Source organism: Vulpes vulpes, chromosome 2 (assembly GCF_048418805.1).
Source record: "Vulpes vulpes isolate BD-2025 chromosome 2, VulVul3, whole genome shotgun sequence".
NCBI classification, from domain to species: Eukaryota; Metazoa; Chordata; class Mammalia; order Carnivora; family Canidae; genus Vulpes; species Vulpes vulpes.
This window is the reverse complement of record NC_132781.1, coordinates 632111-688644: the sequence shown is the minus strand read 5'-3', so window position 1 is coordinate 688644 and position 56534 is coordinate 632111. Positions and strand designations below refer to the sequence as shown.

At 61.4% G+C, this 56534-nt stretch overlaps 2 protein-coding genes across 6 annotated transcripts; both read right to left on the bottom strand.

The window, feature by feature from the left end:
• Positions 1-21610: 21610 nt before the first annotated feature.
• Positions 21611-24405, bottom strand: CD7 (CD7 molecule). The gene is made up of 4 exons (XM_072742475.1): positions 24223-24405; positions 22958-23275; positions 22638-22756; positions 21611-22029 (listed from the first exon to the last, which is right to left on the bottom strand). Exons 1-4 carry the CDS (start codon positions 24308-24310, stop codon positions 21922-21924), a joined length of 633 nt encoding a protein of 210 aa, XP_072598576.1. The 5' UTR covers positions 24311-24405; the 3' UTR covers positions 21611-21921.
• A 1335-nt stretch (positions 24406-25740) lies between these two features.
• SECTM1 (secreted and transmembrane 1) lies at positions 25741-38954 on the bottom strand. Of its 5 annotated transcripts, XM_072745529.1 has the most exons (6): positions 38844-38914; positions 34007-34179; positions 28832-28983; positions 27387-27695; positions 26596-26652; positions 25741-26417 (listed from the first exon to the last, which is right to left on the bottom strand). In XM_072745529.1, exons 3-6 carry the CDS (start codon positions 28914-28916, stop codon positions 26242-26244), a joined length of 627 nt encoding a protein of 208 aa, XP_072601630.1. In that variant the 5' UTR covers positions 28917-28983; positions 34007-34179; positions 38844-38914; the 3' UTR covers positions 25741-26241. The 5 variants fall into 5 exon arrangements, with proteins under 5 accessions (XP_072601630.1, XP_025855229.1, XP_072601637.1 ...); XM_025999444.2 differs by lacking the exon at positions 34007-34179 and having other exon boundaries at positions 38844-38954; XM_072745536.1 differs by lacking the exon at positions 34007-34179 and having other exon boundaries at positions 38872-38952.
• Positions 38955-56534: the final 17580 nt, after the last annotated feature.

Here is a 56534-nt window from a genome sequence, read left to right as displayed (position 1 = left end):
CTGGGGCCGGGTATGAGGGCATGAGGAGGGACAACTGTGGTAAAGTGAACAGCAATTTCCAACTGGACAAGGGGCTCCGGGCTGGCACCAGCTGTGGTCTACGGGTCCCAGAGATAGGCCCTCCCCAGAGATCTGAGGGAGTGACCGCAGCCCCGGGGAGGGGAGCCAGCAGGAAGGGTCGTGGTGGGACACAAGCGGTCTCCCAGGCCTGACAGTGTCCCACAGCCAGTGCCCAGCCTCTGGACCAGGAAAACTCTGAGGATGCTGGGCTCTCCTGGGCTCCTGCTGGCCAGAGCCACCAGGAGGAGCCAGGAGGAGCAGCCTTTCAGGCCCCAGGTCTTGGTGTCAGCCCCGCCGCTGGTGAGCAGAGGCCTGCAGCCCGGGCAGGGATGTCAGGTCAGGACCGCAACCAGCCTGCAAGGATCAGCCCAGGTGCGGGCGAGGCTGGGACAGAGGCCAGAGCTGGGCTGGGACTCGGCCCCGGTAGGCATCTAGAGCAGCCACCAACCTCACTTGGCTGTTCAAATTAATTAAAATGAAAACAAAAGTACAAATCCACTTCCTCAGCCTCAGTAGCCAAGTTCCAAGTGCTCAGTGATGCCTGGATTGGGAAGCACAGAACTGGAAACCTCTCTGGGGCAGGGGGTCCCACCTGGATTGGGGGTGGGGGGACATTCGGCAATGCCTGGTCGTCACTGTGGGGTTCACTAGTACCTCGTGGGTGGTCAAGAGCGCCACTCAGTACCCTGCGGTGCACAGGGTAACCCCACGGAGAATGACCCAGTGTCCAGTGTCAGCGGGACCAGGCTGAGCCACCCCTGACTAGCCTCCCTGCCCACTTCATGGGGGCAGGGGGAACCAGAGGGACCAGCAGGGGGCTCGAGGCAGCTCACTGGGTCCTTACCTCTCCCCTGGCAGAGAGGGCAGGGGCAGGACCTGCTAGGAGAGTACACCAACCCTGATCTTTGACCCCAGGCTCCCACCCCTTTTCCCAGGTCCCTGTTTACTTCCAGCTGGCTCAGGTGGGCCCCTAAACAGGAGGTGTTTTTGGAATAGGCCCTGTTGTCACCCACTGCCCGTAGACTCAGGAGGCCCCAAGGTAGTCTCACACCTTGTTCCAGGCTAGGAAGCAGGCCTGCAGTACTCCTTGATCCCAAGGCTGGCACCCCTTTGCCTTCCAACCCTGTCCCATAGGCCGGTGGTGACACTGCCCAACAGCCACATCGCCTCACCCCTCTGTCCTTGAGGGATAACTGCCTCTGGCCTGAGCCCCAAGCCCTGCTGGTCTCTGTCCCTGGTCATCTCCTGCCAGACGGGGTAGGGGCTGTCCTCTGTTCGAGGTCCACACCACTCGCTGGAGAACCCCTCCTTGTGGACCTGAAGTCCAGCAGGGCTTGGAGATGCCATTCCAGGTGCGGGGGCGGTGGCCTGCAGGAGGGAGACGAGGCCCATGCAACTGGAGCACCTGTGGTTCTGGCCTGAAGGAAGTTACGGTGACCTCCACATCTCCCTGCTTGATGAACCGGGCTGCTAGCCTGCCGGGGCAAGGCCGGGAGGGTCTTGCCTGGCCCTGGCCTCAGGATGGTCCCCATCCCCGGTAGTGGCCCATGGCATGCCCAGCAGCTATGCGGGATGCAGAGGTCAGGTCTGGTGCCTGCCATTCCTGCTCACACAGCCCTGATCACCTGCACGTCTCTGCATTTTCCATTGTGCACGTGACTGGACAGTGAGTCACTGGGCCCAGCTCCTCCGGGGTCCCGTGCCTGTGAGGTGCCCCACGTGCCCCAGGAGTGCGGGCCCCCTGCAGGGGCCACCTTGTGAGCTAGTGGCCACAGGGACCTCCCCAGCACCCCTTCCCCTGAGGCCTCACGGTGCTGCCCACCCAGGCAGGCTTGGGGCTCCTGCCTCACCCCCGCCGGGGCCCCGTGGAGGAGTCTTTGCAGGGGCGGGAGCTGCGGCCTGTGAAGAAAGAGCGACTCTCCCCCCAGCAGTCTCCTCCAGCCAGGACGCCGGGCCAACTCAGCCGGCGCAGGGTGGTCAGGTTGGTGGACCCGGGCCAGCTGTAAGCCTGCCTTCTGGGGAAGCCCCTGGGGGGGTCCTGGGCATGGGGGGCAGGCGCTCAGGGTACCGGGATCCGGTCTAGGCGAGACTCGGAGCGCTCTGAAACAGGGAGCTCAGGGTGTGGGTTGGGGGGCAGCTGTTCGAGGTCCATCCCTGTGCGGGGCACTTGAACACCGGGAAAGGGCAGCCGTTGTGATCGTGGTCGTGGTCGTGGTCACGGTCGTGATCCTTAGGAAGAACTGAGTGACGTCGAGGGAGGGGCGAGCTGGCAAAGGCTGCCGGCTCCAGACCAGCTCTGCTGCAACTAAGAATGGATTCCAGGAACACGGGGGGGTTTCAGAGTGCACAGTCCCACCAGGAATAAAGGGAGAAAAGCAAAGGCAGTGGAGGACGGAGGACGGAGGATGGAAGGAGGACGGAGGAGCAGGGTGAGCACAACCTAAAGCTGCCTCATGGCGGAAGGATCACATGGAAGCGCTCTGGCAAGAAAGAAGGGAAAAAGCAAACAAAATATACAAGAGCGGGAGTAACAACAGACCGAGCATACACCTAAAAAGTAAAAGTATTAGAAACACCTAAAAGCTAATTAATAGAATGGAAAACCTAGACGGAGTAAACAAATTCCTGGGAAAATATAAAGTGACCCAAAGAAGGACAAACAGAGGCACAGGAGTGGCTGGAAACGTGGTTGTGGGACACCCCCCCCCCCCCCCGGCCTGGGCTGCAGGCTGCTCTGTGAGGGGCCACACCCTGAGCCCAGGGACCAGTAACTCTGTCTCCTGGACAGAATGTTCCAGAAAGTGGAAAAGAGGCGGACTGTGGCTCCTAACCAGACAAGGACAAACAAAAAGAAAACACAAGAGATCTGTTTTCCACCCAGGAACTTTGGTGCAAAATCTCTGAAATAAAATACTAGATAACTGACAATTATAAGTGAGAAATCGACCTCATGGTCTGGGCGTCTCTAGTCTCACGTCAAACGGTATCAGTGGAATTTGGCCCATTAATAGACTAAAGAAGAAAGATCCTCCGATTAACTCAGTAGGTGCAGAGGAGCCTTGGGCGCTTGCATTGAATAGTGTTTTGTTACTGATTAAAACGCTCTCAGCGCAATAGAGACAGAAGAGCTTTTCCTTCCCGGGCTGGAGGGTGCACGCCCAAGCGCGGCGTCGCGGGAGAGAGCTGGTGGCAGATGCTGACGGGCCAAGCCCGCCTGACGCTCGCGTTCACAGGCCCCGACGCCGTGTGCCCCAGCAGCCCAGCCCGAGGCTGACCCACCGCGGTGCCGCCGTCCGGGGCCGGCTAGGAGGGGCCCTTGGGGGGGCACCGAGCTCCCCGGAGAGCCCGAGGCGGCATCCGCCGTCCTAAGGTGCCTGGCGGCCTGCTGGGCTCTCGGCCGAGGACCCAGCAGGGAGACCCGGGTCTGCGAGTGGGGCAGCGGGCCCCCCTCGGACAGGCCCTGCCGGCGCCTCGGTCTGGGACTTGAGCCTCCACGACGCGAGAAGCAATTATCTGTTGAGCTGAGATGCGCTCCTAGGTATTTACCCCAGCGGGTTAAAAACCCAGGTCCACACCGAAACCTCCATGCGAATGTTTATAGCGGGTTTGTTCATAATTGCCCCAAATTAAAAGTAACCAAGACGTGCCTCACGCGGGGAAGGGGCAAACAAGCTGCGGCATCGAAGCGACGGGCTGTCGTCCGCGGTAAGGAGGAAGGGGCGGTGGGGACACACTGGGGCAGGGGGGAGTTGGAGATGCCCGTTGCTGAGTGAGAGGCCGGTCTGCAGGGGCTGCAGGCTCTGTGAGTCCCTGTAGTGGACATTCTGGAGAAAAGCACGTTATGGAGACGGTAAGAAGTTCAGTGGTTGCCAGGGTGGCAGGGGAGAAGGAATGACTGGGTGACACGCGGGGGCTGAGGGTGGGGAGACTCCTCTGTGTGATTCTGGCACGCCTGACACAGGAAACCACTCGCTTGTGGAAACCCGTGGGCGGACAGCGGAAAGGGCCTTAAGGGACGCAAATTTAAGACTCTACAAGAAGCAGGGCCTCGGGGCGAACCCGGCCGAGTTCCGAGTTCCGGGGGCCTAGAGCCTAGAGCCGCCGGCCGGGTGCTGAGCCGGCCCCCAGGGGAGCAGCGGGGCTGCGGGACCCGCGCTGCCGGGGCGGAGGCGGTTTCCCTGGGGCGCTCGTCGGCACCCTGGCCCCCGGCAGGCGCGCTGGGACTGGGTGGCGGAGTCGCTGGGTGCTGGGTTCTGGGTGCTGGGTGCTGGGAGCCGGGTTTCCTGCCGTGGGGTGGGAGTTGGCCGAGAAGCAGGGGGCGAGGAGGGTGATCTGTGCGGCATCGGTGAGAGGTGGGACTCATGCTTAACATAGATCCTTATGGAGAAACGTAGAAATGTTTGTAGATATGTGTGTACACGTGGGGTAGCACACACACATACACGTCTACTTGCTGCGTCGGCGGAGAAGCAGTGACGCCCAGTAGCTGCAAGCACACCCAGCTCCCAGATCTTGGTTTCCCAAACCTTTCTCTGAGAAAAGAAACCAGGGCTACTTGGGGAAATGGCTGATTTGAGGACTGCGACGTTGCACGTACATGATGATCGTGGGGCATCAGGTAGTGCTAGTGTGATGGACCGAATTGCATCCCCTCCCGCCAAAAAAAAATTTTTTTCTTTCAAAAAAAATTTCATAGGTGAAATTCTAACCCGTCATGTGACCGTATTTGGTGACAGAGCCTTTCAGGAGGTAGTAAGGGTTAAATGAGGTCATAAGCATGCACCCCGATCCAACGGACCAGTGTCGTTGCAAGGAGAGGAGGCCACAGCTGGGATGAGTGCACAGAGGAAAGCCGAGAGGGGCGGAGGCGGAAGGCGGCCGTCTCCCAGCCGGGGAGCGAGGCCTTGGGAGATAGCAGCTCCACTGTCATCTTGCTCGTGGGCTCTGAGGAATCGATGTCTGTGGTGCTTTGTTTTGGAAGCTGCAGAGCTCGAGGGAGTACAGAAGCCGGGAAGGGGCTGTGTTAGAGGGACACCAGCCTCAGGAGCCTAAAGATGGACCCATGGAGGCAACAAGATAAATAACAGTGTTGGAATAAATAGCTGTCTGTGAGTCTGAACTGGCAGGAAAATATCGCACAGGCAAATAAACAGGGAGAAAATCCACGCACCACAAGAACCAGAGTAACGTGCGTGGAGGCCCTGCCCTCCCTGCCCCGCTCCCGGTCCTCCCCATGTAAGACACGATGCAATTGAGGACAGACACACCTCAGCCAGGGCTTCATGGTCGCATCCGCAGGTGAGCAGTCCTGTTGAGAGCACCGACCCCCACCCCCTCCCCGCGTGATGGAGGCAAGAGCCCTTGGCCTCCGTGGTTTCCTCCCCAAACCCACAAGGCCAGACTAATCGTGAGAAAAACATCAGACACATTCCAGCAGAATCTCTGCCCAGCACTTCCCAGAACTGCTGGCTCACCTGAAACCAGGAAAGTTAGAGACGTGGGATCCTGGAGCCGTAAAAGGACACTGAAAAGGCACTCGATAGAAACTAAGGACATTTGAATAAAGTGTGGACTTTGGTTAATAATAATAATGTATCGGGATCCCTGGGTGGCGCAGCGGTTTGGTGCCTGCCTTTGGCCCAGGGCGCGATCCTGGAGACCCGGGATCGAATCCCACATCAGGCTCCCGGTGCATGGAGCCTGCTTCTCCCTCCGCCTGTGTCTCTGCCTCTCTCTCTCTCTCTGTGACTATCATAAATAAATAAAAAATTAAAAAATAATAATAATAATGTATCAACATTGGCTGGTGAGTTGTGAGGACGTGGGGTGGATGAGAACTCTGTACTTTCTTTGTGACTTTTCTGCAAATCTAAATCTTCTTTTATTTCTTTTTAAGGATTTTATTTGTTTATTCATGAGAGACACAGAAAGAGAGGCAGAGACCCAGGCAGAGGGAGAAGCAGGCTCCATGCAAGGAGCCCAATGTGGGACTCAATCCCGGGACCTCAGGGTCACGCCCTGAGCCAAAAGCAGACGTTCAGCCACTAAGCCACCCATGCATCCCTGTAAATCCAAATCTATATTAAAATGAAAAGCTGACTTAAAAAGAAAAAGAAAAGATATTTAGGCTCCTGGTTGTTATCACAAGTTACACATCTTCCCTGCTATTCTTAGCTCCATTAATAATTTTAATGAGTATTTAAATCTATAATCTCTTGAACACTTGCACATCTGAAGGGTTGCCTGTGGGGTCAGGGGACAGGGAGCAGATGAGTTCAGTGGGAACAGCTGAAACGAGAGAGGGCCTTTGCACTCATGAGTCATGACTTTATTCCATGGCCCCAGGTGCGTGAGGCAGTAGAAGACAGGCACCTAGCGTGTGCTCGGTGAACAGGAGGCAAGCACGGTCCTGGCGAAGCCCCGCGTCCAGGGCCCACAGCGCATCAGCGGCTGCTTCGGGCTGGAAGCGGGGTGTCTCCGGGCCTGGGCCTGCCCGCCAGCAGCGACCCTGCTCCAGACTCCCGACTCCAGTTCCCCAGCCTCCCTCCCGTGACATCAGACAGTGTCTGACCCACGCGGAGCTGCCCTTCCAGCAGAGGACGAACCAGGAGCCACAGGGACCAACTGAGGAGAAGAGGAAACGGGGAGCCACGGGGACACACTGGGAGGGGACGATGGGGAGCCACTGGGACAAAGTGGGAGAGGAAATGGGGAGCCACGGGGACACACTGGGAGGGGACGATGGGGAGCCACGGGGACACACTGGGAGAGGACGATGGGGAGCCACGGGGACACACTGGGAGAGGAAACGGGGAGCCACGGGGACACACTGGGAGAAGCCACCGGAAAACCCCAGAGCGACCAGAGGTCAAAGCCAGCCCTGGCCCCCGGGGCCGGCTCTGCCTTAAATAGGCACCGCTGGGCCTCGATTGGCTGGCTCGGGTCATGTGGCCGCCGCTCGCCCAATCGTCGACGCCGCGGCTCCTTGCGTTGTGATTGGCCAGGTCCGGCAGGCGGCGGGGGCGCGGGGCTCCGCGGCTCGGGGGCCCCCGCTCCGCTCCTCGCCCCGGCGTCCCGGCCGCCCGCGCGCTCAGCCCCGAGGGCCAAGACTCCTGCCGCCGGCCCTTCAGGCTTTTGTCTAAGGAGACGTTTCAAACACGCCGCGAGCACCGCCCCAGGGCGCCTTAGCCTCGCGGCCCCTGCGCGGCACCACCGGCCTCGGCCTGCAGGGGGCGCGGGTGCAGACCGACCTCGGCCACCGCCGGCCACCCTCAGGCATCCTTGATCACCCCGGTCACCCCGGGCACCCCCGGGCACCCTTGGCACCGGCCACCCTCAAGCATCCTTGATCACCCCGGTCACCCCGGGCACCCCCGGGCACCCTTGGCACCGGCTACCCTCAGGCATCCTTGATCACCCCGGGCACCCCCGGGCACCGTCTGCAGAGGACAAAAGGGTTGGCGTTTCATGACTTTGGCTGTCACATCTTCCAAAGCACCTGGGCCCTGGGTCCCGAGGCCACGTCCGCAGCTCACTTTGCTCCGTCTTTTTAATATTTTTTTAATATATTTTTTAATTTTTTTAAAAATTTATGATAGTCACACACACAGAGAGAGAGAGGCAGGGACACAGGGCAGAGGGAGAAGCAGGCTCCATGCACCAGGAGCCCGACGTGGGATTCGATCCCGGGTCTCCAGGATCACGCCCTGGGCCAAAGGCAGGTGCTAAACCGCTGCGCCACCCAGGGATCCCCCACTTTGCTCCGTCTTGAGACGTTCTGCTACTTGGTCATCCCGGGGAGTATTTCGTCATCACTCGGCAGCTCCGCCCGGCTCTGCCCAAGCAAAGAACAGGGCGTCACCCGAGAGGGCACCGGGGTCACGGGCGCGCTGCCCTCCAGGACCTCGTAGGAGGCACGTGGCTCCTCGGGGCCGCAGCTCTCCCCCTGCGCTGCCGGGCTTTGCCCCTTACGCTGTCCCCGAGGGCGCGGGGAAGAGACCTGCCCGATGATGCACCGGGAAAGGGAACAGCTCGGGGCCCCACGGATGGCGGGAAGACAACCCTCCCGAACTGTGAGGCTTCAGGCACAGCGGCCCTGCCAGTTGGTCTTCAGCAGGTCGCCGGTGACCTTGCGACCAGCTCACGAGCCAGCCCTGGGCCTCAGGGCCCGCCGCAGCTCTCCTTCCTCTTTATGACCCCTGTGATTCGGGCGGGCTTGATACAAGTACAAAGTTTTCTCTGTTTACATTCCTTTTAGTTTGTTTTTTTAATTTTTATTTTGTTTTTTATTTATTAGTTTTTAAAGATTTTATTTACTTATTTATTCATGAGAGACACAGAGAGAAGCAGGCTCCATGCAGGGAGCCCGGCAAGGGACTTGATCCCGGAATTCCAGGATCGCCTCCTGAGCCAGAGGCAGACAGACACTCAACCGCTGAGCCACCCAGGCGTCCCAACTTTTTTTTCTTTTTTAAAAATTTTATGCATTTGTTAGAGAAAGAGAGAGAGACACACACACACGGGGCACACAAGGAGGGGAGCAGACTCCCTGCGCAGCGAGCAGCGACGCAGGGCTCATGCCAGGCCCCCGACATCATGAGCCGAGCCGAGCCGAAGGCAGACGGCAGACACTTAAGCGATGGAACCGCCCAGGCGCCCCTCTGTTTTGTCCTTTTATTTTTACTTCTGTGAATTGTTTGTAGTCTGAATTAAAGTATAACAAGCAAGAAGGGGTCTGTTCTGTCTCCTGCCATGCGGGGCTGGGGGCTTCCCTCAGGGACTTGCATGTGGAAACACCTGAGCCTCCAGATCCTTCCCCTTGAGCCCACAGTGGGGGTGACAGTGGGAAGTGCTGGCCTGGAACAGCTGCGGAGGTGGGGTGCTGGCGAAGAGTCCTGCAGGACTGGGAGCACCTTGGGAGGGGAGCAGGTGTGTGTGTAGTGGCCTTGCATGTGGGAGTGTGTATATGTGGGGGGGCAGGCTGTGTGTGTTGGGGGCCGGCTGTGTGTTTCCCGGTTCCAGGAACGTTTGCTGGGGTGTGGCTCGCGCCGCAGGAGGGCCCCTGGGCTGTGTGGCCAGTGGGTGCTGAGTCGTCCCCCCCAGGGTGCTCACGGTGACAGGCAGGTGCCGCGCCGCCCCGACCTGCCAGATGTGCATCAGAAGCGCTGGCCGGCGTCTCCCAGGAAGCCATGCGTGGGCAGCGATGACGCAGCTCGAGAAGGCACGATGGACACACTCAGGCCTCGGCCCGGGAATGACAGCACAGCATCGAATCTTCCCTGTGACCCAGAGGCACAGCCGATGTCAGCGGCCCCTGCTCCTGAGGACCGTACTGCAAGCCTCTGAGCCCCCTGCGGGCCTCCTTGGGCACCGGCAGGAAGTTTTCAGCAGAGCAGCGTCCCCGGGACCCCCTTCCCGGCCCAGGTAGGGACAACTGCCCCCAGCGTGACCTCCAAGTGCGTCGGGCAGCGTCTACCGCGGGAAGGGAGCGGCAGGCAGGCCAGGCCGCCGGCAGGACCCCAGGACAACGACAGGCCCCTCGGAGGCACTTGCGTGTGTCAGAGGTGCACGGGGATGCGAAGGTCAGCACAGCCTGACGCTGGTCACAGCAGGGACAACCAGTCTCATTTCAGTGACGCTGTGGGGGCTGCAGGGCAGTGCTGCGTTCTGATCCAGATTCATGCAGAGGGGGTCATGTGTGTGGGGGTGCATAGTAGAGTCGTGGGGGGAGGGGGGAGGGGAGGGGAGGGTCCCGGGGAGGGGCCCACAGTAGAGTCAGGGAGGGGAGGGGTGCAGGTGACCAACCGGCTGGGAACTGAGGCTCCTGCGCTCCCCCAGAGGCAGGGAGACAGGGCAGCATCTTCTGGTGTCGTGGGAGCCCTATTAGCGGCCGGGGTGGGAGCGAGGGGCTGGGGGACCTGAAGGACCCGCCGTCGGTCCGTCCACTCTGGAGGACGCTGGCTGTGCTCTGGGTGACGGTCCTGGGGGGTACTTTACTCCCGACTGGCGACAGGCCTGGGACACAAGCTGCAGGTCTGGGACACAGAGGCCGCCCTTGGGGAGCGGGCGGAGGGGCCCCCAGCGGCCACCAGGCTCACCAGGCCACCTGCCCCCCGACAGCCACGGGCACCCGCTGACCAACGGGCTACCTACACCGGGCACAGGGACGGACAATTCCCAACGTTCCCGGCCCCCATCCCCCATCCGCTCCGAGCCCTGGAGCTCCCCGTTCACCCTTTCGCCCCCTGCGTTGGGGCGCCCCTTAGCTACAGCCCCCACCTCCTGGCAGTCAGGGCCGCTGTCCTGCCCGCTGCTGCCCGCCTGAGCGCACCGCCCGTCTGCCCTCGGGGTCCTCTCCGCCCGCAGGCCGCCTGGAACAGGTGCTAAGGGGGGGCGGCTGCACACCCGCGTTAGTGACCGGGCTTCGGGCCCAACACGGCAAGTGGGCGTTTCCAGGCCAAACCGGAGGCCGGGTCGGGGGCCTCAGGCCCTGGGGGGTGGGGGGGTGGGGGCCGCCCCAGGAGGCAGGAGCCAGCCCGGGAGAGCCTCTCACAGTCTGCAGCCCACACCCCGCAAATTGGGGAAGTCGCCTCGAGGCGGGGGGCTCCGTTTCTGTCAGAGGCTCCTGCCACCTGTAGGCCTCAGTTTCTCCACCTGTCACCAGGATGGTCCCCATGTCCCCACTCCCTTCCCAGCCTGTTGTGGTAGGCGGGAGCCGCGCTGCCTCCCGCCGCTGCCTGTCCTGCCACCAGAGGGCGCTCGGCCCTGCAACAGCAGGGGTGGGGGGCTGGGCTCCGCGGGGAGGGGGCCTTCCCTGGGTTCTGAGGGGTCCCGGAGGCTCTGTGGGGTCCGTGGGCTCCTGGAGGCTCCAGGGGGCTCTGAGGGGCTCCATGGGGCTCCGGGGGGCTCGAGGGGGCTCTGGGGGGCTTCTGGGGACTCCTGGGGGCTCCTGAGGGTTCTGGGGGGCTCCACTGGGCTCCTGGGGGCTCTGCTGGGTTCTGGGGGACTGAGGGAGTCTGAGGGGCTCTACTGGGCTCCTGGGGGCTCCACAGCAAGGCAGTGGGCTGCTGTGTGGGCCAGATGGCTTAGGGCTCCACGGCGCCCACAGAGAGCTGGAGGCCCCACTTGGCCTTCGTCTGGGAGAACAGGGGCTGCTCGGCCCTCAGAGGCAGGCTGACAGGAAGGGGAGCGAGCCAGCCGCAGGGGGGGCGGGGGGGTGCTGGTTGAGCCAGGTGGGGCAGGGGTTGGCAGGGCAAGGGTGTGGAGGGGTGTGCAGGAGCTGTGGGTGCAGCTAGCCCTCGGGGCCCCTCCTTTGCTTGGACCCTTCCCCTGCCTCTCTGCAAGTAGAGTCCCCACAAAACCAGCTCCGCCTGGAAGGGGATGCTGGAGGCCAGGGCCGCCAGCTGAGACACGCAGAGGCGGCCAGGAAGAAGGACACGTGGGCAGGACGCGACCACGAGCAAGAGGTGTTGAGTCAGGACCGCTCAGCTCCAGGTACACGCGGCGGGGGGGACAGGCCCTCGGGGCTCAGCACGGACACCAGGGAGCCGGGGCAGGGCGGCATCGTGGGGCAGACCTGAGCTCAGGGTGGGCGCCGGGCGAGCGGAGGTGACGAGCCGGCCTATTCGTCTGGTGTTGCCCAGGGAACCCTGAAGAGAAATGGACTGGGCGGGGCGGGGGGGAGCATGTGACAGTGGCCCTGCCACCAAGAGACGGATCTGGGCAGAGGTCCCGCATCTTGAGGCTGACCTGGGGGACACACAGGGTCCTGGGGGGGTGGGGAAAGGTGACCCCACCTCTAAGTGCTTGGCTCTGAGTGAGAGGATGTGACCAGCCTTATCCTCAGGGCTCCCTGCCCAAGCTCACCGGCCAGGATCAGATGTCCCTTGTGATGAGGACCAGGGGTGTCCTCCTGGCCAGGGGATCACAGGACCACAGCTGACTTTAGGGGCTGGCTGCACTCAGGGCCCCGAAGCCTGGCAAGGGACAGCCCCTTGGCAGGGGGAGGTCAAGGCGAGGGAGGTGGGACAGTGAGCGTCGTCCTGGTCCCGTGAGAGGCTGCAGTGTAGAGGCCCAGGTGGAGAGACCCACTTAGGCGGAAGACGTGGGCAGTGAGAGGGCAGGTAGAGGACTCTGTGGTCAAGGTGGGATGTCTTTGAACGTGCTGAGTACAGCCTGGACCTTCCTGCCACCTACCATGCCCGGGAGGGAATGCGGGGTTGCCCCAGTGTCCTCTGCCCCTCCCAGGAACCTCCTTCCCAGAGATCACGCTCCTTGGCCCATGCCTCCACCTTACTCAGATCTTGGCAGTGTGCGTGCTTTTACACAGCATCGCCTCACCTGGTGACATCACGTCTGTGGGGTTGGGGTCCCCCCCAAAGGTGTCTTCCTTCCTGGGCCTCCCCCCAGGTGGGGATCGTGGTGGCCTTGAGCAGGTGGGGCATCCTCTGGGCCTCCCTCTCCCGGCATGGACTCTGGGGAGCAGTTGGACCTCCAGCTCAGGGCAGTTGCCCAGCTGCTGATGGGTGATTGAGCCTTAAGAGAACCAGAAAGTTCCAACCCACCATGATGGAGTGAGGGTCTTATAGGATGGGGAGTTCCAGAGGGGATGGAGGCTGTCCCAAGCATCAGGGGCCCGAGCTAACCCCATAGCCTATCTGGCGCCTGGCAGGGCAGGCCTGCACACCCCGACAGTGGGGGTCAGCCCAAGGGGCCTGCAGAGACCCTCAGGGAAGCTTGGGGATGTCGGGGTGAGGGCCTAAGTGGAGCCTGTAACCCGGGATGAGCGCTGCCCCTCAGCCCCTGGGCCCCCTCGCCTCCCGGGGCAGAAATGACCACCGCACCTCGCGGCACCCAGAGCCGTGGGTGGGGCAGCGTCTCTAGAGGCCGCCGCAGCGGGTGGCCCCGGGCGGCTTGTGTGCAGCCCCTGCTCGGTGTGGTGTGCTGCAGCCCTGGCTACGGACGTTCTCAGCGCAGTGTGGGGGTAGATGGTTTTGGGGGCTGAGAGAACACTGTCCCAGAGCTGGGTGTTTTCATAGAAGAAAGAGCACCCCAGGAGAGGCAGGATGTGGCCTCCCTGCCCATCTCTGAGAAACAGGAAGCCCAGCTCCTGTGGTGTCAGCCTGCTGGCCTTGCAGGGTGGACCTGGCCTTGAGGACCACGGGGGGCCCTGCAGGCTCCCAGGCCAGGCAGGCCGTCGCCCTCAGCCTCGGGGAGCTGCTCCCAGGCCCCGCAGCAGGCCTCTCGACACCTGTGCGTGACGGCCAGGAGGGTGGGCAGGCCCCAACACCTGGCGCTTGTGATGTAGACAGCGGCTACCTCCCGGCTTTGGCTGGGCTGTGGCCTGCAAGGCTCCTCGAGGACCTGGGACCTGGGTCACTGCATGTTACCCGGCGTGCCTGAGGGCCCCAGTGTCCAGCCGGCAGATAGTCCATAGCAGACATTCCCTCTCCCCGGGGCACCGGCTTCGGGCACATGATGCCTCCTTGGAGCCCACAGCGGGGTCTCGTTCCACGCCCTCCCCCCCAGGCTTTCTGGTATCTTCCTCCGTGGTCTCCAGGGAAGCTTGATCTCTGACTGGAGAAGCCCCACAACCATGCTCAGCAGCCCTGGGGACTCTGGTCATTTGCTGTGTGTCCCTGGCTCTTCCCGGTTCCCACGTCCCTCTTGAGTCTTCCGGCGAAGGGAGCCCTCTCCCCTCCGCGACTCCTGGGGCTGCTGCCATCCGAATGGGGGGCCAGTGCTTTGGATGCTGCGCTCAATGCTTGTCCGGCGGGGCCGCAGGACCCGGGAGCAGCCCGCCGCCTCCACGGGGTGTTTGGGGTCCCTCCTTCCCGGGCCGTTCATCCAGTCACCTCGCGGCTTCTCCAGCGCGCGGTTGGTTTTGTTAAAGGGGTGGCAGGGCCCCAGGGCTGACACAGGGGCACAGGGTGGGGGCACGGTTCCCCCAGGTTGAGCGGTGTCCTCGGGTCAGGTGGACCACCTGCCCGTGGCCGGGCCATCCCCTAGGAGACCAGGGAGGCTTGGGGAGGCCCTGGACGAGGGCCACCTGACCGCCGGGTGATCAGAGTCCGGAAAGTGGTGGCGCCCCCAGCCAGGGGACAGAGGACAGGATGGAAAAGAGGAAGAAGGGGGAGGAGGGAGGAGTAAGTGGCAGACCCGGAGGGCTGGGAGCAGGGGGGCGCGGCGGTGGCTCCGGGTGGCCAGGTGGCCAGGTGCCTGGGACCCCTGCTCTACGTCGGGGCTGAGCCCTCCGGGGCAGGGCCGCGGGACAGGAGGCCTGCAGCTGGGCCTGGCTCTCCGGTGGCTGTGGCGCATGTTTGCCAAGGTGGTGGCGGTGGGAGCTGTGGGGGCAGGGGTGGCCGAGAAGATACTTTATTCACCCACCGTTACCTAATTAAAGTGTGAAAGACAAGACACCCGGATGCGGGCGCCGTAGTGTGTGGGTGTTGGGGGGTCTGCAGAGGAGCCGGAGGACGGGTTGCAGGCCTCACCAGGATGGGGTCACGGAGGCGAGGCAGGTGGGGGCCCTGCAGGTGCACAGCTCCTTCCTGCTCCTGACAGCAGCCCCCCCGCCCCCGCCGGCCACCAGGGAGCCGCAGCCTGGGGGGGGTGGGGGGGCCAGGTGTCTTGCAGCCGCTCAGCTCTGCTTGCAGGGCAGGCGGTGGCGGGGTGTGTGGCTTCTCTGCAGCCCTGAGCCTTCGGCGGCGCTGAGGGCCTCCCCCGTGTCCGCCGAGGTCCTTGTTCCCTCAGGGACACCTGCTTGGGCTCTCACACCCCGAGAACGGGGACCGTCACCCCCTTCTCTTGTCAGCTCAGCCCTGACATTGACTTAGTCTCTGCTGGGTGCCCGGCGCTCGGCCACCGTCTGCTCCGTGCACTGCCGTCCCGAGCAGGTTCACGGCTCGCTGCCCTGTCCCCAGCCAGAGGGACCCTGTCACCTTCTTGGTCAGGTCACATGCTCCAGCCCTCCCAGAATGAATGTGTGACCTGCCCCCCCATCTGTGCCGCCTGTGCTGCCTTCCCTGACCCCGTGCTCCTGCCTCCCACCTCCGACCAGGCTCCTGGATGCACCAGGAGCTGGCGCCCAGCACCTCTGCCCTCCTGTCCCTTGCCTGACGGTGTCCCCAGGTGTCCCCACAGCAGCCCTCTCTGCTCCCAGCCCCTCGAGGCTCATCCTGCACCCTGCTCTCTGCCATGTGGGGTTTCCCCTTTCAGATCTCCCTCCTGCGTCCCTGGGAATGCCAGCTCTCTGGGGACAGGTACCTGAGTTTGTCTGTGCCCCCAGCACCTAGACTAATACCCTGTGGAGAGTGGCCACTCGGTCAGTATGGATGGACGTAAAACCCGCTCATGCAGAGAACAAGCACCTGCCCCTGGTTCCGTGTCTGGAACCCCAAAGTGGTCTCAGCCATAGGGTCATCCATCGGGCATGGCCCAGCATGTGCCTCCAGCTCTCACCCACTGTCCTTGCCCCCAAGGGGCCCGACCTAACCCCACAGCCAATCTGGCGCCTGGCAGGGCAGGCCTGCACACCCCGACAGTGAGGGTCAGCCCAAGGGGCCTGCAGAGACCCTCAGGGAAGCTTGGGGACATCGGGGTGAGGGCCTAAGTGGAGCCTGTAACCCAGGATGAGCGCTGCCTCTCAGCCCCGGGGCCCCCCCACCTCCAGGGGCAGAAATGACCACCGCACCTCGCGGCACCCAGAGCCGTGGGTGGGGCAGCGTCTCTAGAGGCCGCCGCAGCGGGTGGCCCCGGGCGGCTCCTGGGGTGTGTGCAGCTCCTGCTCGGTCAGGTGTGCTGCAGCCCTGGCTACGGACGTTCTCAGCGCAGTGTGGGGACCCCTGTGTCCTGTGCTGGCGGACAGGCGGCCGTGGGTTGGCCTGGAGCACCCCTGGGGCCTGGCTGGGGGGCGTTCGTTGTTGGGCTTCAGTGGGGTCTACTTATGGGCGTGCTGTCTCCCCAAGAGTGAAGAGGTCTCTGCTACCTTTTGGGAGGGGGATGGTATCCTGGGGTGAGTGGTGCCCCCCCTGTGCCAACATAGGACGGGAGTGGGACTTTATCGGGAGATTTGGGTCTTTGCAGACCCTCGAGTTAGGATGAGGCCTTCGGGTTCTAAATCCAGTATGACCGGACGGCGTCCTCGTGAGAGGAGAGAAATGTGGACACAAGTGGTGCCCGGGAGAAGTCCGCGCGGCGACAGAGGCCGTAGGCCAAGGACGCATATCGCCGGCCGCCGCCAGCAGCAGTGAGACGCCTGGGCAGACGCTCCCTCAGACCCCCCAGGAGGATCCAGCCCTGCTCTGATTTTGAACTTCTGGCTTCCAGAATTGTGAGAAAACAGATGTTCGTTATTTTAAGCCACCACATTGGTAGGAACGTGTCACAGCAGCCGCAGGAAGGAATAACGATTCCTTCCAGGCACGCGCACTGCCCCCGGGGCTGCTCCGCGGCCTCATGCCCCTCATCCGGGTCTGAGAGGTGCCGTGTCCTCCAGGGCGCGGCCGTGCTGGCCTAGGCGCCGGGTGAGGCCTATGGAGTGGGACGTTGGGGTGAAATCTGGGTGCTCACCCACGCGGGTCAAAACACGTTTTCACCTCCAGGATGACGCTGCGTGATGGGCCCAGCACGATTAGAACTGTGTCATCCCCCTTTGATTCTTTTTTGATAAGAGTTTTGAAAAGTAGAATTTCCCGGAACCCCGGTGTGTGCAGCGAGCAAGGCTCGTGCTCCACGCGTGCTCAGCTAGCCAAGCCCCCCCGGGCCGAGCTGTGCATTTAAGCTCTGCGCTCCCCCTAGGAAACGGCCTCACAGACTCCTGGTCACCCGAGGAGGAGGCCAGAGCGCAGGCAGCCAAATTACGTGGCCAGAAACAGAATGGTTGTGGTGTCCACTGGTTTAAAGTTATTTCCTGGGTGTTTTGGATGATTTCTGAAATGTGTGATTTCTTTTCTTGTTCCGAATATTCGCTTTTGTGCCTGATTTCTGCCTGTGATTCTGTGTGGTTCTGGAAGGGGTCCCTCTCCGTCTGCGCAGGCTCAGGCTCCCCCGGGCTGACCTTGCTGCTTTTCTCTGGGAGCACCGATGCGGCCCTGTTTCCTGAATTTATCCAGGACCATCTGTAGGGCTGTGTCCGAACCACACGCAGGATGCAGGGGGCAAGAGGGAGGACTTGGGTGTGGCGCAGGGATGTGGCCACAGGGCCCCAGGCTGGGCCCTGATAGGGGCCCCTCCAGACTGTGTGCAGGGCTGAGCTCCCCAGGGGCGCACTCTCCTGTCCTGCCCCCGCCCCCTCCACGCTCTCCCACTGTGGCCTCTCGAGTTTCACGTGCACCATCCTACGCATCTAGCTAAGGTAAACCGAACACTCCTACTTTGTGAGTGTGTGTTTGTAATTCATGTAGGTGGCGTGTCTGTCGGGCCTGTAGACCTCATTCTGTTTCTGTTTTTGCTCAGAACCTGATGACAGTAAATGATTACTAAAAAAAATAAGTTTCAGGGATCCCTGGGTGGCGCAGCGGTTTAGCGCCTGCCTTTAGCCCAGGGCGCGATCCTGGAGACCCGGGATCGAATCCCACGTGGGGGCTCCCGGTGCATGGAGCCTGCTTCTCCCTCTGCCTATGTCTTTGCCTCTCTCTCTCTCTGTCTCTGTGACTATGATAAATAAATAAAAAAAAAAAATTAAAAAAAAAAGTTTCACCTGTGGTTTCTGTTTGATGAGTGTGGAATTCCATATTGATCACAGGCGTGATTCAGATCTAAAGGGGCACATGCATCAAGACCCCAGATTGAGATGGTTCATTTATCAGTGTCTCCCAGGGCCCCTGTCATTCCTGGCTTTACATATTTTACCTGCTTGTTTTTAGGTTCATATGTATTTGCATTGGTTCTGTATTTTTGTCCTATTGTTGCTTTTACCAGTATTTCTATTTTGTCAGAAAATAGGACTGATAACTCCAGTTTTCTTTTGGTTCATGCTTGCTTTTTATGCTCTCCACCCTTTTGTGTCCAACCTATTGATGTCCTTTTGTTTAAAGTGTTATCTCGGGCACCTGGGTGGCTTAGCGGTTGAGTGTCTGCCTTCAGCTCAGGGAGTGATCCCAGGGTCCCAGGATCGAGTCCCTCATGGGGATCCCCTCAGGGAGCCTGCTTCTCCCTCTGTGTCTCTGCCTCTCTCTGTGTGTCTCTCAGGAATAAATAAATAAAATATTTTTTTTTAAAAAGTGTTATTTCCTGCAAACCATATGTAGTTGAATCTTTCCTTTTTTATTTCTTTTTTAAAGATTTTACTTATTTATTCATGAGAGACACAGAGAGAGGCAGAGACATAGGCAGAGGGAGAATCAGGCTCCATGCAGAGAGCTTGATGTGGGACTCGATCCCAGAACTCCAGGATCATGCCCTGGGCCAAAGGCAGGTGCTAAACCACTGAGCCACCCAGGCATCCCAAATCTTTCCTTTTTTTTTTTTTTTAATTTTTTTTTATTTATGATAGTCACGGAGAGATAGAGAGAGAAGCAGAGACACAGGCAGAGGGAGAAGCAGGCTCCATGCACCGGGAGCCCGACGTGGGATTCGATCCCGGGTCTCCAGGATCGCGCCCTGAGCCAAAGGCAGGCGCCAAACCGCTGCACCACCCAGGGATCCCTCAAATCTTTCCTTTTAAACCCAGTATGACACTACTTTTATTATTTTATTTTATTATTTATTTTTTTTTAATTTTATTTATTTATTCATGACAGACACACAGGGAGAGAGAGAGAGAGAGAGAGAGAGAGAGAGAGAGAGATTGAGGCAGAGACACAGACAGAAGTAGAAGCAGGCTTCATGCAGGGAGGCCGACGTGGGACTCGATCCCAGGTCTCCAGGATCAGGCCCCGGGCTGAAGGAGGCACTAAACCGCTGGGCCACCCGGGCCGCCCGACACTACCTTTTATTTATTTTTTATTTTTTTTATTTTTTTAAATTTTTTTATTTATTTATGATAATCACACAGAGAGAGAGAGAGAGAGAGGCAGAGACATAGGCAGAGGGAGAAGCAGGCTCCATGCACCGGGAGCCCGACGTGGGATTCGATCCCGGGTCTCCAGGATCGCGCCCTGGGCCAAAGGCAGGCGCCAAACCGCTGCGCCACCCAGGGATCCCCGACACTACCTTTTAATTGGTGAGTTTGACCCATTTACATTTATTGTGTACTTACTGCAGTTGTAATTCCTGGTATTAGGACTAATTGTACTTGCTGTTAAATTAGTTAATTTTGTCACCCCATTTCATATTTTTTGTTCACTGCACAATTCTTTGCATTTATTTTTTTCTCCATTTCCCCTGGGCAGCTCTCTGCTGGTTATGTCGTATGTTCTGCTTAGAATCTCGTGGTGGCTGCCCCTGGGCCCACTTCCTGTTCACCTACCCAGAGTGATTTCTTAACCTTATCTTCATCTGCGTCTTCCTTCTGACGAGGTAAATGTCTCAGCGTGTTCTCATTGCCCTGGCCTCCACCCTCCCGGTCTCTGAGGTGCTAGTTTCATCTACAATTTTAGTTCTCGATGATTATGCAGACTGCACACAGATTGTAGATTGTATGTTTATTTTCTTTAGTCATTGCTTTTTGGATGGAAGTAAATGCTCTCGTTATTTGTGGGGTTTTTTCTCACGTGATGTCTCCTGTATTTGGATCTCTTTTATTTGAACACCGCCTCCAAGAGTGATTCCAAAGTCGACTCTTAGCAGAGTGTCTTAAGGCCTTATGTGCCTGAGAAGGTCTTTAATACATTCTTACACTGAGACGATAACGTTCCAAGGACAAGTTACTTCCTTCGAGAGTCAAGGGCAGTATTCCATTGTCTTCTTGAATTCAGAGTTGGCTGTGAGAAATCTGATGTCCCCCGAGATCTGGGATTTCTTGCTTGCCCCTGGAATGCGGGGGTGCAGGCTGCCTTCTCCCTCTGCGAGCGGGCTGTCTGCGGCCCCTCCCTGGGAGTCCCAGGGCGCTCGACACCCTGTCTGCCTTTCTCAGCCTTCCTTGGCTAAGTTTCTCCTCTACTGCCTGTGTCTCTGAGAGCTTCTTTCCTTCTCTTCTCCGTCCGGGAGATTTCCTGATGGATCTCCCCTCCCTCTGCTGCTGCTCATTCCATCTGTTATTTCTTGGGTCAACAATCACGGTTTTATTCCTGACCTTCCCAAATGGATGTTTTGATGACTGTCCTGCCTGGTCTCTATTATTCTGGCCTTGATTCTGGTGTTGTTTGGCTCTGTCCCCAGAGATGGCCGTGGTCCAGGTGGCTGGCTGTCTCCTAATGATGCATGGTGTCAGGCTATGAGTCTCCCGGGGGGTCAGGTCCAGGGTTGAGGGGCAGGCCAACCTGGAGTGGGGAGGGGTGACCCGTGGGCAGGCTGGGACTCCACCCCTCAAGATGCTCCTCCTGCCGAGCCAGCCTCCTCCCTGTTGGCTGCCGTCCCTGGCCAGCGCCTGTGCTGGGACCTTAGCTTTCGTGGGGGAGCAGTGGCCATTCTCTGGCTTTGGAGGCCAGTGTAGGACTCAATGCCCTGTGGTGCGTGTTTCCACTGTTCTCCGCTGCACTCAGACACCTGTTTCTCCAAGTCTCAAAGCTCCCCCGCTCCCCATCTGTGGCCTGGGCATGGGGGCTGTTTCTTCAAGTGTTGCTTCTTACAGTCAGGGTCCTTGCTTCCAGCTTCTGTGGTCTCAGGCCATTAGTTCTGCAGAGGTGAGGAAGTCCAAGCCTTCACACTGCCCCCAAATCTCAGCTCCCAGGTGCCTCCACCCTTGCCCCACTCCTCACCGGGCTGAAGCTGTGGACCTAAACAACCACAAATGCCCACCTGTGCTTTATAAACACCGACGTGTGTGTGTGTGCGCGCATGTGTGCTGCTTGTGCGTGTGGCAGCAGCAGGGGAGCGGGAAGAGTGGGATGGGAGGGAGCCCCCCCGGGGGGTAGGACTCAGGATTCTGAGATCAGGACCCCTGTGGAAACCAGGAGCCCCAGGCCGAGGAGCCACCCAGCGCCCCTTTGTCTGTAGTGTTGAAGAGCGAGGGTTTAGAGCTTCCACATAGTCAATTGTATTAGTTTTGTCTCTGCGGCTTTGATGGGAGAGTCGAGGGTGCAGGACAGGCGGGGTGGGCAGCTCGCCAGCTCTTCCTCTGCCCAGAGTCTAGGAGGACACAGCGCGGCTTACACCCCCCAGGGGTGCCTTATCTCCCACCTGGACGGCGGGCACAGCTGCCAAGGTTCCACTGCCCCCCATCGGGCACGGGCACCCTCAGGGAGGGGCTCCCGGCTGACCCCCAGCTTATTCTGTGGTGGAGGCAGGTGAGGCAGGGGGAGGGCCTGAGGGGTGCTGAGGGGAGGGCCAGGGCTCTGGTCCATTCGCCCTATAGGGCCCTGGGGCCTGGAGTGGGGAGCGCCCCCTGCCCCTCTCCCTCCTCCAGGGTCTCCAGAGGAGGATGTCCTACCAGATGTTTGGGGAGGAGTCAGGCAAGCCCTCCCCTTCCTCAGCTCTGAGCTGCTTGAGAAATCGGTGATGGAGGCAGAAAGGGGAGAAGAGAAGCACTTTATTTGTGGCAAGCCTGCACCAGAGACGGCCTCCCCTCCCTCTGGCCTCTCCACCAGGCCCTGGGCCCAAGCCCACCCTAGAGAAGCCCCTCCTGCCTCGCCAGGGAAGGGCAGCCACAGAGGCTTCCTCCCTAGCAGCAGGGCAGGATGCAGGCAGGATGCAGGCAAGGAAGGGTTCCTGGAGGAGGTGCCAAGGCCTGATGGCCGCAGGGAGCTGCCAGTGTGGTCCCGCTGGGTCAGGCGGCCCTGGCCAGAGGTATGAGCAGAGCGAGGGCTGGGGGGCCTGCCGGGCTCACTGGTACTCGTTGGGGGTCGGCATCCTGTTTCCGCAGCTGTAGGACATGTCCTCGTACACCACAGAGACTGAGCTCTTATCCTTCCTGCAGCAGAGTTTCTTGACCTGAAACATAAAGCCTGTGCCCTTTGTAGGGGGCCAGCTCCCTCGGGACGCCCTCCTCAGCGCACTCCCCCTTCGGAAGCATCTTGATTTCCTCCTCCAAATGCCGCTGGGCATCGAGGCCTGGGTGAGGCCAGCTCACAAGGTTTCCCGGGTTCCCCTGGGCTGCCCCCCGCGGGGCAGGGACTGGCTTGGGAGCAGAGCCCAGGGGGCAGTGGAGGGAGGCGGGGGTGAGGGGGGCTGCAGGGGCTGCAAGGTCTCAGGGGTGTGAGGAGCTGGGCAAAGGCGGGTCCACTACAGAGCTGGGTGCCCGGGCAGGCCAGACCGCGGCCGTCACCCCTCCCCCGTGCACTTTCACACCTGCTCCCACCTGCTCCCACCCGGGACTCACATCCCATGTGCACACGGTGCTCAGGCGCCCTTGCACGCCTCCCTGGCCCCTCCTCTCACGGGGCCCATCCTCCTGGGCTGCGCCCATCCCTGCTCCGGGTGCTCCTGGCTCCTTCTTGGGTTTCCCTCCCCACTGGGACCCTGGCCTCACCCCTCTCCTTCCCGCCCATAGAGGAGCTGGCTTACGGGGACACGGGTGAAACCTGGGGGTCCCCACCGACCTGCGTCCTCAGCGCGCACACGGCCCCTGTCCCCAGCCCGACGAGGAAGAAGCTTATAGCCAGGACCGGACAGACGGCAGAGACCAGCCGAGTCTCCTGGTACGTGCCCGCCGCTTCGTCTGTGAAGAAGGAGGGGAGCGCGGCCTGTGGCCGGGGGTGGACTCCCTGAGAGCCTCCTGGGTCACGGAGGGGCTCTGCCACGGCGGGATGAGCAATCCGGGCAGCCTCCCGGAGGCCGAGGGCGCAGCTGGAATGAAGGACTCAAGCCGGCAGGGAGGACGCTTCGGAGTGTGCGCGGGCGGGCACAGGGCATCCCCTACCTGTCACCACCAGCAAGGTGCCAGAGCCCTGGACTTCGGCGTCCATCGTGACGGCCTGGCACACGTAGACGCCATTGTCAGGCAGCCGCAGGCCGCGCACGGTGACCGTCAGGTTGCGCTGCAGCCCCGAGAAGGCAATGCGACCCCGAAACCGCTCGTCTACCGTGGGCTCCTTCTCGTCTTCGTAGTAAATCACGTTGGTAGGCTCCGGCCAGCTGCGCCTCAGGTACACCCCCAACAGGACCCCACTGGCGGAGCAGGTGATGTTGACAGAGCTCCCCTCCGGGGCCACCATGTAGTGGGGCGACTGCCACACCTCTGCAGGAAGGACCCCCTGCTGTCACCTGCCCAGTGGCCCCAAGGGGTAGGGACCCTCCTCCGCGCATGGGTGGTGGCTGGAGGGACAGAGGTGCCCGGGGCAGGGCTCCTGCGACCCTCCCCTCACCGGGGCTCGGGGCAAGTTCAGGCTGCGGCTCCTCACTGGGCGCCCCGTCGGCCTCCCCCCTCCCGGCTGGCAGTGCCCGGGATGGCCGGGGGCAGTGCCCTCTCTTCCTGTGTCGGTGCCTCCCCGGGCACCGAGAGCTGGGGCTTGTCTGAGGGGCGCCCACAAGTGTCCCCATCTGCCCAGCCGAGGCCTGGCAGGACCAGCCTCCAGGTGCACCTGTGAGTCTTCTTTAATGTGACCCAAACATCAGCTTCTCTGCAAACTGAATTCTAGAGCTTCTACTTTCCTCTCCCTCTCTCTCTCTCTCTCTCTTTCTCTCTCTCTCTCTCTCCCCTTCTACTGAACCCATCAGGATTCAATCAGAATCGTCAATCAGTTTCAGCAGAAAGTGACCCAGGGGACCCAGGGCATCTGGAGCCTGACCCCCACCCAGGGACCTCCTTGGCCTTCTCCCGGCCCTGTCCCGGCCCAGGCCTCTTGCACCCCACCCTGCCTCGTGTGACTGAGCTTTGCACCTTCTTGCAGAACTTTGCTCGAATATATGTTTTAAAAAGCAAACCAACAGACCCAACTCTCTCAGATCCCAGGCATCCCTGCTAATTATGGAAAAGATGTTTCGGTAAAGACAGACCAGAGCGGGGGGTGATGCCTCAGACATCAGTCACGGGCGGGGGCGGGGGGCCGGGCGGCTGCCCCGGGGGAGGTCCTGCTCAGCACCCCCAGACCACCCCCTTCCCAGGAAGGAGCACCCTCCCGGTGAGGCTGTGAGCCCACTTCGGGGTGCGCAGTGGCGGGGGTGCTGGGCCTGGGCAGGGCTTACCTGGGATGGCCAGAGCCCGGAGCAGCATACAGGGGAGTGTGAGGAGCCCAGGGAGCAGTGGGAGCTCTGGAGCCCTGCTCACCGCCATCCCGCCACCACCAGCCACCACCAGCTCTCTCGCTGCCTGGCCGAGACTCTTCCTGTCTGCAGCACTCAGATGTGTGCCACCACCTGGGAGGCACCACCCCCAAAGCCGCAGCAGGAGGCGGTGACCGGAGGCCTTCCTGGAGGCGGTCCGGTGGGCAAGGGGAGGTGCTGAGGGCCAGGCTGGCTGGGCCTGCCCTCGTCCCCTCCTGTCCCTCTGCACTGTCCTTCTGAGCGCCCACTGGGTGACCATTTGTCCTGCTCCGCCACTCCTGCCATGTCTCCACAGGCCTGGGCCGGGACAGGGCCGGGAGAAGGCCAAGGAGGTCCCTGGGTGGGGGGTCAGGCTCCAGATGCCCTGGGTCACTTTCTTTTTTTTTTTTTAATAATAAATTTATTTTTTTTTGGTGTTCAATTTGCCAACATACAGAATAACACCCAGTGCTCATCCGGTCAAGTGCCCCCCTCAACTGCCCGTCACCCAGTCACCCCCACCCCCGCCCTCCTCCCCTTCCACCACCCCCAGTTCGTTTCCCAGAGTTAGGAGTCTCTACGTTCTGTCTCCCTTTCTGGTATTTCCTACCCATTTTTTCTCCCTTCCCTTCTATTCCCTTTCACTATTATTTATATTCCCCAAATGAATGAGGCCATATAATGTGTGTCCTTCTCTGGTTGACTTTCTGCTGAAGCTCATTGATGCCGGGAATTCTGGCCTGCCATTCAGTGACCCCTGCCCTAGAGGGGGCGGGGCCCTGGAGGGCGGGGCCCAGGTGGGCCTGGGGGCGGGGCCTGGATGACGGGAGGGAGGGGTCCTGGAGGGCGGGGCCCAGGTGGGGCTGGGGGCGGGGCCCTGGAGGGCGGGGCGGGCCGAAGCCGGGGCGGGCTGGGGATCCGCGAGGGTCCTGGGGGCCACTGTGAGGCCCCGAACTCCACCTCCTTAGAGAATCCCGTGAACATACAAGCAGCAAGCAAGAGATTAAAACAGACCCAGACCCTGGACTTCCCTGTGGGTCCAGGCCACAGGGGAGGCACCAGGCATCTTTTGGATGCTTTAGGCATTTTTAGTGTTTTAAGACAGGAAGCACCATCTTTTAGTTTTCTGTGTTTTTCCCCACCTAAAAAGTGTGTATTTCCCAGGTCATTTGATGGTTTCTCGATTGGTCTATTTTACTCATCGTAAGGATTAGGGTTATGGATTCTCAGATTATCAAAGATCTTTTTTTTTTTTAATTTTTATTTATTATTTATGATAGTCACAGAGAGAGAGAGAGAGAGAGAGAGAGAGGCAGAGACACAGGCAGAGGGAGAAGCAGGCTCCATGCACCGGGAGCCCGACGTGGGATTCGATCCCGGGTCTCCAGGATCGCGCCCTGGGCCAAAGGCAGGCGCTAAACCGCTGCGCCACCCAGGGATCCCCGATTATCAAAGATCTTATTTTTAGTTTTTAAAAATGATTTTATTTATTCATGAGAGACTCACAGAAGCAGAGACCCAGGCAGAGGAAGAAGCAGGCTCCCTGCCAGGAGGGGGGGAACGGAAGGGGCTGGTGGCCTCAGGGTCGGGCAGGGCTCCTGGGGCCGGTTCTGGGTTTCAGGCCCGCTGGTCACCCTCCTCACAGGGCCTCACTCCTCCGCTCAGAGTCAGCGATCTGTGGCGCAGACACTCAGGACCGTGCAGGCCACACGTGCTCACATACACGCAGATGCACCCTCGGGACGCGGTCTCCTGGAAGGAGCAGGAAGCCCAGCTTCTGTGTGTCCTCCAGGGCGTCCTGCCACAAAGCCAGTGCTCTGGGGACCCGGAGGGCCTGGCTGGGGTAGGCACCTGCCACAGCACCTGGGGTCCTTGGACCGACGGGCGTGTGCTCTCTGCTCCACGTGGCACCTGCAGCCTGGGGTGACCTCTACTCCCACCAGCCTCCAGAGGAGCAGGGTGTCAGATGAGGGGGGCCTCGTACTTCCAGAAGGCATAGGGGCGGGGACATATGCTTTGGGTGCAGGCGGACATGCTGACCAGCAGGAGACCCAGGAAGACAATGACGCTAATGACCACAACGACCACGTTGAGCTGGTCTCTGGCCCTGGGGAGGTGTGGCGTGTCCATGTCCGGGTCTGTGGGAGGCGGGATGGGGGGACATCATTCAGTCACCCACAAGGAGTGCACCCTTGAGGGGAGGCATGACCCCAGCCCCGGGCAGGATGGATGGGTGCCAGGCACAGAGGGTGGGGACAGCCTGGGGGCACCTGAGGGGCTTCCTGGGGGCACCTAAGGGTAAGGAAAAGCACCTACCGCGCGAAGAAGCGAGGAGCAGATGTCTTGTCTCCTTCAGATCTTGGGGCTCTGCCTCTGATGCACCCCCCCAGACCCAAGTGTCACGTGAGACCAGGACAACAGGAGTCCACAGAGGGCTCTCTGAGTCAGGCCAGGGCCCCGTCCTCAGCGCCCCTTGCCCCTGCCCTCCCACAGCTCAGGGTGGCTGGGACTGGACTGGGTGGAGGGGTGCGGTCCTCTGTGGGTCTGAGCAGTGTCCTGGAGGGGGTGCGGGGGCAGACATTACTCCAAGTGACGGAAGTGAGAACGAGTGGAGGCAGTGGATGGGTGTGCATTGGTCGAAGGGGAGGTCCGGGTCAGGAGACACTGGCTCTGGGGGCGGACAGCGTCCAGGGCAAGGCTGGGGCAGCTCAGGGCCAGCTGGAGAAGCTGAGGGATCACGGGGCCTCTGGGTGCGCACAGGAAGGCCGAACAACCCCGCAGGGGCCTCGGGGAGCACTGGCATTTCGGGTGTGTGGGAGGAGGTTTGGGGGGCAGGGGGAGAGAGGTGCATGGGCCCCGCCTCCTCCCTGGACCATGCAGCCCCCAGACTGAGCCCCTTGTGGCACAGGTGCCAGGCCCCTTGAGGAGCGGAGGCTCGGCTTATTTCATTCTCTTTGTTGGAACCCAGGCCTGCCCTTGCTGGGCCCCATCCCGAGGGCCGGGGCGCTTCCGGGCATGGGGGGCGGGGGGGAAGGATTGTCCCCTGCCCACACCGTGCTGCCCCTCCCCAGTCCTCAGGTGGGGTGGGGGATCGCGCCGCCCCTCACCTGAGACGTTCAGCATGGTGACTCTGACATTTCTCTGCCGGCCGTGGAGATGCCACGTGTAGCACCCCGCCTGGGTGTCATTCGCATGGTCGATCACCAGCTGCGCCGAGCCTCCCTGGACGTGGAGCTGCCACCCGGCCGTCCTGAAGTATCCTGGACGCCTGACGCGGAAGAGGGTCTGGCCCTTCCTGTGGTCACCCAGGTAGATGATGACGCCCCGGAAGTCGTTGGAGATGTTGCAGGCCATCACGGCACGCTCCCCTCTGGACACGGAAACCACGCCTTTGGTGCAGCTGGGGTTGTCCCAATCTGTGTGCGGGGGGGGGGGGGGGGGGGGGGGCAGGTCACACGGGGGGCACTGCTGGGCCTCAGGACGTTCACCGACCCTCCCGGGGCCGAGGGAGGGGCAGTGAGGACCCGACACCCCCGGGGACGCAGGGGCCCTGCTCAGGGTGGCAGAGAGCCCCGTGAAGCTACTCACACATCGATCGGACCCATCAGCACGTGTGTCTCAAGGGAGAAAACAACACAGAAACAAGGGAGGTTGTGCGTCCCCACGGGGCCGCTGTGCCAACTCACACCCTCGTGGTCCCCGTGGCCCCAGGGCCCCCGGCTCTGCAAGGAAGGACCCTGGCAGGGCCCTGCTTGGGACTGGCTCCCCAGCCCGGTGGGTGAGGGGCAGAGCCCCGCGGACGGTGGCGCACCGGAGGCCCCGTCGGGCTGCCGTCACCTGCCCATTGCCCAGGGACCCCCTGGCTGGCCTTGGGCTCCCAGGAGGAGGGGCTCTGCGCTCCCTGGCTCCTGCCAACCCCATGCCAATGACCCAGCGTGGCCCCCCCAGACCTGCCACAGTAGCTCCAGAAGCTCCCTCCCCCGTGATTCTATTCCACTGGGGTACGCCCGGCCCGCAGCTTTGAGGAGCCCCTGGGGTGATTCCACGGCGCTGCCCTGTCCCAGAGCCGTGTGCAGGGGACCGGCTGGAAGTCCTGTGGGACCCGTGTGCCCTGGTCCTGCAGGGCCGAGCCTGGCCCGAGAGTCTGATTTCTAACAAGCTCCCCGGTGATGTGGGACCTGCTGGTCCGAGGGTGGATCGGGAACAGAGCAGAGAGGATGCTCAGACTTGGCCTCCTTCCCCTCCCCTGGCCTTTGCGTTGTCACTGACGGGCCGGGACCCCTCTTTCCCGTAGAACCTGGACGTGTTCTTAGCCAACCCCGTAAGTGTTGTGCCAGTCATCACAGGGCGCTGCACTGGGGACCCGCTGTCTGCCATCGCGGGGGGACTTGGCTCATCCTCTCACCTGGGCCAGCCCCTCACCTCGGGATCATGGTCACTCCCGGGGCCTGGGCCCCACCTGGGCGTGGATCTGCTCCTCTCACCCCTGCCTCGGCCTCCCCTGCCCCCTCGCTGGGCCCCCCAGCAGACAGGGTGGGATCCTGAGACTTACCTCCACTCTGAACACTGAGGGAGGTGGCCGGGAGGGTGGTCCAGAGCAGGGGGAGAGCCAGAAGGGGGATTGTCAAGGTCAGCATGGCTAGCAGGACAGGTTGGCAAGTGTCAGGGGTCCTGCGTCCTCCTCACTGGTTCTTGGGACACTCCCTGGAGGAAAGAAAGCCACGGGGTCAGAGTTCTCCTGGGCTGCAGCCTGGCCAGGCACAGACAGGGGTCCTGGGCTGCTCCCCACCAGCTGTGCCCAGATGCCAGAGCCGCTGCCCTGCACCTTCCCCTGCACCTTCTCTGTACCTTCATAACACACGTGGTGATGGGCAGCCCGGGGGGCTCAGCGGTATAGAACCGCCTTCAGCCCAAGGCGTGATCCCGGAGACCTGGGATCGAGTCCCATGTCAGGCTCCCTGCATGGAGCCTGCTCCTCCCTCTGACTGTGTGTGTGTGTGTGTGTGTGTGTGTGTGTGTGTGTGTGTGTCTCTCTCTCTCTCTCTTTCTGTGTCTCTAATAAATAAAAATCTTAACACACACACACACACACACACACACAGGTGGTGCTGGCTGCTGACGACAAACCAGAAACACGGACAAGCCAGGAGGGAAGTCTCTGGGAGAGAGCCCTGCTGACATGGTCATAATTATAATAAAATGTGCAAAACTGGCCTGAATCGTGTTCCCGTGGAACCAGGTCATGCCCACCTGCGATCCGACACCATCCCAAGACCACCTTGGCTGCCCCTGCCTTCCTCACCCTCACACTTTCCGCAGCGGGGTGCCCCTGCTTGGTTCTCAGGCCCCCCCTTGGGGACCTGCTCTTCTCAAGAAGAGAAGCTCTCCTGTGGGCCTCGTGCAGTGGCCTTCCCTTTCCTCTCAGGCAGACGCCTACTGTGGCTTCCATCACTCTCTCGGCCTCCATTATATGACATTTTTTCTGCTTAGTTTAAACTATTTATTTTCTTTAAAGATTTTATTTATTAGACACAGAGGGAGAGAGAGCGAGGCAGACACAGGCAGAGGGAGAATCAGGCTCCATGCAGGGAGCCCGACACGGGACTCGCTCCCGGGTCTCCAGGATCACACCCTGGACTGAAGGCAGCACTAAACCCCTGCGCCACCCGGGCTGCCCAAGATTTTTTTTTTTTTTTTTTTTTTTTAAGATTTTGTTTTTAAGTCATCTCTGCACCCAACGTGGCCATGCTCAAACTCACAACCCCGAGACCAAGAATCGCTGCTCCACCCACTGAACCAGCCGGTCACCCCTATTTTAAAAGTATTTTAAAATTGCTTGCCAGACCTTTTGTTGACTTTTCAATTAAAAAAATAGTAATAAAAATATAGGAATAGAGTCTTTGTTTTGTCTTTGAGCAGTTTTAGATTCACAGAGAAATTGGCAGGAAGTGCAGAGTGGACGTGTTGGGGGGCGCGGTCCTCGCAAGCCACGGGCCAGCGTCCACACGCTGTGGTGGACCCCAGGGCTCGCTCCTGTGTGGAACGCCAGGGGAGTTTGGACAGATGCATGCTGACTTGCACCATCATCAGGTCCCATACAGAGCTGTCCTAAAACCCTGAGTCCACCTGTTGCTCCCCATCCCCCAGCCCCTGACCCCGACCCCCTGGCCTTCCTGCTGTCTCCGTAGCTTTGCCTGTTTCATAAAGTCGTGCACTTGGGACCCTCTGGTCTGAGCTCCACTGTTTGTCTCCAGTCCGGGTCTGGGGGGTGGAGCATGAGAGCTGGGGGCAGAGGGCAGTCGGGTTAAGGGGCCTCCAGGCACTTGGGGCCCCTGTGGCCAGGCCCACTCCAGACCCCAGGAGGGGGTGTCGCGCTGGGAGGGAGAACCCCCGGGCGAGCCAAGGCCACAGAGCCTGCCCATTGTCTGCCCCTGAGCGGAGCTCCTGGACCCCTGAGCCCTGACCCCTGACCCCCAGGAGGGCCTGCCCCCCCCCATCTCCACCCCACCAGCCAACCCCGGGCTCCTGGCGGGGCTCCTGGCGGGGCTCCTGGCGGGGCTCCTGGAGGAATCTTACGGGAAAACCCACAGCAGCGAGAGAAGGCCGCCCTGCCCTGCAGAGCCTCACGAGGACAGGAAATCGCCTAGATCCAGCTCGTGAAACAGCTATAACCTGAGATGGGAAGAGTCTCAAGAAGGTCAGAGAAGGTAAATGCGAAAGACTCCCGCAGGGCCGTCCTCCTAGAGGATGTTAGGAGCAGGGAGCTGGACTCGGGGCTCGATCCCAGGACCCCCAAGTCATGACCTGAGCTGAAACCAAGAGTCGGACGCTTAACCGGTCGAGCCCCTGGTTGCCCCTGTTTCCGTAGTTTCTGTTGGTCTAACAGGCTACAGGGGCTGTTTCTGGGGGGGGGGGGCCTCCCTTCCCAACCTTCCCTTCTGCGGGTGCGGCTCCCCCAGGAGCTGAGTCACGCAGGCCCCAGCAGGCGTGGTCACCTTCCGGAGCGGCCTGGGCGGGGGCTGGCGCTGCTGTCTTCCCCCCACCTCCCTGTCCTTTGCTGAATTTTTCCTTTTTCTTTTCTTTTATCCTTTTTTCTTGTTAAAGTAGGCTGCATGCCCACGGGGAGCCCCCAGGGGACTGGAACTCAGGACTCTGAGCCCGAGACCTGAGCTGAGCTCAGGAGTCCCACGCTCCACCCGCAGAGCCACCCAGGCGCCCCTTGCTTGACTTTTCTAACCGTGTTTCTAGTTGTAACTTAAGGCCAGAAGCTTTTCTTCTCCTCGTTATACACGCGCCCTGTTTGTGAAACAAGAGCAAGCAACAGAGAACAGGTGACGAGAAAGAACCGCTGGAAAGACGTCCTGGGCCCTGGGTCCCCGGGCCCGTCTCTCACGTGTCTCTCGCGCGTCGCCCGGTGTCAGGCGCATGGAAGCCTGTTAGATGAGACCCTCGGTCCCCGCCTGCCCGTTCGCCCCCATCCCGTGTGCACGGGGTGGACGGTGGCCCCCGGAAGACATGCCCGCCCACAGCCTGTGAACGGGACCTTGTTTGGATACAGGGTCCTTGCAGACCTCATCCCTGGGGACGAGGTCGTATTGGAGCACTGACTGCAGCACGACTGGTGTCCTTATGGAAGAGGAAAATTTGGACAGAGACAGAGACACACGGGGAGAAGGCCGCAGGGTGGCGCGTGGCCACAAGCCCAGTAGCGCCGGGGCCAGCAGGAGCGGGAAGACCCAGGAAGCATCCTCGCCCAGGGCTCCACTCGCACCCCGATTTTGGGCTTCTGGTCTCCATCACCGTGAGAAAACAAACCTCCAGCTCCTGGTCCTTTGCGACGGCCGCCCCAGGAGATGCACTCGGTCCCCTGCCCCGAGCCTGCAGCCCACGCACCCCAGTGACCGCGTGACCCCGGCTTTCTCCCGACCCGATCCCTGCAAACCCCGGGCGAGGAGGGAGCTCACAGTCCTGTCATGTCCGGGACTCTGCATCTGGGTCTCACCTTGCGGTGCGCTTTGGGGGGGCCTAGGCCCCTCTCCCCGGGACCCGCCCCTGGGCCTGTCCGGGGGCACCGACAGGGCCTGGTGCCTGGGTGACGCCTGTCCCCCGTCCTTCGGGCCTTGGCAGACTCTGCCTACTTTTCCTGGGTCCCTAAGACTCGTGTTTCAGAGAAATGAACCGTCGCCCACCCGCCCGACCAACCTGGTCCTGCTCCCTCGGTTCCTCTCGGATTGTTTGTGCAATAAAAAGACTCTACACGTTTACGTTGCCCTGCGTTTTCCTTCAAAGCTTCGAGGTTTCGTGGAAAGTCCAGCGTTACTTGTTGTGGCTCGAGGTCCTTCACGGGGCCTCCCGGACGGTGGGGACCCCGCAGACCGACACACGGGGTCGATTTCCGGCCGGCTCCCGAGTCCCCTCGAAGCCGCTTGCAGGTGCTGCGAGGGGTTCGAGTCTTCCCCTCCCGGGCCCCCAGCAGGCCCTCGGCCCGGCCCCACCTGCTGGCGGCGCCACCCCGCGCCCGGAGCTGCCCGGGGCTGCCCAGAGCTGCCTGCGCCCTGGGGGCCGGGGCCTCCACCTCCCCTTCAGGCTGCTTGCGCCACGAGAATGTTAACGGACTGGAACCGACTTTTCCCTTAGAACTGGACTGTGCTGGCGAGGGGAGACGAGCCGCCCGGGTCCTCCCTGAATGAACCTGCTCTGAGTAACATAGAGACGCGGGATGTCACGGTGGGACACGATCCAGTGGCAGCCCTGTCAGCAATCGCAGGATCGGGCACGAAAGGCTCATTACCCTAAATATTGTTTACATGGGTGGAAGGTTCTAGAAAGACTCATCGAAACTTCCTCCGCTGGGGTTTCCCTGGCACCTCAGATAAGGTCTGCCCGAAGTTCTCCCTGAGTATCGTTACAGAACAGCTTTCCTTCCATCGGAAACACAACGCGGTGCCCAGTGGCGCAGACGCCCTTGCCGGTCGGGGTGGTCTCCCCAGTCCCGCTGCCAGAGCCCTCGGCGTCAGCCTGCGGGAGACCGGGGGACCTGGGGGTGGGCACAGACCCGCTGGTCAGCAGAGTATTAGCCCGTGTCGCCCCATCCTCAGCGCAGCCTCTGGCGCCCTCTGGCATCCCACATGGGTTGGGGCGCCCCGTCTCGGGGTGAGGAGGTGGCCTGTGCCCCTGGGGCTGGAGGTGGGAGACGCGCAGGGGAGCTGCCAGCTGACCCCGGCTCCAGTGAGGACACACCCCAGCGACCGGGCAGGGGCCCCCACTCGGCGTGGAGGGTTGGCACGGAAACCGGAACCGAAGGCCGCCTGGGCCGCCAGCGAGCAGCAGAGTCCCCCGCTGGTGGCTGGTGTGTGCCACACACCCAGCACGCGGACGCCCCCGCACACCCGGCACACGGACGCCCCTCGTCCAGGCGTGCGTTCATCTCCACCGCCTGGTCACCTGTGACCTCAGGACCGAGGGGGAAGGCGGGAGAGACGCGCGTGGTCGTGACTGCTGTGGGTATTTATCCTTCCCAAGAAGCTTAGAGTCATGGTTCAAATTCCAAGTAAACTTTCTGGAATCTTGACTGAGAATAACACATGGTCGGGCTATTTCATGAGGCTATTTCCTGCCTCAGTGCCTCTCTCCACCCCCAGTCGGGCCGCCCTGTTGGGCCTTCTGTGATCTCCACTGGCGACAGGGCCAGGCTCGTGCACTCGCAGGCGCGCCCGGGAACACACACCGGGTCTGGGCTTCCAACATGCTCTGCACGCAGCAGGTGTCCGTCCCCGTGGACCCGAGCGGCCTCCCTCTGGTCCTCACTCGGGCCGGGTGACCTGGAGAGTCGGCACCTCGGGGAAGGTGTGTTGACATCACACGCGCTGGCCTGCCCCTCGGACTTTGACAGGGAGAGTGCTGGCGAGCAAAAGGAAAGTGAAAGGCAGAGAGTGTTGTCTCTGTCACATGAGGCAGCTGGGCGTGGGGGATGGTGACCGCCCAAGCAGGCACAACCTCCCGGGGGAGGTGGGTGCGGGGCGCCCCGAGCCCCAGGCAGTCCCGGCCGGGCACCCTCCCGCTCAGTGTTCGGTCTGCCCGCCGAGGGAAGCATGCCAGCCTCACCTTAAGCAGTACCCGTCTGCAGTGGGCGTCAGAGCTGCCCTTGGTACGCTTGCTTTCCTGTGCACAATGACCTGGCCGCAAACCCAGCCAGGAAGTGTCACGGGCTCCCTAGCACCACCGGGCACCCTCCCCTGGGGGTGCAACCTCTGTGAAGGCGGCCCCTGGCCGTCTTCTGTTGTGTCCTCTGCGGGAGGCTGGAATCTGTGCCCGCTCAGGGCATGGGCTCTGGGCTTCTCTTCCCGCTGCCCAAAGCCTCCCACCTCCTCGGAACCTTCCCCCAGGCTCTGGACCGCCCTCCCCTCACCCATAGGCACCTTCACACTCTCCTTATGTAGGGGGACGTCCTGCCTCTCGGCGAAATCCTCTGGCTCCAGACTTAGGATAAGGGGACACCGGGGCTGCACTCCTTTTCAGCCCCACACTGTGTCCATCTGGCCTGGTGTCATGTCCTCCATCACAGCCCCTGTGGCACTGGGTGGCACAGCCAGCTGTGAGAGTCTTTGCTGGCAACTAGAGTAGGACAGTCGGCCCAAACCACAACCGGCCCAGGCGTCTCTGGAGCAGGCTGCAGGTTAACAGCCACATGACTGAGCAGGACCCCTGGGGAAGGAGGCTGGGTGAACAGGCCTGCTTCGCGCTCAAGGCCTTGCCCAAGCTGGTGATGTCAGGGAGCCTGGCCTTGAGCTGGGGTGAGCTTATCTTCTACTGCGGTGGGCAGTGGGTCATCTAGGCTGGGGCTGTCCTAAGCAGCCCCCCAGTGACCCCATCCCCATCCCCAGCAGTGCTCAGGGTCAGGTTTCCTCCTTGGAGCATGTTCAGGTCACTGGGAGAGTCAAGAGTAATCATCAGGGCCTGGGCCTACCCTAGGTGCCCTGGGGTATCGGTCTAGGAGGGCTTGGGCCTCAGAACAGAACTGAGAGGCCCACTGGGCACATGTGGGCTGGGAGCGGTCTGTGCGCTCCACACTGAGACAGCGGCTCAGGGCACCCCCAGTCCAGCCAGAAAGTGGGCAGGGTGGGGGAGGCAGCAGCTTCCTGCCAGGCTAGGGCTAGACGTCAGGTTACATCTTTCAGAATAAGGGGGCCTGGCCCCCTCACTCCTACCCCATCCAGGCCAGACACCTCAGGGCGAGGAGGCCTTCCATGGTCTAGAGCAGTCCCTAGCAAGGGCAGCTGCACACCCGCGGTCGGCCCCAACGGCAGAGAAACCAGCGTAGGGAAGCACTGACCCTAGCTTTGGTGCAGACCTCCAGGACCACAGACGAGTCGTAAAGTGCCTGAACTACATGTGAAAAACACGGGCACAAAGTTCCACCTCAGAGGAGCACCGGAAAACCTGCCAGAGAAGAGTGGGACGAGGGCGGCCTGGCTGGCTTGGTCAGCAGAGCTTGCAACGCCATCTCGGGGCCATGAGTCCAAGCCTCATGTTGGGTGTGGAGCCCCCTTAACATTTTTTTTTTTACTCTCTCTCTCTCTCTGAATGAATAAATAAATAAATCTTAAAAAAAAAAAATTTTTTTTAAAAAGCTGTAGTAGAGGGGGGATCTGGACTTGAGATGTAGGATCTGGACTAGAGGTGGGGGATCTGGACTAGAGAGGGGGGATCCAGACTCTAGAGGGGGGACCCAGATTTGAGATGGGGGATCTGGACTAGAGAGGGGGGATCTGGACTAGGGAGGGAGGGATCTGGACTCGAGGGGGGCTGTGGGAGACCACAAGGGTTCAGGGTGGCAGGATGTGCAAGAGGATTGGAAGCTTCCCAATGTGTAGTCCAGCTCCCCCATCCCGAGTCCAGCTCCCCAATCTCAAGTCTGGATCCCCCATCTCGAGTCACGGGCTCCGCCCGACTTTTCCCATTGACCAGACGTCCTCCCTTTGGAGCCAGACACAGATCTGAGCTGGGCCCGTGGCATGGATGCCAATGCTGAACCCTGGCTTATCAGTGAGGACAGTCCCCCCCTCAGCTGGCCACCCTTGGGATAGTCCAGAGGTCAGAGGGCAGAGCAGAGAGCCAGGCAGGGTTCCCCCTCCCTTGTCACGACACTGCTCTGCCTGCGGTCAGCCCTGGGAGATCCCATCTTTGCTGTGGGGTTCGGAGGTTATCTGAGTCCAGGCAGGACGGGCTTCAGGAACTTTGCACTCTCAGCCATGAGTCACAAGGGCCACTCTGGGCACAGGGCTGAAGGCAGCAGGTCACGCAGACGTGCTGTTTCCAGCCGCTGCCCCTGCGGTGCTGGCCCTGCCCGTTCATTTGTCTGTGGGGGCAGAGGACAGCCCCGGCCGTGTCTGGGGATCAGCCCTCGCCCGGCACGAGAACTGGACCCCAGTTGGGGAGGCCAGCTGCAGGCACTGGGCCGAGCGCTTCCTGCCCACTGGTGGCCGGTCCCCTGCCCGCCGCCCCTGGCTGACCCAACCCCCGGGCGCCGTTCTGCACTAGATTCAAGAGCAGCCAAGCCCAGGTGTCCTGGCATCGGGGGTGCCACCAGGGAGTATTTTTTGGAGAAAATTCAGTCCAGTGAAGCAGGCTCCTCTCTGGGCTTGCCAGGCCCGATGCCGGCGCCCAGCTCCACCGATACCAGGTACACATCAGTCACTTGTAGCACATGCCGTGCACTACTGGGGACATACTTACACGTAAAGAATGATTCATATTTCAGGATCAAAAGTGTAATTGTGGCGGCAACTCTCCCACTGCCTGAACCCTCTCACTGGCCGCCAACGCGGCAAAGGGCAGACAAACCAGACGGAGGGAGACCAGGACGAGACAAGGAGAGGGACAGGCCAGAAGGCAGAGGCCGAGTGTGGGGCACGGGCTGGACGGCCAGACAAACTCCACAGCGCAGGTGCTCTCCCGGGGCTGGCCCCTGCCTACTCAGACAGGAGCGACGGAGCCGGGGGTCCCTGACCAAGGGCGACCCACAGGTTCTGGGGCGACTCACACTCGGGATCAGGGACAGGATTTGGAAAGTGCTCGCTGCTGCCAGCAGCTTGTCCCGGTTTGGGAAAACGTAAAACTACCAGGGCTTCAGCAGGCCGGTGCGTAGGGGTCCTCGCCTCCCGCAACCCCGACGGGGCGCTGGTGCCACTTTCTCCCCTGCTGCCGGGGGCTCAGGTAACAGCCGCGCATACTTCAGTGTTGATACCGAGTGGCTGTGACAATGACGACGACGACACAGGGCTGGCCAGCCTTTTGCAGCTCCGTCCAGGGGACAGCCGAGCCTGAGCGGGGCTGGAGGGATGCCCCAGGCCGGGGTGCTGCTGTGGCTGGGAGGGTCCCCAGCTGGCAGTAAAGTCCTCTAGGCCAGGGGACCACGCAGGCCAGCATGTCCCGTCTCCCTCCTGCCTGGCTGCCTCCTGCCGGGCTCACAAGCCACCTGCTCCAAGAACCCTCCTCCCCACCACTAGCCCAGTAAGCCTCCTGCCCTGGTCCCTGGGGCCAGAAGCACATCTGTCCCCCATTCTTACTGTCAAAATCCCCAGGGACAGGAGGGCCTCCCCCGGGGCTCTGGTTCCTCTACCCACAGGCCTGGAAAGTGGTTTTCAGGCTGCAGATCATTCACCAGTACTGGGTGATGCACTGAATTTAGAGATTGTTGCCAAACCAAAGGAGACCTGGAGCTTGAAGGGGGGCAGGCAGGGCAGCCTGGGGGGCTCAGGGGTTTAGCGCGGCCTTCAGCCCAGGGCGTGATCCTGGCGACCCAGGATGGAGTCCACGTAGGGCTCCCTGCGCGGAGCCTGCTTCTCCCTCTGCCTGTGTCTCTGCCTCTCTCTCTCTCTGTATCTCTCATGAATAAATAAGTGAAATCATAAAAAAAAAACAAAAAACGGGGGTTGGCTGCCAGAAAATTTGCTCTGGGGCAACAGGCTTGACTCCAAGCTTGCCAGGCACAGTATCCCTCCCGGGGTTGGAGAAGTCTCAGGAGGCATATTTCTGACTTAGCCGTATGTGTGTGTGTGCGTGTGTGTCACTGAGTGTGTGTGTATCGTGGGTGTGAGTGTGCGCATGTGTGTGAGTCTGCAGGAGCCGACCCCCTCACCCTCAGCCTGAGGGTGCCCTGGGGAGAGGGACTTGCGGCCCCTGTCTTCTCTCCTCCCCCAACCCCCTGGCCCATGGACTCTGGGGGGACACTCCGGCCGAATGTCCACAGGTGAAGTTCAGCCCAGCGCTCCGGAGTCTCCATCCCCAGTTCGGGGAGCCCCGCGGCGGAGGAACACCCCACCAGGTCCCCAACGCACGTGCTCCTCATCTGCATCCTGCTCTCTGACTCTCTGAGCGCACCCTCACCTGCGCCCCGCGTCCCTGCGCTCTCTCACCTGCGCCCTGGATCCCCGAGCTCTCCGCACCTGTGCCCTGGGTCCACCACACGCACTCCCTCTCCTGCACTCTGCTTCCCGGTGCTCCCCACACCTGCACCCCGGGTCCCCCCCACCTGTGCCCCAGGTCCCCGCGCGCTCCCTCACCTGTGCTCCGGGTCCCTCGCTCCCTCACCTGCGCTGCGTCCCCACCGCTGCTCCAGGCTGCCCGTGGCCTCTGGTCTTTGCGTGCTGGGCTCAGAGAGGAAAGTCAGCGGGCGTGGAGGGCGGGGCCGGGGAGGAGGCTGCAGGAATGAGGACGAAACCCTAAGCTCAGGGAAGTCTCTGGAGACTCGGGAACTGCCCTGAGTTCTCAGAAAACGCTTATGACTCGCTTGACAGTTCCTTATTGTATCTTTATTAAAAACGCTGCATTAGACGCTCATTCTGAAGTAACAGGAAAACAGCAGGGGCCGGTTTTCCAGGAAAGCTGAGACCGAGGTTCTCCACCCGCGGAGCAGATGCCCCTTGGGGCGGGTCGGTGGGCTTCCCCCACCTGCGCGGTGCGCACCTGCAGGGCCTGGGGGGGCGCAAGTGAAGGCGCAGAGCGGGAGCGGCTGGCGCCAGTGGGCCCTGGAGGTCCTGAGGGGCTGCAGGCGGGACTGGGCGGAGGGGGGCACCGTTAAAAGGTCAAACGGTCTCTGTGAGCCCTTGGCCGGGAGGAGGCCTCCTCGCAGCTTCTCCCCACTGAGGGTCCCGCAGTGGGTGGGGACACCCACAGACCTGCGTGCGCTGCCGGTGCCCCCGTGTGAGCTCCTTCCCACAGGGTAGGGCCCCCAGGAGAAGCTTGGGGACGTGGCCATCTGTTCCTTCGTCCCATGCAAATGGTTTTGGTGGTTCTTAGGTAAAATTTTCTCCGTGAGTCATCGAGGGTGGGAGCAAGGAGGTGCGCGTGGAAGTTTCGCTGCCCTGGAGGTGTTCGTTCTTTGTGGGACTCTAGGGACTTTGTGGTGCCCTGGACTGTGGCCCGGCTTTCCAGGCCTCGCCAACCTGGGCCCTGCTTCAGTTAATGTGGACGGAGAGGGGGTCACTGGCCCTCGGTCCGCTCGCTGCCACTGCTCACTGGCCCATCCGCTTCAGCTCTGCGGGCCGCCGAGCGGACTGGCCTGCGGACCGTCCCGTCCTGTGAGCCTACACCCGGGGCGGTTGTTCCAAAGGAGTAGCTTTGCTGTGGCGGGCAGAGGAAGCTCAAAGCTCGTCGTCGTCACAGGAAGGTGGCACCGCGGCTACTGTGACATTCAGCCACTCCATGGAGGGGTGTGGAGGCCGGAAGCCCCTGCCCCTGCTCAGAGGCCCCGCAAATGATCACCCAGCCTGGGACCTAAATGCCACCTGCCCAGGCTTCTGTGCCTGCCTCCCCCCCACCGACCCCCATGCGCCGCCCCTGGGCCTGGAGGAGGATGTCCCTGAGGCCACCCCCCAAATCAGCCCTTTCTTCCCATCACATCCAGCATAACCCAGTGCCCCTCACTGAGCAGGGGCTCCTGGGCAGCAGCTTGTGGCCGCCGAGTCCCTGGGGCATGGGGCTGCTCGGGTGGGAGGGCAGGAGGACCCCACACGGTGAGGGACCTAGGGCGGCCGCTGAGGGCTGACTGCGTTCCATCCCGTGTCCCCCGGGAGGCCTCCGAGAGTTTGACGTGAATGTGTACCCGTGTCAGGCACTTGCATATCCTGAAAGTGAAACTAGTTTTGTTTATTTTGGAAGTGGGACAGAAACCTCGGAAGGACCAATGAAAGGGGCTGGTGACTCCTGCCTCATTCCCCAGCAGTGACGCTTGTGGACACATCCCTAGAACTTTATAGAAATGTTCTGTATACGTACCCCAAGTGTGTATCCTTCCCATTTCTTTTTAAAAATCTTATTATTAAAAAAAATTTTTTTTTAAGATTTTATTTATTTAATTGACGGAGAGAGAGAGAAAGAGAGAGAGCAGGGGGAGGGCCCTGAGATCAAGAGCTGAGCTGAGATCAAGGGTTGGAAGTTCACCGGACTGAGCCACGCGGGTGCCCTGTCTCCTTTCTGTTTTCCTATGGTGCTGGGGTTGCGTCGGCCGCCACCACTTGGCCCCTCGGTTTCCCCTTTCTCCTTCTCTGTAGGGTGTCCTACCCTTTCCGTTTCTCGGACCCCAGCTTCTGCTGCAGCATGTGGCGGTGGCTTTCACTTTCTTCCTTTTGGTTCTTGGAATGTGTGGTTTCAGTTACGATTTCCTATCCCACCCAGGACACTGTGCCGCAGCGTGTTCTCGTGCCCCCCAGGCCTGTGGGGTCTTCTTGCTACCGCTGCTCACCCCCATCCTGACTTCATTCACCCCCTGGCTCCCCGTCTCTGAACCTAGTAGTTTTGTGTGCTGAGCAACTGATCACCTGTTGTGCGCGGCTCGCGTGTCCTTGGGATGCGCGTGTGGCCCTGACGGCAGAAGCAGGGCTCTTGGAGCCCCCGGGCCAGGGTGGTCGGTGTCCCCACTGACCAGGTGTCCCCGCTGACCAGGTGTCCCCACTGACCAGCGTGCTCTTTTGTGTACTTGCCGATTTTGATCGCCGTGAGCTACCGGTGATCGAGAGGGGGGATGCTAGGGATCTTTAATTGTGTGTTTGGAAGCTAATTTATCAGACACGCTCCGATTTTAAATTGTGTCTTGGGGGCAGCCCGGGTGGCTCAGCGGTTTAGCGCCGCCTTCAGCTCAGGGCCTGATCCTGGAGGCCCGGGGTCGAGTCCTGCGTGGGGCTCCCTGCATGGAGCCTGCTTCTGCCTCTGCCTGTGTCTGCCTCTCTCTCTCTCTGTCTCTCTCTCTCTCTGTGTCTCATGAATAAATAAATAAAATCTTAAAAAAAATAATAAATTGTGTCTTGGTACATTGAGCCTTTATCATTAGGGACTGTGTCCACCGTGATCTTCCCATTTATTTCACAGTCTGTTTTGTCTGGTATCAGTAGCACCGACTCCCTTTGGTTAGAATATTCCTGATCTTTTCCCAAGACTTTTCCTTTCCACTGCTGTGAGTCCGCGGGCCTTCGGTGCGTCTCTGCTGAGTGGACAATATCTCACTTTTGTCCCTGGCTGCCTCCCTGCTCAGGGCCCCCCCGGGCTGCCTCTGACCCCCCACCCTGGTCTTTGCTTGTTTTTCTTACCCAAGATTGGTGCTTGGTTCTTTGTTGTCTTGTTCCTGTTCGTCTAATTTAATCTAATTCCAATTCACCGGTTTTAGAAAATTTTAGAGTTTTAAAATGTAGGACTATTGGTACATTCTTGACTCATGTACTTCCGCTTCTGGCGGACTCCACATCAGCATCTTGTTTTCCTTCTGCAATCTCTTTCCTCAAACATCTGTTTATTTTTTCCTGAGGCATCGTGTGACTTTATTATCTTGATAGCTTCCTTTTACAAAGAATTGCATTTTTAAAAAGATTTTATTCATTTGTTAAAGAGAGAGGGGGAGAGCAGGAGCAGGGAGGGGGGCAGAGGGAGAAGCCGACTCCACGGACCAGGGAGCCCGGCCAGGGACTGGGTCCCGGGACCCTGGGTCATGACCTGAGCGCCCCCCCACCCCCGGCGCCCTAAAAGAATCACATTTTTAATATCGATCCTTCCTAGCCAAGACCGAGATATACTTTTCTGTTTATTTGAATGCTGTTTTGTTTTCTTCAGACTATTACATAATTTATATAAGCAGCTCACATTTCTTACTAAATTTGGGGAATATCTTGTGGCTGCTTTAGGGGACGCCTGCGTGCTGCAGGGCAGTGGCTCACGCGTTGCTCGGCGACGGTGCCGACCCCTCCTCCCCGGGTCCTGTGGGCTCCTCAGACGTGCGTGGCGGCATCTGAGTGAAGGATGACCGCGGGAGTTTGGGGGCCTCCCGGCCCAGTTCTGGCCGGGGCTGGACCCTGTGTCCCCCATCCCTGTCCCTGCTGAGCCCACTGGACCTGGGGCGAAACCCTCGCGCGCCACGTCCCTCCCTTCTGGGTACGGACCCTCCCCGGGCACCTTGCTGCCACTTTCCTGAGGTGGCACCAGGAATGGAGTCGGCGGTGGCTCTGCCTGGAATGGGTGCAGAGGAGAAGGGGCGGGCTCACCACCCCGGGCCTGCCTCCCCTGCGTGATTTTATTTTATTTTTTTTTAAGATTTTATTTATTTATTCCTGAGAGACACAGAGAGAGGCCGAGACCCAGGGAGATGGAGTGGGAGAGAGGGAGAAGCAGGCTCCACGCAGGGAGCCTGACGCGGGACTCGATCCCGGGCCCCTGGTACGGCCTGGGCAGAAGGGAGGCGCTCAACGACTGAGCCCCCCGGGCATCCCCTTTGGGTGACTTTAAAAATGAAAATGCTCTCTCCCCGCAGCTGTGACACGGTGTCCACTACAGGACGTGACGGCCCGACGTCACCTGTGATGCGGCCCCTGGAGGGAACCTTCTGGTACTTACAGGCGTAGTAAGGGCAGCAGTGACGGGGTTGTGGGCTCCGTCCTCCGTGGGAAGGTCCAGTCAACCCCGCTGCTCTCAGGGCACGAAGGGCCGAGCTCCGGCCGCGTCCAGCTGTTGCCCCCTGTTTGGCCTCCGGCTGGTCCCCAAGTAGCAAGATGCCCCGTGTTCCAGCGCCTCCGAGCTCATGTGGCGTCCCGTCCAGACTGGGTCCAGCCGGGCGGGCAGCAGTGGGCACTCACCCCTGTCACTCCTGGGGTGGCCGTGGGGCGTGGGGGCCGCAAGGGGCAGGCACAGGCCCCGGGCAGTCCGGGCCGGGGTGGCGCACCCCGAGGCAGCCTGGCCTCCGCCCGTGCGGGGGAAGCAGGGGGATGGGGCCCTGGCCTAGCTGTGCCCCCAGACCCAGGCGAGCCCTCCACCGCCCTGCCAGGGTGCGGGGAGGCGGACTGGGGCCACCGGCCCCGCCCCTCAGGACCCCACCCTGCGGGCAGCATCACGTCCCGCGCTGTCCTCAATGTCCGCTGCTCTAACCGCTCTGTTCCCGCGACACGCATCCTCCCTCAGATCCGTCGTTTGTGGTTGTCGAGGGCTGAGCAGGGGCGGCCCAGGGACCCCCGCCTGAACCGACCCCAACCCCAACCCCAGGAAATCCGGCGGGACCAGCGCGAGGGATTTCCAGCACATCACGGTCCGAGCCTTCGGGGTGGCGCTTTCCCTCCGAGGCCCGGCTCGCCCGCCCCTGGGCCAGTCCGGGTGCTCCAGACGGGCCGGCGCTGGCAGGACGACCCCTCGCGCACCTCGTCCTCTCCCTGAGGCTGCCTCCCCTGAGTCCTAGAATTACTCCAGGATCAGGACACTTCCCTGGGGAGGCTCCAACCCCAACCTAACCAGAGGGCGGGCCAGGGCCGGTGTCCCCGGGGCCCCTGAGCCAGGAGGAGGGACCACAGCTCCTTTGGAGCCACAGGCAGTCCCGGGGGGGCCCCCCCTCCATGAGCCCCGGGGGGAAGAGGGGAGGTGGCAGGAGGCTCTCTGGACGCGGTGCTGACAAAGGGAAGCTCTGTAGCTGGAGACCACACAGATGGACCTTCTCCAGGGGCTGCATGGAGGCGGGGGGCCCCAGGGGGGCCCCAGGGCACACCACTGGAAGGGACGGGGGCTGGAGACTTCTCCAGGGACCCGTGGGCTTGACCCGGAGAGGCAGCTCTTGGACCATCCGAGGGTCTGGGGAGAAACAGGATCCCAGCATTGGTTACAAGAGCACCGCACAAAGGCGTGTGGACCTGGGGGCAGCGTCAGAGCCGGGGTACCCACGGATGGTGCCTGGGGTTGGCGGCACCAGGCGGCCAGACCCCAGACTGTGCAGACGGCGTGGGCCCCATTTCATTTCATTCCATTCCATTTATTTATTTATTTATGAGCGGCAGAGGGAGGAGAGAGAGAATCTTAAGCAGACCCCTCCTTGAGCACAGAGCCCGGTGGGACTCAATCCTGGCATCCTGAGATCATGACCTGAGTGGAAATCAAGAGTCAGACGCTTGACAGACGGCACCGCCCAGGTGCCCTGGCCCAATTTCATTTTAAAAACACACACACATAAAAATAAGTCAGCAAGTAAGTGAATAAATAAACAAAAGTAAAAACACACAAACATGTACTTCCAGAAAAGCTAGAAAGGGATGAAATGCTGTTAGACATTAAGTCTGAGCCAGGGAACTACAGGTTTTTGCAATTTTTTTTACATCTTTTTTTTTTTATTTTTTTTAAGATTTTATTTATTTATTCATCAGAGAGACAGAGAGAGAGAGGGAGAGGCAGGCTCCATGCGGGGAGCCCGACCTGGAACTCGATCCCAGGCCCCCAGGATCACGCCCTGGGCTGAAGGTGGCGCTAAACCACTGAGCCACCCGGGCTGCCCGGTTTTTGCAATTTTTTTATAGCTTTTCTTCGTCCTCTAAAATTTCTATAATCGGGGATCCCTGGGGGGCACAGCAGTTTGGCGCCTGCCTTTGGCCCAGGGCGGGATCCTGAAGACCCAGGATCGAATCCCATGTCGGGCTCCCGGTACATGGAGCCTGCTTCTCCCTCTGCCTGTGTCTCTGCCTCTCTCTCTCTCTCTCTCTCTCTCTCTCTGTGTGTGACTATCATAAATAAATAAAAATTTAAAAATAAAAAATAAAAAAAATAAAAAATAAAATTTCTATAATCGACATCTACTTAATCAGGGGGAACAACGTTCTTTAAGAATAAACTGTAGGGACACCTGGGGGGCTCAGCGGTGGAGCGTCTGCCTTTGGCTCAGGGCGTGACCCCGGGGTCCTGGGATCGAGTCCCTCATCAGGCTCCCCACGGGCGCCTGCTTCTCCCTCTGCCTGTGTCTCTGCCTCTCCCTCTGTGTCTGTCATGAATAAATAGATAATTTTTTTTTAAAAAAAAAGAGAAGAAACTTAGTTTTATTCCATCAGAGAGTGGTTTGTCGACCCCCTCCGTCCGTCCCCAGGCCCACTGGGCCTCCCCGGGACAGGCTGGGATGCCCTGGGCTTGTCCTTGAGGCCGTCCTTACCTTCCTCAGGGGAGGGCCGTGGGCCTGGCTCGCAGCACCGCCTCTCCTGGGGGACGCGGGCCCTTAAGGCCACCCGGACAGGTAGGGGTGCCTCCTGGGCTCGCCACGAGGCCCTCCCGCTGCCCAGTTAGGCTCCCCTTGGAGGCTCACTCGGCTTTACATAGGAGTTGGGTGCCACGGGGTCCGGGGGACAATTTGACCACCTTGGCCTGATGGGGTGAACCCGCAGCTCCAGGACATGTCAGGAACCAGGGAGCACCTCCTGGCCTTTCCCTGCCTGTCGTCTCCACAGGTCGTTCGTTGTGTACCTGACCCCCGAGCTCCCCTCCTGGCCCAGGGCTGGGCCAAACAGGCCTGAGGCCACCGGGCTTGAGGCGCCCGGGGCGGGTGTCCAGACCAGGGAGTGCCCCCAGGGCCAGAAGGTCAGGAGGGCCCTGGGGTAGGGCTCCAAGCAGAAGGCCCAGGCAGGTGGTGAGGGCGCCTTGAGCCACGCAGGCAGACCCCGGCGGGGCCGCGGGGGTGGGTTCGGGTGCCCGGGGCTCACCCGGTGGTCGCGGGTCCCACGGGGCTGGAGGGCAGAGCTGAGGGAGCGGCGGCAGCATCGTGGGCTGTGGTGGCCGGGAGGTGGGGGGCGGGCAGCAGGGCAGCCGCAGGCCTGCACGTCCCTCCCCCGGGCGCTTCCGTCCTGCCCACCGTGTTGCTCTTGCAGGTGGACAACACCTGCCCTCCCCACACACTCGGTGCTCACACTTGGTGCTCCGCGGTGGGTTGTCGGCCCCTTGCCCCGTGGGCAGGGCAGGCCGATGTGCGGGCGACCTCCTGCAGCCTGTGCCCACCCCCCCCCCCCCCCCCCCCCCCCCCCCCCCCGCTAGGCAGGCGCCAGGCACGGGGCTGCACCAACCCCAGGACCTGACAGGCGTGGTTTTCCTTTCTGACCCTTGAGCTCAGGATGGGCCAGCGTGAGTCCTGAGTCAGGGCAGGAAACCACGGGAAATCAGGGCCTGCAAGATAACAAGCCCCAGGGGGGTGTTCGCCATCCCCCGGTAAATGATCCATTTGGTCGGTCAGAAGCAGCCCCGCCCTCGTCCCCAGATCCCCAGGGGTTTTTCTTCTTTTCTTCTTCTAAATCATGTAAGACACCTTGTCTCTTGGTCGTGGACACCCCCCCCCCCCTGAGCTGGATGGTTTCTGATCACCTCGGAGTCTGCGCTCCCCCACTTGTGTCCCGGAGGATCCCCCGCGCCCCAGTAAAGGCCCAGGATCTTCATCATTTTTGCTTCCATTTCTCTCTTAACAGAGGCAAGCACAGTTTCTGGAGAATTCGGAGTCAGGTCTGCTCCATAAAACACGGGTCCTTCCTGGAATTTGGTGTGTTGTGTTTGTCGGGGACTCTCGGGACCTGTCGGTCGGGGGTCGGGGTCCGTTGGTGCAGAGCCCAGGGCCCCCTTGGGCGCTCACCCTCGGGGCTACCACACGGCTCCCTCTGCTGCCGTGATACCCGCTGCTACGTTTTAAGTGAATCTGATATTTGTGATCATTATCTATGTTTTCGTTTAAATGTGCTTCTTGGCGATGGTGCATAGCAGATTTTTATTTGTGCGATTTATTTTTTTAGCCTGACTATAAGGACATCCTTCGTATAATTATAAGGAAATTTGGGGATCCCTGGGTGGCTCAGCGGTTTAGCGTCTCCCTTTGGCCCAGGGTGTGATCCTGGAGTCCCGCGTCGGGCTCCCTGTGTAGAGCCTGCTTCTCCCTCTGCTTCTCCCTCTGCCTCTCTCTCTCTCTCTCACGAATGAATAAATAAAATCTTTTTAAAAAATTATAAGGAAATTTGTTTGATCACGTGGTCACCTGGATTTGTACGTTGCTATTTCTAGACTTCTAGCAGATACTCTTTTAACAAAGGACAATCTATAGTATTTAGAAAATATTTGGATGTGTTGGCAACATGACCGCTTTGAGCCTGGCAGGTCGGAGTCTGGTCCGAGGCAACGAGGGGCCCGCGGTGACAGGTGCTTGGCAGCGCCCGCGACACTGAATGCCCCGTATTAGGACGTGCGCCTTTCTGGGGCTGTGCAGGCTCAATCAGGGTTTCTATCTCTGCTTGCATCAAGGTGGGGCCCTAACGGGTGTCTCCCTCCAGCCCTGTCCCCTGTGGGGTGCCTGCCACTTAGCTCCATTTTGCTACTGGACTTTCTGAGCACCAGGCATGTGCTGTGTGGGCGCCGCGCCCGTTCACCGATGGAGGGTTTGACGGATTCAGAGTCCAGAGCGACCCGAGGATTTGCTCCGAGGGAGAGGCCTGGCCAGGATGGAGGAGTCACTGGGATGGGGGATCCTCTGCCCCTGCCCCCCTGGCTGGTATGTGGGGCGGGGAGCAGGGGTCCTGGGTGGGGAGGCCGTCCCTTCTCGGAGGCTGAACTGGCCATGGGTGGAGGGCCTTGGGCAGAGCGACCAGCCCCAGAGAGTCCAGCCTTCTGCCCCACACACCCCAATACGCCTCTGGGAGGTGGGCGAGGCCGTCAGGGGTGGTGGGGCGGTGGGCACAGGGCGGTCTGCACTGCTCTCCTTTTCCGGGTCAGGCCTTTCCTTGCGGGTTCCGAGGGAGCGGCGCCTCAACGGTTGTGCCCAGAGGACAGTCAGCCTGGCCACCTGCCCTGCGCCATCCCCTCTGTCCCACTGGCCTGTCACACGGCCCCCAATGACCCCACAGCTTTCTGGGAGCCCAAGGCTGCTGGTCCAACAGACGGCTGTGTGTCCGTCAGGATGTCTGTGACCCTCGCTCCTTACATCAGTAGGATTTGCATCCTCTGCAGGGGGACGCAGGCGCTGGGTGTGAGGTGGGGGCCACAACAGGGAGCAGGTGGTTGTGGGGATCCCACCATCGGTGGGGAGCCCATTTTGCACATGGCCCTTGTCGGCAGAGCTGCGTCCGCAGGCTCAGGGTGTCGGCCGGGGGGCTGGCTTGCGCTGACCAGGCCCCCAGCATCAGGGGACAGAGCGCGGCGAGCCAGGCTGGGACAAGGTGTGCAGCTGCAGGCTCACGGTGCAGGCCCCAGTGTGGGGAGACCTGCGGGGCACGGGGGCCTCTGCCCAGAGGGTAGCTGTGTCACGGCCTCGGCAGGGACCTCGCTGCTCAGGGCCCGGGATCCAGGCCTGCCGAGACCCCTCCCTGTGGGACGGCGCCATCTGGGCCCCGAAGCCGCCCTGGGGAGCCTCTCCTGGGCGTCCCTCCTGCCGGGCCACAGTGTGCAGGTGGGCGCGCGTGTCCCCTGCTGCCTGGGTCCAGACGCTTCGTGCTCCCCGCGGCATCGGCCGGACCCTGTCTGTGTCTCTGCGGACGGGCGGCCGCTTCCCCCGAGGCCAGCGAGCCGGGCGGCCTGCCCTGGACGGGACGAGAGCCGCTGAAGCTCCCGGGGGCCACGGGCCGTGCCGTGCCAGGTGATCGCAGGGGTGCTGCGGGCAGGATGGACGACGGCTGCCCATCCAGCAGGACGGGGAGGACGTTCTCACCAACGACGTGCTGCTCCTACTTTTAAGGGGAACAGGAGCATCCTGCCCCCGTCCCCCCGCAGCCACGCACTGACCACCGCCCACGGCCAGCACTTCTTCACCGGCAAATAACTGTCCCCAATTTCCTCCTCAAACTTAATCAAGCAGACCTTCCCTTTCTCTTCAGACTTCCTGTCGTTCCTCCTCACGTGCACGTCCCGAATTGCACTTTCTCTGAGGTTCCTGAAAAAACTCGTTTTACTGGTCGTTAACTGGCTGTTTTATTTTTAAGGTTGACCAAACCCCCTCGGAAAGGACCTCTTTGCCTTCCCCCGGGACCACCGACCTCTCCCGGGCCCCTCCCAGCTGCACGCCAGGCCCAGACTCACCCGTCCCTCCTGACTGTCCCTCCAGGACCGGGACGGGGGGACACAGCCCACCTTAGGGGGCTTCTGGGGACCTTGCAGGCCCTGGGCCGTCTGACTAGGTTGCGTTAGGGGCCACAGGGGAGACTTTCATTGTTTTCAGAATGGGGCTTGGACCAGAGATCAGGCGGGTGGGGGCGGGAACGCGGTCACATTGGTCCGTTGGGTTCCTCTGGGCCCTTTCAGACCTTGATGCAAAGGAAATCAAAGAAAAATACATGGTCTTGTCCACCTCCAGCCCCACGTTGATGAAGGCAGCCTGAATCCCGCGTGGGGAGCTGAGCGCCGTGGCCGGCTCTCCCGGAGACCCGAAGGCCCCGCGCAGCTGGGGCGCGCCCTCCCCGTGGCCTGTCCCCCTTCCTCACCACGAGCCAGCCGGGACAGACACGCTGCTTCCAGTTCTTTGTTTCTCGAGTCACGAGGGCGACTTCGGGACAGAAGCCCAAGCGGGGCGGCCGACCACCTCCTCCCAGGGGCGCAGCGGAGGGGACAGGCGTGTGCGCCCTCTGGACATTGGCTGCACCGGGTTGGCTCCTGGGGGCCGGAGAACAAGCCTACGGCCTCCCCCTCGGCCCGCTGCTGTCCCTTCCCTCCCTCGTTGCCTCGTTCCAGCTGCCAGCTGTCCGCTTGCCGGGCCCTGGCCACACGGGGCTCCGTGGGTCCCTTGTCACACAGGCCGCTGTGCACGGGTGACGGCGCCAGGCCAGTTTGAGCAGCCAGGCTTTGCGTGTCAGCCTATCGGTCCTCACCAAGTGCCCCCGGGCCGTTTCTCGGAGTCTCGGCCCACGTCGGGGAGGCTTCCGGATGCAGCCGCGCTTGGCAGAGCCGCCCAGCCGGGCCCCAGCGTCCATGTCCTCTTCGTGGACACCACGGGCAACACCATTTCCCAGACCCCTGTGTGAGGGTGGCACCCAAAGATACCCATCATCCTGAAATCAGTGAAATTCCAGGTCATTCCTGAGAGTTTTTAATGAAAGTAGAAAATTTGGTTCTAAAATTCTTAAGTAAGAGCAAAGGGTCTGAAGCGGCCAAGATGTTTGACGGACAAGCAGGTGGGCTTGACCCCCGGGGCCCACGGAGCCCACGGAGCCCCCGCCGCCCGGCGCCAGGCTGGACTCGGGGTGAGGCGGGGCCCCTCCAGACGGGGCCAGAGCACAGGCAGCTTGGAGGAAGCCGGAGACCCGGGCAGGGGCGGGTGACGTCCCCCTGTGGGTGAGGCCCCCTGCCCTTCACCCATCCTGGCCGTGCGGCGTGCCAGGCGTGAGTGTGCAGAGGCACGAGTGAGCGGGCCGGACCCGGGGGTGGGACGCCCGTCACCCGCGGAAGGGGCTCTGAATGCGACAGGAAAGGGTGGAAGCTCCTGACCTGAGAAGACGGCATGAAGGGTGGGCCGGGGGGCCGGCTCCTCAGGCCCTCCGCCCGGGCCGCAGAGCCCCAGCCCCGCGGGCTCAGCCTCCCCACGCACACCCGCGCACACAGGCCGCACCCTGTGCACCCGCATGTGGACATTCACCGCGTGGCTGACGTGCTCACCGGGACACCCGCAGGCTCCCGCGGGACGCACCAGAGCTCAGGGCCACCGCCGCCTTCCTGCCACCAAACTATGAGTAAATCCCCCGACAGGTTCCGTGTATAAACGTCAGAGTAATTTTTCTTTTTCTTTTTCTTTTTGGTAAATGCTTTCTGCCTTATTTTATTTTTTTAAAGATTTTATTTATTTATTCATGAGAGACACAGAGCCAGAGCCAGAGACACAGGCAGAGGGAGAGGCAGGCTCCATGCAGGGAGCCCGACGTGGGACTCGATCCCAGGACTCCAGGATCACGTCCTGGGCCGAAGGTGGCGCTAAACCGCTGAGCCCCCCAGGTGTCCCTAGTTTCTACTTTTCAAACGAGCCCCTGCCGAGTGGACGCGCAGACGTGCGGACCAGACGGCCGGCGGGAGCGACCGCACCAGCCCACACCTTGCATACCTGCAGCCCCAGAAACGGGGCGAGAGGTGGGCTCAGGTGGTAGGACTGGCTCTGCGGGGAGTCGGGGAGTCGGGGAGTCGGGTGGGCCTGGAGACAGAGGGGGAGGGGCCCAGCTTCAAGGCCTGGCGGGTGGCCAGAGTCTGGGTCATCACCCAGACACAGCACAGGGGCGCGATCCCCAAGGACGTTTCCTTGGGTTTTCTCCTGCTAGAACTGATTCCCAATCCACACCATCCTGTCTCTGCCGGGGGAAGTGGGGCCCGGGTTTCTGTTTTACTTCTGGGGCCCAGTGGTTGGAAGGATGGAAGACGGCTGGTGCCCAAGGCCTCAGGACTCCCGCCAGGACCTGGGCCTGTAGGGGCCGCCCCCACCTACCGGCCAGAGTGAGGGCCCCTCGGTCCCCTCCACAAACATCTCATGAGACCCCGAGGCTGCCCGTGCTGTGCTGGCCACCACTGTCACTTGGTCCCAAGATGCCAGGCGACTGCAAGACAACACCGTCCTCGCCCTGAGCAGGTGGGGTCAAGGCAGAGGACTCAGGGGGGTGAGGTCCAAACAGCCTCTATTATGGACCAGCTCAAGCTTTTTAAATTTTTTTTCTTTTAAATATTTTATTTTTTTAAATTTTTATTTATTTGTGATAGTCACACACAGAGAGAGAGAGAGAGAGGCAGAGACACAGGCAGAGGGAGAAGCAGGCTCCATGTATCGGGAGCCCGACGTTGGATTCGATCCCGGGTCTCCAGGATCGCGCCCTGGGCCAAAGGCAGGCGCCAAACTGCTGCGCCACCCAGGGATCCCAATTTTTTTTTCTTTTAAAGATGTTTGCATCCTGTGGGGAGCCGGACGTGGGACTCGATCCCAGGACCCCGGGGTCACGCCCTGAGCCGGAGGTGGACGGTCAACTGCTGAGCCCCCAGGCGTCCCCTGGAGCAGTTGAAGCTTAAACACAAATACTGAGTGGCCCTGAGGCTGGCCCCGCCGCCCGAAGCCACCTCTCGTCCCGGCACCCCAGCCTCTTGCACGCCCTCCCACAGCCCTTCTGAAGCTCAAGCTTGGTCGGGAGGGGCCGGGCTCAGTCCGCGAAGCCCACCAGGCCCCGCCCTGCACGAGTGTCAGCAAACCTGGAATTTTGTGAGAAACAGCAGGTGGGGGGGGGGGCCTCCGAGCCCCAGGCAGTGTCACCTGTGCCCACGGGGGCTGCCGCCGAGTCCACGCGGCCAGCCACGTGCTGTTTACTGGAGAGCCTCCACTTCCGGGCGAAGTGAGCCCGGGGAGACCGGGCCAGGGCCCGAGGTGTCGCGCGGGGGTGGTGCTCATGTCGCCCCGGGGCCTGGCACCTGCACCCGGGGTTTCCATCTGCGAGAGAAGGTGGCACCGGTCACCTCCAAGGCTGGTTCCCGCCTCTCCGCGGCTCGGCCCCGCCTGCCCTGCGTGCAGCACGGGAACCTGTGGCTCTTTGGTCGCCTTGTACTTTAAGCTCATTTCAGAACCAGCAGGAAGTATCAGTGTCCCGTGTCGTTCCCCACAACGGTGACCTTTGCCAACACCTGGGTCTCAGCCGTGATGTTGCGGCGCTGTTTGCGGCCAGGCCGTCCGCACCCACGGTCCTGTGGTCCTCAGTTGGCTCTTCCTCCAGACGTGGCCTGGCAGCAGCCGGGCAGAGCCTGGCCGCAGCGGGGCGGAGGAGGGGCCTGGTGTCCAGGGGCCGGAGTCGCGCCCGCAGGCCCGGCCTGCCCGCTCGGCAGGTGCGCACCGACCGTCCCCCTGGGGCGCGGCTGCGGTTGGTTCACTCGCTTCCTCCCCAGAAGCCCTTAGAGACGGGGCTGCTTTGTGGGGAGAAGCTGCTGCTTCCCTGCAGGGTCAGCGCTTGGCTCCCCTGCTGTTGAAGGGAAATCTGTGGGGGGTGAAAAAGTGAGGCCGGGGTGGGGGCGGCCCAGTCGGCCAAGCGTCTGCCTTGGGCTCAGGTCATGATCCCGGGGTCCTGGGATCGAGCCCCGCGTTGGGCTCCTCGCCCGGAGGGACTCGTGCTCTCTCGCTCTATCAAATACATAAATAAAATCTAAAAAAAAGAAAGAGAACGGGAGAGGAAGGAAACACCTGAGCTTGCGTGACTCTCTTAGCCCCTCGAGGACGCGGCTCGAGGACGCGTCCCCCGGGAGCAGCCCTGAGCCGAGAGGCCCCGAGGCCCACTCCGGATCAACAGGCTGTGGCCCGCGAGCCTCGGCCCTGCCCCGCGCGCCCTCCGGGGGCGGCCAGGCCTCCTTGCAGCCCCTCCGTGGGAGCCTGACTTCCTGGCTTTCAGGGGAGCAAACGTGCTGTGGACACAGGGCTGCCATTCCGGGGACGGAAACCGTGTCCAGGTCTGTCTCCCGAGATGCCCGTGGTCACCACGCACGTGTGACTCGACAGAGATGGCGCGTCAGCCCGAGATCGGGACCGTGGCCGCCCTCTTTGCCCTTCATCGCCCTCCCGGGGCCCCATCCCCTGGGGACGTCCCTCAGAGCCGCCGGCCACGCAGTCCACGGCCCGGTCTCCGTTTGCCGCACGAGGGAGGGACAAGTGTGCATCGAGGATCTGAGGAGCCGGCTCCGGTGAGTGCCCCCTGAGGGCCTCGCCCCCCGAGTGGCAGGTTGTCAGCAGGTGCGGGGTCCCTGGACTCCCACCTGGAGGGGACACGGCCTCGTCCCGAGCGAGGGCCCTGCCACCGGCTGCTTCCCTCCCGCCCTTGCCCCCGCCGCCCCGCCTCCCCCCTGCCAGCTCCCAGCGTCAGTGCTGTGTCGCGCAGCCGCCCCGTCGCAGGACTCCGCCCCGAGGGCGCCCACATGTCCTCCAGCTCCGTCCTGTCGGCTCCTTCCTTCCCCCCCATCTGCTGCTGAGGATCCTCGGATTCACCCGCTCCCCGGACTCTCAGGCCCCGAGCGCGGCGGCTCCAGAGCATCCGTTTCAGTTCTCGCAGGTTCTTCCTAATGCGCGTGCGAGCTCTTGTCTTCGGCCGGCGTCGTGGTCCTCTGGAAGGTCCCCCCGCGGCTCGAGGCCAGGAGGCCGCCCTGCTCGGGGAGGAAGACTAGGAGAGTTTTCACGAAGTGAAGTTTAACCCGTTAAAATCCTTCCGTCAGGATGGACTTTTACCCCCAGCGTGAGAAAACGTCCTCCCGGAAGGACGCCCCAGCCGGAGAAGTCAGCCGGCGGCGACCCCGTTCCCCCAATTTTATTTCTCTGTCCAGAAATTCAAAAAGCCCGGGAAGGGCAGACCCGGCGCTGGGCTCAGGCCCCAAGAGGCCTGCTGAGAGGCCTGCGCTGGCTCGGGGCCGAGCGGCCTGGGCTGTAGCCGGAGCAGCCCCGTCGCGTTGATCCACTCTGCGCAGCTGTTACGCGACGGTGTTTGAGGAGCTGTGCCCTCGCCTCCAGGCCCTCGTCCCCTGCCCGCTCCTGCCGGGCTGGCGCTAGCGGCGCAGTCATGGCCTCCGGAGCCGAGGGCCTGAGACGGCGCTGCGAGTTGGAGTCTGACAGCTGGGGCGCTGCTCACATGCGCGGACAGAAAAGAGGCTCTTTCTGGGAATTCCAGAGCTGGACAGAGGCCACCAGGCACACAGGGTGGGAGGGTAGCTGCTGGACGGTGGCCCTGTCCTGGTGCCCTTCCTGGGCACAAGTCACCACCACGGCTGGAGAGACTTTGCTGAGGTGACCAAGTGAGGGATCTTGGTGGGAGTGTTAGCTTGCTTGCGAGTGGGCTGCGTGGCACCTCAAGGGTCCTTACCAGAGGGGGGCGGGGGCGGGAGGGTGGAGTCAGAGGGAGAAGGTGTGAGGACAGGGACAGAGAGAGGATTCCGTGCTGCTGGCCTGGGGATGGAGGAAGGGCTGCGAGCGCCTCCAGAAGCTGGGGAAGGCGAGAGAAGGGATTGTCCCCTGGAGCTTCCAGAAAGAAGCCGCCCTGCAGACCCATTCAGATTTCGGATCTCCAGGACCCCGAGAGACTCAGCGCGTGCTGCTTTAAGCCTGTCAGTGTGTGGTTAGCTGTGTGGTGGCCACAGGAAGCTCATGCAAGATGATCGTGTTTCTGCCCTGGAGGCTCTGGGGGTTCTCAGGACACCCCGAGTCTGAGGCGCCTCTCGGGGTGGAGACAGCCATGTCCCAGGACAGCATCCAAGGGCTCGGGAGCCCCCGGGCAGAGAGTGGCTGCGGCTGGACCGCTGGGAGCAGACCCCACACCAGGCGGCCTCATGTGGGAATCGGGGGGGGGGGGTGCGGGGAGGGGACGCGATGCTCGCTCCTCAGGTGCACGATCACCCGGACTGTGGCTCTCCAGGCGGCCACTAGAGCGTGGGCTCCGAGCCTGCACGGCCAGGACATAAGCCCGGCAGTGGGACGGTGGGGGCCTGAGTGGACATGACGGCCTTGGCTACGGTGCAGCTTCAGAGGCCCACGAGGTTGGATGTAAAAGAACTGGAGGGGGACCGAGTCAGCCCCCAAAGGGCTTGGGCAGTAGAGGCTGGGCAGGAGGTGCTGGCCTGCGGGGGGCCTCCAGGCGGCGGGCACCCAGCCTGCTTTGGGCGCAGGTGGCGGGGAGGTGGCCTGGGGTCAGGGCTGGGCTCAGGGCCCCAAGAGCAGGACGGTTTAGACCCCGCAGCCGCCCACCGAGCGTTCCGGGGCTCTCACTGGCTTCCGAGGGGGTGGCCGTCAGGGTCCTTGCTTCCAGCGTCTGTGGTCTCAGGCCATTAGTTCTGCAGAGGTGAGGAAGTCCAAGCCTTCCCACTGCCCCCAAATCTCAGCTCCCAGGTGCCTCCACCCTTGCCCCACTCCTCACCGGGCTGAAGTTGTGGACCTAAACAACCACAAATGCCCACCTGTGCTTTATAAACACCGACGTGTGTGTGTGTGTGTGTGTGTGTGCGCGCGCATGTGTGCTGCTTGTGCATTTGGCAGC

Coding starts and splice junctions, on each gene's coding strand:
- SECTM1 (XM_025999444.2), bottom strand. CDS start 28,916: ATGCTGACCTTGACAATCCCCCTTCTGGCTCTCCCCCTGCTCTGGACC. Junction 26,653..27,386: donor CACCATGCTGAACGTCTCAG/GTGAGGGGCGGC, acceptor GGGGTGCATCAG/AGGCAGAGCCCCAAGATCTG. Junction 26,418..26,595: donor GCTCCTCGCTTCTTCGCGCG/GTAGGTGCTTTT, acceptor CGCCTCCCACAG/ACCCGGACATGGACACGCCA.
- CD7 (XM_072742475.1), bottom strand. CDS start 24,310: ATGGCGGTGAGCAGGGCTCCAGAGCTCCCACTGCTCCCTGGGCTCCTC. Junction 23,276..24,222: donor CCGGGCTCTGGCCATCCCAG/GTAAGCCCTGCC, acceptor TCCTTCCTGCAG/AGGTGTGGCAGTCGCCCCAC. Junction 22,757..22,957: donor CACCTTGCTGGTGGTGACAG/GTAGGGGATGCC, acceptor CCTTCTTCACAG/ACGAAGCGGCGGGCACGTAC.